The sequence below is a fragment of the Strongylocentrotus purpuratus genome, unplaced genomic scaffold (genome assembly GCF_000002235.5).
Source record: "Strongylocentrotus purpuratus isolate Spur 01 unplaced genomic scaffold, Spur_5.0 spur5_scaffold_14, whole genome shotgun sequence".
NCBI lineage: Eukaryota > Metazoa > Echinodermata > Echinoidea > Camarodonta > Strongylocentrotidae > Strongylocentrotus > Strongylocentrotus purpuratus.
This window is the reverse complement of record NW_022145599.1, coordinates 5,246,363-5,318,451: the sequence shown is the minus strand read 5'-3', so window position 1 is coordinate 5,318,451 and position 72,089 is coordinate 5,246,363. Positions and strand designations below refer to the sequence as shown.

At 37.1% G+C, this 72,089-nt stretch overlaps 1 protein-coding gene across 1 annotated transcript; it reads right to left on the bottom strand.

The window, feature by feature from the left end:
* Positions 1-17,622: 17,622 nt before the first annotated feature.
* Positions 17,623-49,670, bottom strand: LOC100891068. Its single transcript, XM_030984032.1, has 10 exons — positions 47,797-49,670; positions 28,682-28,808; positions 28,011-28,210; positions 26,865-27,043; positions 25,921-26,074; positions 24,316-24,407; positions 23,012-23,240; positions 22,379-22,666; positions 21,689-21,846; positions 17,623-21,337 (listed from the first exon to the last, which is right to left on the bottom strand). Exons 1-10 carry the CDS (start codon positions 47,888-47,890, stop codon positions 20,267-20,269), a joined length of 2,592 nt encoding a protein of 863 aa, XP_030839892.1. The 5' UTR covers positions 47,891-49,670; the 3' UTR covers positions 17,623-20,266.
* Between the last annotated feature and the right edge of the window lie 22,419 nt (positions 49,671-72,089).

Sequence of the window (72,089 nt, the reverse complement as noted above, 5' to 3'; positions counted from 1 at the left end):
ATCACTGAATATTGTGGGATCGCATATGCTCCCAATATTATTTATTACTTATTACTTATTACAAAACAAAAATATGTTCATTTGAACCAAATTCATGACCCCATACCAAAACTTTGTATTACCTTTAAGATTCTCTGTTTGAAGAAACGCACATCGTCAATAGTAGTCCACCCACTGGCCTGTTGTGCACGATTTCGCTATCGTCTGGTTGAGTGCATGTATAGCGCGCACACACACACACACACGATTTTTTTTCTTCGGGGAAAGTGAATCACTGGAGTAAGTGAATGAGCGCCGTGATCATGACTGCGCCATCTGTAAGTTATGTGAGGGGGTTGCACGTTAATAAAAAATCGTCCAGGACGTGGACTACGTCAATAGTGGCACAAGGTTTTAAAAGTTAAGACAAGTGAAAATCTAATTAATCACAGATCTTACCCTCGATCAAAAAAATGAATTAATACATTAACAAATAAATAAATAAATGAAATACTGTGCATCAAAAATTTCCATTTCACTTTCTGTCTCGTCAACACTGAAATCAAACCTCTTCAAGATATTTGTAAGCCAAGGTTTGGGTGCGAAAAGAAGTAGAGTGTTGTGACTGCCCTCAATCATAATACAATACGAATCACACTTACCTATATAAGGCTAACCAGGCTTAAGAGCTCTTACTACAGTACAATACGTGATACAAATCGGATCATGCGTCCACAGCTTCAGCACATGATAATATTAGTATTACTAATGATCGTAATCCAATATCGCCACCATAATCGAATAGCATGGTTACAAGCAGTGACGTAAGATTCATGTAAATGACAAAAATAACACCGATGAAACGTTTATTCCATTCCAACACGGCAAGTATGCGCGATCTAAAGTATGTATAACCAGCATACATGAGATGAATAGAGGCGACATTCGCAGACGGTAAATGACCGCCAGGTAAAACTGGCCATGGCATTGGGTAATCCTGACCATCGGGAAAGCTTGACCATTTGGGTCAGCTTCTGGGACGTTACCTCATCACTGGAGAACTCATTAACCAATCAACGGTACCTATCAAGTAAGATACATGCGCTAGCTTGTGTATAATGACCTCCTTACCATCCGAAGGAGAAAATAGTTGTTAAGCAGCATTTTTACTACGGACACACAGACATTTTCACGAAATGTCGTCCTCTTTCTGATCGTACGCTGAATGTTCATGTACATAATTATGATCACGTGGTTATGGAAAGCCATGTAGGAACTTAAAGCTATGGAAAATTAAAAATCAAGGTAAAGTCAATTGTATAATCTTCTGGACGCATGATTAAGTGTTCATATTATTTTTTTTTAAACAACTAAATATTGAGAATGATCGCAATTCTTAGTAATTGACAGAAAGTATTTTAAGCGAAGCGTGTTGTCAGACTCATTAATGTTGTTAAGATTACTACGATAGCGTTTGTAATTATTGCTGGGTGGTAATTTTTTACCATAATTATGTACTTTTGATTGTATTGGTTGTATTGTCATTCACTTCAAATTTGTCAGATGCTCATTCTTTCACCAAAGCTAAAAGGCAACCACATCTAAACAGTAAATTTAGAGAAACAACAGATTACTCAGAGGAGTATGTCATTCGATTCGAAATTGACCTTACTGAAGATACTTTTCAAACAATACTCTCATTCACTGCACACTATATCATGAATGTCTATTTCTCACCTAGATAGCTTATCTTTCCGAGCTGGCTGTCATTGTGACACGATATTTTCCTCGGCGACAATATCTTCGTAGATACGGAGTAAACATTAAGTAGCAATTTAGGTTAGGGTTAGGATAAGTGTCAGAGTCAGGTATAGTAATTGTTCTAGACTTAAAGTTTGGAATTAACTAGCTTACTTTATGGCATTGATGGCGGAGCAATTGTCACCAGAGAATATCTAGTAGACCCACACACACACTCACACACACACGCACACACATACACACACACACACACACACTCACACACCATGCCAAGTTTCTCTGTCACCCTTTCCCCTTTTTACTCCAGCCCACTTGTTACCCCCATATCTCTCTCTCTCTCCTCTCCACTCTCTCTCTCTCTCTCTCTCTCCCTTCTTCCTTTTTTCAGACGTCTTTTCAATCTGTATTTATATTTGAATCTCCTATGTTACCGACGATCTATTGTACTACCCTACCACCTACACAACATACACTGTCGCTCATAAAGGTGAAATATATATTTTTTTACCCCAATTTATGAAATTATTTTTAAAATAATTTAAAAATAATAGATCTAGATAATAGTATACATACTCAGATGTTATTGAATAACAATTTGCCAATGTGTGTTTTGCGTGACTGGAAACTCCTACCCTAGCCCCCGATGCGTATATTCATGGTTCAGTGACATAGCAATGGCCTCGTAACTGTGAGGCCCCAGGATCAAAACAGTATCGATGTGCTATATTAGTGCCCTTTTATGGGGCATTACTCCTCATTACTGTCATTTATGACTTAAGGGCGTAGGTCACCTAGTTGATAAGCATAGTAGCATACACATGCTTTAGCAGTCACGCAAAACACACATGGGCAAATTGTTATTCAACAAAATCTGAGTATGTATACTATTATCTAGATCTATCATTTTTAAATTATTTTTAAAATAATTCCGTAAATTGGGGTAAAAAAAAAATATTCAACCTTTATGAGCGACAGTGTACGTGCTGCTTCTCACGCGACTAATTGCATTTAGTTTTACTTGAACAATAAACGAGACAAAAGGCTCATGTTCTCATGATATCAAATCGTCTCTATTTATTTAAATCATCTCTATTTATTTAAATCATTGTGCTATTATCAAGCACTTTAGGTATGGTAAAGTAACGACAAGGAACTATTCAAATGAAAACGAGCTACTGTATTCAGCCATAGTATCAGGGAATACAGTATAGGTTTCTCAATATACGGAAGGTCCGTGGTTCGAATTCTGAATGGTTCCTTATCGGTCAGATTGTTAAATATAGGTCTTACAAGAACAGTTAACTTACAAGTTTTGACTATTAAATTAGAAGCGGGAGTACCGATAAAGCAGTGACTGTAAAGGAGAGCTCTGGTGAGTGATGAGGCTCATTATTAAAACCGGCGTGGTGTGACCTCTAGCCCAACACACAAATTGTACAGTCCGATTGAATCCATGATTTATACGTACATATATATATATATATAAATAAATAAATGAATATCATTATTGGGCCTTTAACACATACATAAAAACAATAAAAACCATTCGAATGAGTAACAATAATTATGAAACATGTATTTCCTATACTTCTTATTGACTCATCATAACACATGTCATTGGTCTTTTTTCTTTTTATATTTCGGCACTTTCGCAAGGTATAATATGGATACAATTTTTTTTTTAAATAGGCAGCATTCATGTACTCAGAATTGACAGAATTGACAAAATTGACAGAAATGACAGAATTATACAATTTAGATTATGATAAAAGAAGTAAATATCAATTCAATATAGAAAATTAATTCTATAATGCTTCATTATACTATAGGGTTAAAGTCTGATATAGAGTACATGTATTAATAATGCACCAACTCCACATGGATTAAGTGCTCTTCGACTTGAAATATATTTTCGAATCGTATCCCAAATTCTTTTCTTTTTGCATTTACTACAGAAAACGCTGCAAAGAATTATTTCCCCATCCTCTATTTATTTATTTCTTTAATCCATATGTTAATCTCTTTCTTCTCTCTTCTTTTAGCATTATTCTCGTTTTGTCTTCTCTGGTCATTTTTGTTATAAATCAACCGAAGACCTTTAATACACAAGCCGCTGTTTTAAAGACATTCCCCCCGTCAATATAATGATTTAAAGAATCCCTATACAATTTCCGTATGAAACAGAACAAGATATGGTAATCATTCAATAGCATTGTCTTTGGATTATAATCGTTTAAGCGAATCAAATTAAATCAGAAAAACGAGAAACGTTTATTGATGAATGACACTGGTAATGGGTATTTTACAGGTAATGTATAATGTATCTACTTGGCTTTTCCTTTAAATATAACGACATGGAAGCGCAGAAATAAACCATAACAGTAACGGCCAAGAAATCCAACGATCATACGTTTCATAGTTATTTTTTAATGAAATATGAAAACTAAAATTGAAGAAATGTGTTCGTGGACAAAATCAACCCGAACACCAATTCAAAGAGCAAAATTAATTAGTATGTTCGTTTGAATCATCAGTAATTACGACCAGGCGCGTACGCAGGGGGGGGGGGGGGGTGTTTGGGGGGTTAAACCCCCCCCCCTTTGGTATTTTTATGTGTATAAACCCCCCTAAAAGAACCGAACCTCCCCCCCCCCCCCCCCCCTTTGGTTTTTTTTTTTTTTTTTTTTTTTTTTTTTTTTTAATAATAAAAATTAAAAAAAAAAAAAAATTATTCCCATGGCTGAGTCGATGCGAAATTTCCGGCCCGATTTAAAATCGTTTAAACCCCCCCCCCCCCTTGAAAAATTCCTGCGTACGCGCCTGATTACGACTGCCAAAATTAATATTGGGCGCCAAGTGTCTTGCAACCAGTTTCGCGTATAGTCGGTGTTCTTTTTAGGTTCTGAGAATAAGTCTTTGTAATCGGGGCACATTCTTCTGTATGGGTTTACATACAAACGCAATCCTTAAACACACAGGTTCAATCAACTCTAGTTCACCGTCATGAATTGGATTCATATATTCAAAGGAAAGCTCTTTGCAATGACGAACCTTCGTCATTGCCTTGTTTTCGTTCACATTCTTCTTATTAATATTCTTACTTCTTCTTCCTCTTCTTCTTGTCGTCCGGAATCCCATTCGTTTTGCACGTAGTGCTTGTTATTCCTAGTTAGGTGCTTTCCTCATGTCCTTTTCCTTTCAAATTTCATAGGCATAGTCTCTAACATCTCATCAAGGTCACTACATTCTTCGATTCTCGAAATCACTCATGCATAACCGTCCAGGCGCCATTTTGTCCGTTTCTGGTCCATTTTAAGGCCTTTCTTTCTTTCTTCCTGTCTCCACTATCCTAGATCCTACATCCTTCTAACAAATTCCTCTAGATAGTTTAAGAAATGTTCTTTAATCTGCGACTAATAACCTGCCCTTCAAAATGCCATCTTCGTACTCAAAATTTAAATCTGAAACCGACTCCGTCAAAAATCTCTCAAGTTGTTGAAAAATGGACCCCTAAATAATCTAAAACTGCCATAACTTTCTCATATAAATTCCGTTTTGTATTTAAATCTCACAGTATCTTTATCTTATAATTGCACATAGCCATGCCAAATTTCACGCTCCAATGGCTTTGCACAACATAAATAGCGCCCTCTAAAGTTCTGGGAATTGGCTTTTTCTCTGTGGCCGTATCTCCATAATGGCTTGGCAAACCCGTACCTTTTTTTGGATTTAGATACTTGAAGATATGCCCTTTCCAGCCATATACAAAATTATATACCCTATCACTGACCAAATTTGAGAAAATTGCCCTCCAAATTCGCCATTTTCAAGAAAATTGAGAAATAACTTCAACTTGCTCTAAAATGGCGATCGTTATACCTACATCAATGAAACTTTGCAGACATATGTATCCATATACGTGACAACTGTTTACCAAGTTTGGTAAAATTCGAATATGTCAGCGCAAAGTTATCGCCAAAAATGATGAATTTACTATGGATTACGTAATAGCGCGTTCAATGCGCGCAATACATTGCGCGCAGTTAACAATGGTGTCAAAGTGACCGCAATGAAGTGCCCTTTCGGATGATACCAAGTATTATATATGTTCACACAGAAAATTGTGAGTAAATCGCATTTGAACAAAGATCACTACACGAATTCCGCCGAGGTCCCGCCCGAACCTAACACGTTTCGGCTATGACGTCATTTTTTCAGACTGCTTTTCGCCCCTTAAAAGTCCTTTTTTTTCCTTGAAATTTTGCAGTGACATGCCGAGTTCCAATACGCAGGGCACCTCTCGGCCGGATTTTTGAAATTGGTCAAGGGGGCCATTTAAGACGCCATTTTGTCCTATACATCTATTTTACATCACGTGTTTCGATAGGATTATCATAGAAAAAAAGAGAGTGGTTTACAATAACAACCATGAAATTCTCTTTCTAATGATACCAAATACGGCCTATAAAGAGACGTAAAGAGAGAGAGAAAAAACAATTTAACTCCGGCCATAATACAGATCCTGCACGTTTTCCGCCCATTCATTACACGCATGGTTTATGGGGATATCGGGTTCACGCTTTTGGCCCCCAGAACGATCTTGATTGCAATGTCAAACATGCACCAAATCCCATTGGTTTGTGCACGCAGTGCTTGCGAGCCCTTTCTAGGTTCTTTCCCCTATCCCAATTTCTTTCAAACTTCGTAGGCATAGTACCATCCCATCAAGGTCACTGTTGATGCCTTTCTTTCGCCCTACCTATCTCAAATATCACAGAAGCTACAGATTTCGTGCAAATTGCTCTGGATAGTCCGAGAGAAGCTCTTTCGGTTGACATGTAGAAACATGGCGTCATTGCACGCACATCGTTCTGACACGATTGCATTTCTAGTTTATAATTGTGAGGTTTAAAAATACCAAACATGGTTACATCCTTGGTGATGCCTCATAAAATACCTATATTTGTGTCAAAAGCGTCAACTACGTTGACCATGAAGTTGAAATTTCATTTAAACAACAGTCATCACAGTCCCATGGGACAATGCTGTCTTTCTGTCGGAGTGCATCAACTCTTTATACGATGGTGGCGGTTGATTCGGCGGTTCTGCAGAGGGAGCCGATGGCTGCGCCGTAGGATGAACAGAATGAAACTGGTAGCTGGCAGGTTGAACTGGTGTGAACTGGTTTGTTGCAGGTTGTCCATATTGAATAGACCCCGCTTGGTGTGCAGGTTGATACGAGTACACATACGTTGGTTGACCGCCTGCTCCTTGAATAATGGGAGGTGGTACAACAGTTGTCGTCATGGCAGCGCCAGAATACATCACTGGAGGTGAAAAATTGCGCCTGATACGACGGCACCAGACGATACCAAAGATCATAAGTATGACTCCAACAATTAAAAGGGTTACCCCTACGTATAACTGAGCCTGATCTGCTTGTCTAAGTGAGGAGCTATAGGAACTTTTTAATGTTTTCATCATGACTGCTCCTACGATCGTGTTCACGAGTCCTATGAATAGGCTTATACAAGCAATGACTATCAAACAAACTGAGCAAGGATAGCAGTGTTGCGTGCATGACGTTTCTTGGGGACTGGTATTCATATTATAGGTGTTTGACTGTACCGTAACTGGCGCAGCTCTTGAAGCACTGCTTGATGCCATTTTTGTCCAGTTTGTATACAGTGCGAGAGCGAAGGAAATGAGCTCCGGATTTACAATCGAACTCTCGGTCTATCCACTTTGGTGAACTCTTGGAAGGTTTTTATCCTGAAATATAAATTACATGCGTGTATATGATTTAATTTATGATCATTCACATTCAGCATTGATTTAATGTCTTAGGACGGGTGTTATGAAGCAGCACTCTGCAACTGTATTTATAACAATATACAATTTGGAGGATGGTTGATTAAAAAAGCTAAGAATATGGTGATCGGAAATATGTGACGAATTTAGCTTGTTACATTTGAAACTTAAAAGTACATTTTATTCAACATTATAGAAAAGACATGGAACCCGTCTTATAAAGAGATGATATCAAAATCGCAACTATGTAGGCCTACATAAAAGATAGGAGACTGTAAACTTGCGATTAAAAGAGGACTTATGATCGATTTGGATCATTTGTAACTCTAAATACGGGGCCCAGATTACTTTTGCATGGTTCTCATGCCGTACATGATTTATGGTCGTATGGTTTTAAACGATAAGCCAGTGGAAAATATAATGAGACCCGAGTCCGTGTTTTTTGTCTACCCTGATTAAAAACCTAATGAATGAATAAATGAATAAATAGATAAATGAAATACCAAACACCAATAGTTTTTTTCGACTTTCGGTCTCATCAACACTGAAAAACAAACCTTATACAAGGTTGGGCTGCGAGAAGAAATAGATTGTGAGCACCCCCCCCCCCCCTCAAAGATCTTATTTGTTAGTAAAGATAGCATTTGAATGTTTACAAATACATTTTTGTTAAGGTGAGTTATATAACATGAGGTACAAAAATAGGCTATTTGGGCTAAATTCTGGCGAATGAATATGTCACAATCAAGGGCGTAGCCAGGATTTTTTAAGGGGAGGTTTTTTTTTACCAATTCGTGGGTAAATATTTAGTTGCGAATCAGCCAGCGGGTGAATAAGTGGGGGTATGGGGGGGGGAGGGTAAGGAGCACTATTTTTAAAAAATGGCCAGGGGGGGCATAGATAAAACACAGATAAAGGGTGTCTTTAACATTCTAAAACACCCCCTCGCTACACCAATGGATACAATTATAAGTGTGACATCTTAAGTTGATCGATTTGTATTGCATAAATATAATTTCATAACAATTTATAGTCGTTGTTCTGCTTATAAGCTCCCCCCCCCCCCCCCCCCAAACAAAAACAAAACGCTGGGAGTGGAACCTGCAGAGAGTATGGGGCAACCAAGGTTAGGACAGCAGACTAGCGCTAGTGGGAAGGTCAAAGTTCACTCATTTTGCGAGCTATCTAGGGACCCGAATACAGTGGTGGTGCATGCCAAACAAGCGCAAGGACAGGTAGGGCAAGGTACGTTCCCTGGCTCGGCACTGACCTCGATAAATGGCTTATTCTACCCAAGCCTTATAACAATGATGTGAAATGGACAATATCAAAATAAATTTTAGTTAGAGAATCACGTGTACCTTTAAAACATTTTTATAAAAACATTTTTTTGCGCGAATTTCACATTCGTATCTGACTGAGTAATACATCAGCAGCTAGTGCAGGCATATAACCATATAAGTAACTGATGAATCTCGTCATGTTATATAGAAATCATGTTAAATCAATACTGAAAATATTTGTTACAGGCCGTCTGTAGCTTTCGACTCCATGATTATTACTTTAACAATGGCCCTAAATTCATATAAAAACATTAATTTGGGATTACTTTCCGTTTCAATCTTATACTTTATAGCAACGAAAACGATCCTTACCCGATGTCAGTATATATATCTGCCCGGGATATCTGCTTCATCATGACATGATCGAGGAGTGGCTGCCGCTATTCAAAGCTAATCTGCAGTCTGTGCTGTTGTGTTGATCAACTCAATGAATAATAATATGCTATACCAAATGGAAAATGTCTTTGCAAGTTTGCATGCATTTCCTCTCATTTGTTTTTCCAATCTAGCGCCGAGCATTAACAAAAAGCTGCTGCAGCAATGCCTATGCATATATGTATATAGCGGTTGTGTGACAGAAAATGCACAGATATGTATGGAGAGCTAGAGGTCAACTCGTTGACACCGAACCAGTGTGATTCATCATCCAGCGATTAGAAGCGTGCTTATGGAAAGCCATTGGAACTCAATTGCAGGCTATGAATTAAATTCAGAAGAAAAGTCATCAAAGATCATAGTATAGGCCTATTCTGAGTTCTTATTTATTGCATGCAGAGGTCAGCATTTTATCGTGTTCTTAACAAACACATGGGCCCGTATTCTGAAGTCAGGTTAACTAAACCTGAATTCAGAATAGGTCCATGAGTTATATATTACACATTAGGTTACAATAATTTGGCCAATGACCGTAGAAAAACCCTCACTCCTCTTACAAAGAAGACTCTTTACATTGGTCTTAGCAGGTATATAAGTAACTGCACAATCTTATACATAGGAATTCCATTATGGACTAAGGAGTGACTACACAACCACTGCCCCAACAAAAATGATTTCAATGAATGCGCATAAGCATTGAATAGGGTTGCTTCTACCATTAGTTATATTTTGGCAGAGTTTCTTTAGGGTGAAAAAATATTTAAAATCTTTTACGTGTAAAAGAAAAATACTCCTGTAGACGTTATTATATTATTCATTCCAATATAAGAACGGTTTATTACACTTTATTATCATAAGGTATTTTACATGACTTGCAAGAAAGGCACACCAATGTTTGTACTGTAAAATGAAACACACTGAAATTGGGATTACATTTGAAATATATCAACAATGACAATTTACATATTGCAATCTGAGGTAATGGAGGATACAAGTTTTGTAGCGTGTGCCTGTCATTTGATAATTTGGGTGTTCGCTTTCAGAAAATTGTGAACTCAATTTTTGCTCGTCCGCCGCGTACAAAATATTGGTAACACATCTTAATGACGAGATTCCACATAATGGAATTGAACTGACATGATGATATATGATTTTAAAAGTTATAGCCTGTAAATAAGATAAATACATCAAGTTGTATACTTTATTCATTACAACAAAGTGACAGTGATATGAGTGAACTAGCGGATGGTTGCTATTATTGGTATTGAAACGAATATACATTTGACGTGATGGTATTCGAGTTGTGGTCCCCAAATTTGTGAGTGAATTTAAGCGGGACTGCACTACTTGTAGCTACTTGCGCCCTCTATATAATCAACAATGCATAAGAGGTACCCGTTGGTCTCCCATGGTCCCCTTTTTCTTCTGTGTCCCCTTTTTCTTCTGTCAATTGAGAGCTGATTTGATGAGATAACCACCTGCCAGTGATCCTACAGGGAGGTCTAATCCCTCTTGTCCAAATAAAGATATAGGATTTAATATTGTGCCACTTTCCTCCGCAAATGATGTTTTATTCTTTGAATCGGAGAGGAGGGTGCATCAATCAATTAGGAATAAACTTCATGATGTGATTTGAAATTGAACTCCTTTACCATTAAAATATATAATATATTACTGTACCTTTTCACAATTGCTCGTAATTTCTTTAATTTCGAATAGTGGTTACGGGTCGGATGTATTGCCGCATAGCGAGTGAATTGCTGAAATAAAATGTTCCGACAAAACAGTGCAGCAAATTTAAAACGAAACGCAATATTTGATAAAACTTTCTTTGTATAAACTTTGTTGATATTATTGCAATATTACAAAATAATGTTCTGTCCAGTCCTTATTGTTTTTAGAGCTGGTTTCACCAGACGACATCGCTTCCGTTAAGTATACATGGCCTTGAGGTTGAAAAATTCTAGATCTTCAAGAGTACAGAGTTCTTGTAGTCATGATAGATGTTCCATTGTCTGTTCCCCCCCCCCCCCACCATCGCATACATGCAGTTTGTTCATCGTCATTAATCAACCACGCCATGGATGCATATCATACAATTTTCTGTATCGTCTCTTTCGGGCAGCTTATGATGAGAAACGACTGAAACCTGAGACGCGATCCAAATTCGCAATTAGTAATCCAGATTGTCAAGGGTATACCATCCGGATGAAAATATGATCCTAAACATGGTGTTTAAACAGACGAGGTAGTCTCCCAATATGACAATGTTGATGTTTAGTAGATAGCAAGAGAACTAGAGATCCCCATTGAGTATGAACAGGGAGGTACCTGGTATGACCATGCACATCGTCACCAAGAGAGTAAGATGGCAAACCCCGTGTGGGCCCTCCGCTCGTATGTTGCGAAGCAGTCTCGCTAAGCACTCGTGTGATGTTTTGAAAGCTTCGTACCACTTCAGTTTTTCCTCCTGAATTATGATATTATGACGTCTCATAGTTGTAGTGATGAGATAATACAGCGACACCCAACAAGCTGGTTTTTCCCAACGATCAATCAGCACAAAGAGTCATGATGATCTGTCAGATGTTCACTGATTATTGATGTCAGACTTCACTGGATCTGTTTTTCCCCAAAGGCTCACCGCTTCATGGTAAGTAGGTGGGGCTTCATTCGGAGTGCCTTCATCATGGTCCAATGGATAGGTCAGTAGCTGAAAGGTTGCATGCTGGTTATAAATTGGAACTTGTGGGTAATTATCCGAAGGACTGGCGGATAGAGATGCTTCTCCTTCGAGCAAAGTTACATTGTTTGTAGGACATTCTGCAGTACGGCAGCAAGATCTGGAACAAACCAAGAGGCTCATAGATGTCAACATAAGCAAGGTGACTCCAGCGATCATGAAGGCTTTCCCAAAGGCGCGGCCATTTTCTATTGTCTCAGGCTTCACAATGTCCATGCCACCATATATTATCATAGGTACAGACGTTCCAAGGAGACTCCACATAATGACTCGTGCAATCCACTCTTGTACTTCTCTCCTCGCACATATCATGGTGAAACCCAAGGCAAGAAGTTAAAGGCCAGTTGTTCTTGTGCAAACCAGTGAGGCAATGGTTATGTGTTTTTTTGCTGCCACCTTACGAAGGGAAGACCTGGCACGCGATGATGATGATGGTCACACGTCACAAATATCGAAGACTGAAACCAAGATCTAGAACAAGAAACAAAGTCGGTGTATGTAGGAAAGTATTAAAATCGAGAACAATCGTGCTGGAGGCCAAATAGTCTATATATCACAGAACAATTAACACCCTTCGATATAGACGTAGCCACGTACATTATGTTTAGGTTATCACTATTGTTATGGGTGTCTTGTGACCGGCCCTCCAAATTGTAATCGGAAGCCAATAATCTTTAGACTTCACCTTCCTTTCTTAAATCACTAGTCAGCATTCATCCTGTGAATGAGGGAGGAGGGAAGGAATGATGGATTGTTTGAAGGAAGTGACCGAGATAACCGGACAATAACAGGAACTATATCAAAACGGAAAAAGGGATTTGTGCAAAATACATTGTTGGTCATAATGGTGGAATAATTATTTTTATCCCAATTTATTGAATGATTTTGACAATGATTTATTCCTCAATGATCTAGATAGTAGTATACATTCTCAGATTTTAGTGCCTGTACGTGTAACACACAATTTTATGATGGAATATGAAGTGGGCAGCTCTGAAACATTTTTGGTTCATGTTCTTTTTGAAGATTTTGTATGGTGACTGGCATATCATTGATAGAACTTAAGAAAGGCAGGAGGATTCCCCCCCCCCCCCCCTGTTTCCTCTTTTCTCTCTCACTTTCTCTCTCTCTCTCTTTCTCTCTGTTTCTCTCTGTCCCAATGTCAAATCTCAAATTAAGAGGACCGGGGGAATAATTATTTCTTTATATCTGGTTATGAAAAAGCATTTGAAAGTTAAATTATCATAAATGTGCTCTTAATATTAAACTAATTTCACTTTTTCAAAGAAATCTTCTCGTTCAAAATTATAATTCCCTCATCGGCCATTTTGAGCTCAAGACTATTATAGTAAGAAATTAATGGAGTGGTTTCGAGGGAAAGGCATTCATCTGTTCGCAATGAAAGTGGGTGTAAAAATTATCTATATAGACTAGTTAATAAACGAAAAAATAACAATTGTATCTATATCAAAGCAACGCCACGTACAATTAATTAATTAAATTAATTAATTTATACACGCTTTCATGTCATACAAACTTCCGCTGCATTTTATTTTGGCACAGTCAGTTATTTTCTTTGGCAAATTGTTTTTTTGTTTTGAAAGCAAAATTAATATTTTCAAAATATATAATGGATATAATATCATCCGATCCTGATATTTTCCCGTCGAATTTTGGTCCCGTGGACATGCTGCAGTTTTTTCTCTTACTTTTATTTCATTATTTATTTTATGCGTTCTTATTATCAAGTTAGGTACGCAGTGTAAACATTGAAAATATTACACGAAAGAACGTTAATCAGCTTCACAATGAGTATATTCGATAGAATTTCTTAGGCTTGTTTGTACGAGTCCAAAGTCCATGCATTGCTTTACTTGTTGAGCAGAGTACTGACGGAGTTTGTAAACTTGACTTCTAGCTAGCAAAAAAAACTGGCTACTTTTAATACATTGATAGAATTTGCGACCGAATAGCACTGTACCAAACTACCTTTACATGTCAAAAACTGTCAGACTATCAACCAATTCTCGCTACCCTAAATAGGTACGAAAATCTCGAAATTCGCGAGACGAGGTAATTTTCACTCTCTCGGGTCGTCACTACAACTTCCGGTATAGAGTCCCATCCCAAGTCACGGCCTTCATCCACCCCCATTTTTCAGGGTTCTTACGCTTGGAATCATGAGCCCAGCACTGTGCAGCCTCACAAAAGAAAACCATCGTCACTGATGTCAAAAGACGCAAAAAACAACGAATGAAATGTTCAAATAAACGTTGAAATATTTGCGAAAAAAAAACAAGACCGAGCAGACGACATATTCGGTGCATACACGTTGTGTGGCGACGGCGTTTTACGTTTGCGCTATCGCGCCGCCTGCACAGGAAGCTGTAATGTCGAAAAGCTATCCCATAATGCAATGCGCGTTTTCAGGATTTTCCCCGGATCTCGGCAGAATCGCTATTTGGGGTAGCGAGAATTCAAATCTTTTCTCAAGACACATTTGTTTAAAATAATTGCTTTTGATGATTAACTAATTACTCTGTTCACATTGATGTATGTTTCATATGTATTGTTATTTGTAGGTTTATTCGTAACTTCTTGTTTTGTTTAATATGTAATTGTTTATCTTTGTATTTTGTTTGTTATAGCGCTTAGAGACTTCGTTGGAAGGCGCTTGATAAGCCCCGTTTTTATTATTGGTATTATTGTATCAGACAGTCATGACTAGTTTGTTAAATACATGTTCACAAACTTATGATTGAAGTGAATAAATCCTTTTAATTAAGCATAATTTTCCATGTTATTAACTGCAACTGTTTGAAAAATTCATCCGTTTCATTTCATATCTCAATGGGCACAAAGTCGGTACTATACGAATAATAGTAATAATAATATTAATTATAATAATGATTAAACTAAGATAGTAATGATATTAATGATGATAATGATAACAATAATACTATCAATAATAATAATAACAATGATATAATAAGAACGATAATGATAATGACGATGAAAAAAGGATGATGATGATGATGATGATGATGATGATGATGATGATATCTAATAATAATTGTATAAAGAAGAAGAACGAGAAGAAGAAAAACAAGTAGATGGACAAGAAGAAAATAAAAATAACAATGTTTTTATTTTCATTTACAGATACAAACAGATATATTAGCTACAGAGCCTTCTTTATTTCCCTTGACCGGCTGATCTTGCACAAACAGCGTTACCGCATGATTTAACAGGTGCAGTGATGTCACCCGTGATTAATTGGGTAATTAGGTCGACATCTACTACTGATCAGTAATTTGATGTAACGTGGGCTACAACGTAAAACATTACTACTAGGTCGAGCGTCGCACTGTTTTGACAACCGTTTTCCATTGAGTTCTTTTCTCCATGATCTTTGGGAGTTCCTGCCTTGGTAGACAGGTGTCTTTTTCTAACTGGTCTATGTAAGTCATTGCTGGGCGCCCTCTGGTGCGTTTGCCCCTTGAGGGCTCCTAGAAGAGCCTTTGTGAAATGATTTCACTCTTGCTTCTCCAGCAACGACCACTGAAACGGAGGCGGTGGTCTCTCAGTCTGTCTGAGATCGGTGTAATGTCCCTATACAACTCTATCTTTGTCATAATATAACAAAGATAGAGTTGTATAGACTCTTGAGACCAGCACTAAATGTCAACTGGAGGGACCCCTCCAGTTGATTTAATGCTGGTCTCAAGAGTCTTGTGTAGCAACTATCCAATTGTGTTTTTTTCTTCAGGCTATTCATCAATGTCCAGGCTTCTGATCCATAGAGCAGTACAGTTTCCACTGAAGCCCTGAGAAACGGACTTTCAGTTGTCTACCAAGTTTTGATTTCCAAATGGCTGTCAGCTTGTTCAAAGCCGTCCAGGCTTTCGCCTTTCGGATATTCAGATCTTGTTTTGACTGATAAACCCACAAGCAAAGGTGCCGAAAGTCTTGGACCTGCTTCAACTTTGTCCTGTCAGCAGTACGAATCTCGCCTTCACGAAGGTTGTACATCAAGAATTCTGTCCTAGTACTGTTTATTTGTAGACCGACTTGGGGCTTGTTGCAGCATCTACTTGTTTTAGGAGCTTCTGTGCCTTTTCCAGATTGTCTGAAATTGGTGCAATATCATACCATCATGAAATATACTATCACGATTCGATTCGAATATTTATTACTTTAACTACATCTATGCTTTGATTTCAGCGGTGTATATTGGTTTGTCGCAAAATGATGGTGCAATTACACACATCAATGACGCAAATCACTTCACGTCACGCGTTCCATCATACAAGCAAGATCTCTCGATAACACCAAAACACATGGACTCTACGCGTAAAACTTAGCTTTACGCTTGCACGTCCTGACCTGAGAGGCGCGATAGCTCAGTCGGTAGAGGAGTGGTCTCGTAATCGGGTGACCCGGTTTCGAAACCAAGGCGATGCGCTAGTGCCCTTTGGTAAGGCATTAATCTTCATTACCATGTCCCTCGGAGAGTACTTAAAGCCGTCTGGTCGCTTACTTACAAGCATTTAAGCTTTCTTAGCAGTCAGGTAAAATAACCACAAACCACCTATTAAAACAGGTAACAATTACAAGAATGAAAAAGTTTCTCTTGAGTATTAAATTGATATTCTTATTCCAATTACTTTACATTTGCTAATTAAATATTACTTTGCTTCAATTTCAGTTCAGTTTTGTTCCATTTTCTGCGTAATAATTCGTTAGGGATGAAGAGGTGCACGAAGAAAGGCTGAGATGCCGAAAACTTAGCACAAATAAAGGCACAGATAAAGGTGTTGGGCTATGATGCTTAGCTTCACGCTACCACGTTCTGACCCTGGTAAAAAAAAAGGGGTTGTGTCAAACTCAAAAGAGATTCCATGGAACGGTTAGGCCTACAAAAAACTAAGATCATAGTTAACCTCACCCGGTTTTAACATTCCCAAATGAACAATTAAGTAGGATATTCTTCCACGATAAATTTTATTTGGATATATTTACCGTATCAATCATTTCTTCCTCATGAGGATCACCACGCCTTGTGATTTAGTGGAAATTTTGTCTCTCTCTCTCTCTCTCTCTCCCTCTCTCGCTCTTCATCTATCTCTCTCTTTCTCCTTTTGTTTCCACCTTTCTTTAGCAGGTAAAGCCCTACCTTTCAGTGAAAAAAATCTGTTTAAATGTCAATGGCGCATCTAAGATGGGGTTTAAAAAAGAAAAAGATGAATTAAATGAAAAGCAACCCCCCCCCCTCCCCATTTCTTAAATTCCTGGCTACCCCCTGTCTCATTCCCCTAATTTCAAAACAAAAATCTGCTCTTAATGAGTTACTGCCACAAATGGGATAGGCCTATACGATTTTAAGATGAAGGAATATTATATATCCTCCGTTTATAATCATGATAATGGCAGTGATTTACCTATTACGTGTTTGATCGTGGCACCAAAACTTGTTCCATCTAAAACCATATGCAAAATTTGCCTCCTACGATAAAAGAACTTGCTTCGTATTGGAAAATCAGAGGGGAAAGTATAATAAGCCACACACTTGATAACTCATCCTTTAAAAAAAGTCAACGCAGTCGAAAGTTACTTTTTAGTAATCCTTTATTATGTGAAGTTTACCTAATATATTCAATTAATGAATCACCCTATCTCATAATTTATATCAACATCATATGGCTCTTTCCAAATCTAGAAATTGCACATTTCGTATAATCTTATTCTAGGACAAGTATTTACAATACATTGTTTTAGAATGAACTGAAAATAATTGTATTATATACAACATATAATATACTTATTTCCATATAGATAATTGTGTTTTTAAAGATTTTTCCCCTGAACCTCTTCCATTGTATAAATATGAATACATGAATAGGCAGTTAAATTGCCTAGGTCCGTGTGTCGCATTTTCAGCTCGACTTGATGCATACAAGTTTCACTTTTGTCGATGAATACTACTGAAAACTAACTGTCAATATAATATAGATATCTTTTTATATAAAGAATAAAATTGTAGTTACATATTTATGTACATACCACAACAGATACTAGACGAAACTCGAAGTACAAAAAATTAAGACACGACACATTATATCCGAAAGGAATTTGTACACATCATCAGCTGCTAAAACTTCATGTCATTTATCATTTTCTAATTCTATCAAATAAATTCATTTGCATTGATACCGCAGCGGACCTAAAATATATTTTGGTAAAAAGTATATCCATCCTACAAATATCAGTTTGCAGCTTTTATAAAATGGCAGAAAATGTGTTTTTGGTCCAAGGAGCAGCTCAGTAAAAAAAAAAAAAAAAAATCAAAATGATGTTCGAACTTCCAAAAGAAAATGCATCTTCCGCATGAATTCACTACACCACACCCTAAAGAACGGTTGTAAATACACGTTAGTTCAAGTATAGCTATTTACAGTAGATATCTTACGCGACATTTAGTATTAAACATTTAAGCTGTGATTTGTATACCTTCTAAGAATTTCGTTTTAATAAAATGTACACTTTTAACACATCGGAATCCCTGCTTTGTATAAAAAATGAGAATGCAATCGAATTCAACATATTTACCTGAGAGTAGCAAAGAAGCTATACATTTAACTTCACAGAAAATATTTTAGAGGTCTCGAATCGAATGCACATAGACAATCTGACTATAAAATCAAATGATGTCCCATTTTGAGGTTTAACTAATATGTTTGTTTCACAAACCATATATTTGTTCATGCCATGCTTCCTGTGTAGGGTTCTGAGTAGTTTTGCATGGTGTGAAAAACACGTTGTTTAAATAAACTTTCAATTCAAAAGATGTACCCCTCCTGGTGATTTCTTAAAATGTAAATAATCATCAGTCTTAATTAATACATGATACGCAGGAACTGTTAGAAATATTTCATTCAAACACGAATACACAGGTAATCTTTCATTTGAATAATAATATACTTATAACCATTTCTTTTCCGCTTCCTAGGTAGTCAAGTAATGTTCGTATGATATATTATTTATTCTATATAACCCAAAGGATACAACTGCATTAAGCATTCGCTGAGGTAACGTATGTGTCGATTTGTTTTCAATAATTATTATCTAGTACTGGCCATGACACACATTTCTGAGAAGGAATACATAAATTATTTACAATGAAAAAAAAAACTTTCTATATCAATTCTATGAAAGATTAAATTAAAGAAATTTTTCAAGAGCGTTTAAGTCTCAGGACATTTTATTCATCTTCATGCACTGTCGAAGCATAATGGCAAGGCACTAATTTAAAAGTCGTTGAAATTACATGACAGTACCCCAAGTGGTAGAAAAGGTCCGAGGGCTTCATAAGAATTACAATACACTATAAATTCGTGTTCTAGGTTACCTATGGATTAAGTGGAAATGAAGTATGGGTAGAAAATCATATACAAGAGAGGGGGCATCAAGGAGTTCGCTTGATCTAACAGTGGAATAACTAAACGTAGAAGAAAATGAGAAAGCAAAACAAAAAATCAAATTAAATTGCCTCTAAACAGAAGTTTGACTCTTGCCGACCTGCAAGCACGTTTAAATGTCTCGAATCGCATACTTACAACGAAAACACATTAAATTACCACACACTTGCATTCTAACGGCACCGTTTTATAAGGCACAAACTTCTTTTCTGTATATCTGCATCATACCTAGGGCAATGATTAAGCCTTAAATGCGGCCTATAGGCAGTTTATGCATCATGTTATACTTTACGTTATAAGTATGGACACGAAAGGCACGGACGTTGATAAAAAAAAAAGAGGGGACGTTGGACCCCAATCCCATTTGTCACCGTATTTATCTAAATGCAGTTTTTATCTTCCTCTTTTATGTTGGAAAATCTCTAGAGTTGGTCCAGTGACATTGCCATTGGTGTAGCAAAACTGGAGGGTATATTGAACTGTTTTACTTATAGCCTTGATATATTGATTGACACTTTGATTAATTGTAATGTGTTTACAATTCATGTGTCAAGGTTATCATTAAGATAATATCAAATCAGAGATAGCATGTAAAATCAGACACCCGTATTCATACCACAGAATAGCCGTCGGGATAAAGAAATAACTTGGGTCTCCATTATGCCCAAGGTTCATGACCTCCACTTGCAGTACTCTGTTCATGGCAGGACTCCTTCCTTTCATTGCAGAGCAAATATTTAAAGTGTTTCTCCATATAGGAATTCAGAACGAACAATTTAAACAATTTCCTCCGACATTGATAACCCATGAGCTCGCTCTCTCTGCAGGCTTTTTACCTTTTCTTCATCCTGCGACTTTGTGAGACCAGGCATAGAGGGCGCGCTATCATGCTTAGTCTGCTTTCCCAGGTCTTGTTTGTCATATTTTAGTGCGTTTCCTTGATCCGGATGTGTTTGCTTTTGATTGTTTATGGGGTGGTTTGGAGCTATGGTCTGCTTGGAGTAGTGAGCAATGTCTTCACCACTTCTGTCAGAGCACGACGACGAGGACTGCATGACTTCAGAGTGGGGTACGTAAGGAGACACGCATTTCTGCGCTTTTCCAGGAAAACCAGACGGGTGGCAAGGAACTTTCCTTTTGTCTCCTGGTTCATGCTTGTTCTGTGGCACACCTGAGGTTTGATCGAAACCTGCATTGTCCTTCTTAACGCTGTCGCCAAAGGATGTTGGTGAATCGTGCAACGAGGGACTATCACTTACTCCTGCCACTGTATAATTACCAATGTTCTCTGTAACGTAATCATCAGACGAAGACGCATCATGAGAGTTGCTTGCAACCTTCCTATCACTTCCGGTTGGCGAATCTAGATAGGAACTGAGAGGAACGTATCCGCTTACACCAGTCTGGGTATAATCGTTGATAGGATCATTAGCTTGCAGATGTTCCTGTAGATTGTCGTGAGCTATGTACATATCGCCAGACGATGACAACGGTGGTGAAATATCCCCGTCCTCAACATCACTAGAGGACATGGTATCAATAGCAGAATCCGACTTGGAGCTGATCTCACTACCCGGATGTTTGGAGTTAGAATTACCTTCCGCTAAGTAATCATGCGTCACCTGAGCGAGGTCAATTTCATCGATATCATCGACCATGGTCAAGCCTTGTTGAAGTAATGACGTCATCAAAGGAATCTCATGTTCGTATCTTGGGCTTGGGACGAAGCTAGGACTCCAGGGCGGAAGTTCATGTGGGCTGTGAACACCTGGTGAGGGGGCATCAAAGATCTCCTTCTCATGGCGAAGACATGGCTCATACGACACCTGACGATCAAAAGCTGGTTTCTGTAAATGTTACATAATGATAAATCAAAGGCATTAATTTGTGGAATTATTACATTATTTAATAATTCATGTGCTGGTTCCCTAAAACTATAGGTGTTACATTTATAACTATCTTTCGATCATAATCATCGGTTGCCGATTGATAAAACAATTATATAAATGTATGAATATATTGATAGACTTTTCTATCGATTTATCTATTCACTACTAAAAAAATCCATCATTACATTGGGGTTCAAATTAAATATATTCAGCAGCCATTTTGTTTGAATCGTAACGGAGGAAATTATATCAGGACTAACAAATCATTGTATCTGTTCATTCATAGATGCACGTAATAATTGCTCTTACCAAGACTTTGTTGTGTTCAAGATTGAAGCTATCCTTGAATTGGGGCTTCAGCCATCGCAATTTGATGTACTTCCATTTAGCTATGAGGAGGACAGTGACGACCAGAATGAGAACCACCACTCCGACAAGAAGAAGAAACCATAGATTGAAACCAGAACCTGGAAGTAAAATAAAAAAAGCAATTTTGATCAATAATCACAAACAAATTACATTATTGTTGCTATTTATAGTACTGGTCTTCTACCCCGTTTAGCTCTGAATCTTAAACGTTTTGCAAAATTGTCTAAAGCACTAGACCTCCACTTGAATCTTTATAATTGTCTTAGAATTTCATAGTCATAACTAGTCTGTCGTTGTGCTATTTGGCATCGTTCTGCCCAAAATGACTACGGGTCATTTCGGTCTCATTTGGCTTAATCTTTACTTGTATGATATTTTTAACGCACCAACAAGCACCCACTGAAAATGAGCACATATAAGTTCAATCCATTATTAGCAATACGTCCTCACTAATTTTGATCATGCAGAATATCGTCATAGAAAATTAGAAGTAGATGATTGAAATTAATAAATTTAATGCGTCCATTTAAAGCAGAAAATGCGACATCCCAAAGGATCTGCATTTGTTTTTATTTCACTTAAAAGCATATTTGAAGATCCTCAGCAACAGATCCCTATTATTATACCTACCGCTTTGATGGATATCGTTTGAATAAATCAGAGCTATTCCGTTCTGGTTCATCCCATAATCCTTCCTCAATAATGGCGTCACTTGAACTTTCATCACGTGACCTTCAACATCCAACCAGGTGTTCTCCGATTCGATCACGTGATATTCCCTTTCCTGGTCATCAGTCCACGTGATACGATATCCCATGATGCAGTCTGGGTAGTGCGTAGGAGGCTGCCACTCTATGACGGTCTTATCATCTTGGTCTGCAGAGACGGAGACTAAGCGGGGTTGAGATCCTCGCTCGTCTGATTTTAGAAATTAGAAAAAGACACAGTGCTGAAACTCAATTATGTCTAAGAGGATCATTAAAATGACTAATAATATTATAATAATAAGCTCACCTGGTATACTGATAAATATTTGAATATGTGTATAACTAAAAGTTTGTATTCCTTATTATCATCTACGCCTATGATGTAAACAATCGGCAATATTACGAAATTGAAATCGCGCCTTTGATAAGAAGAAAAAAAAGAAAAGAACAACAATAAAAACATAGCGTTCTTATGGGGGTTTGTAGTTCACTATAGAGTGAATGAATATAAATAAATTGATATGAATAGTCGTGTAAGGTGTAAAATAATACTTACCGACAATATGCCTTTTCAACTGCAGAGGGACGATGTTCCTCGTTCCTCCAGCAGAATTGTTTGCAAAAACCACCACATCGTAATCTTCCCATCTACTCAGACCTTTCAAAGACACCGTAGTGGATGATGTATTTATAGTGCTGCTGATAAAGATATCTCGGGATTCCCATAGTATAGCCCGCACCTCGTAGAAGAGTAGATCTCCATTCCAATGCTCTTCATCTACAGCCTTTGAGGGAAAAAAAATGTTTTAAAAATTATGGTTAATATGATATATGAATTATACAAAATGTAATCGATTTTTGATCCATCGCAGAAATGGAGGTTTGCAGTAATTATATAGTCATGAATACGTTTACTAAATATTAGATTTAATCTTTTTACACACATCATTTTGAATCAACAGAACAGTCAGACTCCGATGCCTACAAAAATAGACTTTCCATATCCCGAACAAATTGATGACTACCCATTTTTGGAAGAGCAAGGAAGCTCGTTTAATTCATGAATAAAGTTATAAGATGTTTGGCTCTGTGACAGGCTTATAAGCCTTCAAACAAAGTCAACGTCCTCACTGTGGTGACCCGTCGTAACCCCCTTTACTCCTGCGCACGCGTAGAGTGCAATTAACACATCACTGAGTGATCAATTTGCAAGGCGGTACCTACTTAGGCTATTTAAAAATCAAACGGTTCCATATCCGTACTAACCAATAAAATGTCAATTTTACATAATTTTATATATTCTGCTTCAGCAAGACCCTATATTTACAGGTTTTTTAAGAGGTCAACTAGCAAACACAAAATTAACCCATATTCAATAACGACGTTAAAGGGCCCATGACATCGAAACACAAGAGTATTCCTGTTGGTGTGCAGTCCTGCATACATCTCATAATTATTTTGATATGTGAACTTCTGAATTTATTTCATAGATATTGAAATATTTGTTTTAAAGCTAATCTGTAGCTCTGGTATATGGAATTGTATTTCGAGACACAAAGGAAAGCACTGGCTCAGATCAATTCAGAATCAACAACGGTTGTATGAATTAAGAGGATATGGAAATACTAATACAAATTCCTATAAATCACTAGAGTGAGGAGCGAAAACACTTTTTGTTACGCACTTGTAGGTTATACTAGCTCAATTCCATATTTGGCTGTGCTTATTACGGGTTTTATACATTTTCTACCGATTCGGTAGATGTCAATCATTTTTATTTTAGAACATTTAATGTACATAAAATTCGTTTGATTTTATAAGCATTTTTGTTTTCTAATCAAAAGAACTCAAGATACATACCTTCCACTTAATCACAATCCCTCTTTGGTCAGGTTCAGCGCATGAAAAATCACTGTCAACGAGCTCCAGATCACTTGGTCCCATCGACGGAGCTGAACATAAGACAAGAGAGAGAAAGAAAGAATAACATTATTTATAATTGGGTTTTTACTTCGAAAACTTCTGGGAAATTTAACTTGAATTATCTTTGGGGTCAAAATTTAATCCCAAAGGGCAATCCAACCCTTGTGATAAGTTGATTTGTTTATAAGCAGAGAAATAACAGAAACAGAATGGCAAAAGTTTGAAATTAATCGGACCAATAGTAAGGAAGTTATGAATGTTTGAAATATGAGATCACTAAGTCTATGCGAATCTCAAATTGTTGGTTTGGTCAGTTGATTGTAACTCTCCCATTTGCCGTTTACATATCTCGTAAGTTCCCTCTTCCCTTGGGGTGCTACTAAAAAAATATTATAGATAGCATATTATTATAGGTCCTCTAAAAGGAAAAGACCCTCCTGAGCAATGAAATTTCGAACAAATTAAATTTTAGACATTTTATACAATATGTTGGAACAAATTGGAAAGTAGTGCGGCACTACATTAAATCGACGTAATACCGCTTCTGCCAATTTGAGGTGTCCAAGATTACAACATTCAAACATTCATAACTTTCTTATATTTAGTCAGATTTAATTGATACTTTCATCAGTTTGCTTCTCTGATTTTTCTGCTTTCTTTTAGAGTAATTGTATTTGGGTTTAATTTTCCTGAAATGATATGAACCTCAATATTCTATACAACAAATGACTTCAGAACCTTCAGCAAAGGTTAATTTATTTATCGTCTGAAGCGTTGGAAATACACAAGATGTACCTTTTGCAAGTTGAAACAAAAAATATATCAAAACTCTTAATATTTTCGGTCTCAATAATCTCTTGATGTTTGATGTTATGTTCGAATGTATCACCTAGCCATACTTATTAACAATCAATAGGCACATTACAAGCAAAAATATAGTAAACCGGTAACATGTTAAATATTACAGCTTTGTCCATGTATAGAGTCATGGTATTATCTTAAATAGTAATTAAAAGGTAATAAACTGTTAATACACCATCTATACATGTTAAACTTGTAGACTGGCAGTCAATTTAGAAAAATCGACTCAACAAAGTCAACGAACTCGATCATAGTATTACCCCCACCCCGTCACAGGGTCACCTGAAACAAAACAAAAAAGGGTTTTCATGCCCATGAATTCGTGTTCGTGCCAGGAGAAAAAACATTCTTGGAGACACGACTCGCCTTGAAATTAGTAAAAAAAAAATAGGGGCAAATGCATTTTTTGTGAAGGGGGGGGGGTCCCATTCCTTTACAAGCAAAGTTCAAAAAAGTAATATCGTGCAAAAAAAAGGGGGGGTCCAAGGCAAACACATGCAGGTTTCCAATACACATAAATCTCTAACAACTATATAGAAAAGGGTATTCGGAGCCCCGTGACCCTCACTCTACAGATCCGCCCAAGTAATGTAATTAGGTTTTGCCTTCAACTCTTTATAAAATCAAACCAGTAAGAAGGACAAAAACTGATCATTTCACCTTAACAAAGAATAAACTCACGTTTTTCGAGTGTTCGTACAAGCTCCTTGGATGTAGCAGGACCCCAGACGGTGGGGGGATAGACGGCAGATCTTACTCGGATGATGTAACGAGTTGCAGGGACAAGGTCGTATATCCTCTGTATCCTAGACAGATCGTGCTTTATGGCGTAGTTCTACAAAGAATAGGTGAAGCACAACAAATCCCATCATTAATGATTCCAATTCAGTCTTTTAATCTTGTGTAAAGAGAGCGTTTGGATGGAATTCATTAAGAATTCAAAAGCCGTACGACTAAATTAACGCGGAGATAATTGAACCGAAGTCCCACACCTGAGATTATTGTAAACCGAACGCCACAATGTTGGTGAATTGTCACAGGAAACGACAAAGCTCATTTTCCTTTTCTTTCTTTGAAAAATTGTCTGGACATCCTTTTTTAAGCAGGCCTCTCCTGCTTGGAACACCTTCTAAACGCGATTGATTTATAATCTATATTTTGACAGTTAAACATTTTGCTGAAAAGGCAGTTATATTGATCTCTTGATGTTTGTATCATTTGACTTTAAGCGTTGCGTGAGTCATTTGCCAAGGGCATGCTATCAATAATATTACTCGACTTGTTGAATGTGCCCTTTGCGCTCCCGTAGCTTCGACAGTTATTAATTTTCACTACCATTATGAGATGTGATAATATTTTCAGAGTAAATTATAATAAAATATTAAATATAATAAAACAAAAAAATACTGATAACAGTCACATTTGCAAAAATACATGTTTCGTTGTGTTTTTAATTGTAATTATTATTATTACACAGGTTATTGGATTCAATTGCTGATCCGCCCATGATAGTGCAAACGCTCCGCTCTTTTGGGGGTATTCAGGCAAGGCGCCAAAATACCATAATCATTTTGTCGCCCCCTCCCCATCCCAACCCTTCCTCCACTCATGATGGATTTACATACCCGTATTGTGATGTTGGTGTCGAATTCCCTGACGCTGACTTGGTATTTATGATTGACGAATTGCCTGAGGAGCTGTAGATCGAGCCCGGGATAGTGGTTGTCCGTTGGGTATATCAGTCGGAAAGAAAGCTCTTCAGACGTCACCTCCATGTGAGTGATTGGCGGGGCACTCAATATCACTGGTTTAAAAAAAAAAAAATCAATTTTAGTTAAATTTATTGGTCATGAATAAGAATCAAACAACAAGTGTCATAAAAAATCATCATCTGGCTGTTTACTTTAACAAAAATAAAAAGTGTGAAATAACCATGTATTAAATAACAATTGAGAATCACATATTGAAAATATATACATAGTATATATGTCAGAGTCAGACATAGATATACAAATTCTAAATGTCCTTGTTCGAATACACCAAGTAAACATTACAATGAAGTTTAGATAGTGATTGGAAAACTGGCACAAAATAAATAGAAATACTCTTTTGTGATGTTTTATTTCAATTTTGCTTGAAGCTGTGTTATGTTCCCCTGATTCTCAAACATTAGCTGATGATTTAATGAACTATAAGATAAAGATTTATTTTGATCTTGTACCTCTTATTCTCTGTGTACATGAGAATGAAATAAGGCCTAAAATAAAAACTTGTTGCATTGCCCTTTGCGACCGACCCAAAAATCTGAAAATCTACGGTCGGCATTTTAAAAAAGTTTTTTTTTGTAAACGTTTTTTACATTTTTTTTAATTTAATGAATAACAAAATATGTATTTTGTTTGTTTAAATGGGATATAATTGCATAAAATCAAATTATTCCAAAATTCTCACTGGTGCAAACCATGGATAATTATGAGGTGAAAAAGATATCAATGGAATGATGACGTTGAAAGACATGTATTAATGCATTAAAAACTGAGAAATGTCAGTCAAAAGAGGGTGGGGAAAAAAATTCAAATCTGAAAAATATCGGCCCAGCGACAAAAAAAAAGTTAAAAATAAAAAAAACTTTTCCGACCGACCGACCCATGTTTTGGCACCCAAAGGGCAATGCAACAAGTTTTTATTTTAGGCCTAAGCCAAAGGATCGCCCCTCATGAATACGTCTGATAGGTTAATTGTTCTATAAATAAACTGTACATCATTTCTACCTGATTTGAGTGGATCTCTTTGAAATTTTCTGCCTCGACACTTCTCCGTGCCATTAGTGATATAGTCAATACGGAATCTTTTGAATCCTCTGAAATCATCATCGTCTTTGAACAGCGCCCTCACGCTACAGGAAGTAGTGGACACGTTGGCACATTCTTCTATCGGCTCCCAATGCTGTACAACGTCATGAGCAGTGAATCTGATTACAAACAGAGATCGACGGTCAAAGTTTCATCTAAGAATGGCAGACCTTTACCTCTAATGAAATAGCACCTCTTTATTAACGACAGTATCGTGGAAGTACACCGTTACTCCTGCTCAATTTGTTATAGAATATAATTTAGAACATGTCGATGTAGGAAAAATTATTATCATCGTTATATTTTTTTTCCTGATCGAAATTTAGTCAATTTAAGCTGTTTGTAATCTATGGATCGTTCAATCTATTAAAGAGCCTTATCATTCAATGGTAGGCCTATACCACTTTATACCCCTTGTGGACCGTCATTCATTGAATGTTTTACGTCCCCCCCCCCCCCCCCCCTGTTTTGTCTAACCTTGTTTCCCTTATTATTTCATGTCTTAAATTATCGTACAAGAAAATCCAACCCAATGCAAGACCATAGTACAGGAACTTGGGAATGTCAGTGAGGATGTTACTTGAACTTACTTTTTAGCATAGTGGAGCGAGTAGATCACCTGACTACCTGGTTCGGTGTTAGCAACGGCATCCCACGACATGCTGCAGTTGAAATCCAGACATGATAAAGTGCCTTGGAGGTACACACACGCAGATTCTGGTAGAAAATACAAAATAAGGGATTGTCATCAATGGGTCTGATCTGATCACATGCAAGCGGAGAGAAATCTTGACTGCCTTCGCAAGGCTTGACACCATTATTATCTAAATTGACTCGTTACCCACGTGGAACACACATTAATGTGACGGGTCATGGATTCTCTTGCGGAGGTTGGGGCAGGGGATCGAGTAGGAAAAGTTTCTCAGAAGCTTTTTTTTGTAATCACATTTTCAGGTGCTTCCCCGGTCCAACCGTTTATGATTCAGATGTTTTGAGTTCAACACCCCAAAACGTATTATAACAAGAAATTGTCATTGATAGACACTGTATGAAATGGTGAGTATTTAACAGGAGCCTCGCGAGTAAGACTTGAAGTGTTTACAACTCCATTAGATTAGATAATAATAATGATAACAATGACAAATCTTTATATAGTGCATAACACAGAGGCTAAATTGTATGTCTCGGTGCGCTTTAAGAAAAAAACAATGTACTGGGTTCATGATTCTGATAATTTAGTGGTGATGAAGAGATACTGTATGTCTTCAGAGAATTGATTACAGTTTTATAGGATCCTATACTTTCCAGTTGTTCAGGCAACTTGTTCCACACAAAAGCGGCTGTATATGACAAAGACCTTTCCCCGTATGGCATGGTTTGTGGAACACAAAGCAGATAGTTGGAACTGGAACGTAGCATTCTATCAGGTTTATATGCATTTGTTCCTCTAACAGTCTATTTTCAAATTCTTAGAATGTTGTTGCGCAACGCTTTCATTTAATAGGCTTACCATTAAGCCCGTGCAGCAGAATATTTTATAAACTTTTTTGTTTATTTTCATTATTTTACTGAAAGTTGGAGACGTACGGTACTAGTTTGATTTTCTAGCGTATACCGCGTAACAATGGAGCATGATATCGCATATGATAGATTTTAAAAATAAGTCTTCTTTGGAGAAAAAATAAATATCATTCTCAAATACAGAAAATTGTATCTGCAGGTGTCCCGGGTATAAAGAATGCACAAGTTTCACATTGCATGCCTTCTTTTTAAAGAGATCGTTTAACAATGTTAAATCTGAGATACACGGCCCTATGTGTTATCAGTGTCTGTGATATGGTGTAATATTGAAGCCTTAAAAAAATTGCGCTTCAAAATGATCAAGAAGTGCGTCAAAAAAGTAAAATTCTTTGAGTGACCGGTTTTACCATACTCGTTTCCCCCAATAGACTGTAGTGTCATGAAAACCGTCAGGCGAACGGTTTTCAAAATTTGTAATTCCAATCATAAATAACTTGATAATCAGACAGGCGATCGGCTTGTAAAAGTCATGGGGTTCCTGACTGACCTAAAGGTTTATAATTTTCATTGCATCATGAGCTAAATCCAGAATTTTGTTTCAGAATTTGAGAGAAAGTTACCGGATCCCTTTAACACGGACAGATATAAATATTGTGAATTATTTAAAGGAGTTCGAGAAATATAAATATTATATATGCTTAATCAGGGATGTGAGTAACTTTTGGCTCATATTTTTCTATTCGAAAGTAAAATGCACTGGACGTTGTGAATGTCTTATGATATATAAAACCTGCATTCTAAGCCTTTTATCACTTTATGGTAAATATTAAAGCAGTACTGCACTATTTGTAGCTACTTGCGCCCTCTATATAGCAAACAATGCCTAAGCCGGACCCATGGTCCTTTTTTTCTTATGTCAATTGAGAGCTGATTTAATGAGATAACCACCCGTCAGTGACCACGCAGGGAGGTCTAATCCCTCCTTGCCAAACTAGTGCAAATAAGTTTCAGCACAAATTAAAGTTTTATAATTAAGTAAAGTCAATGTACGCTCGCGATTTATATCACGAAACATCAATGACATAATGAAAACGCTTTGCTAGATTTTGACAAGAATTTCAGGTTAAACCTGTGGTCAAATAATAAGTCGTACCAATCAAAAAGGTACAAATCGGTTTATATTGGAATAACTGCCACGATCAAACAGTTCAGGAATCATCCTTGCAATATTTTGTTGTTTTTTTTTTGCAATATATCCTTACGGGTGGATTCACCATCGACTTTCCCGGAGCAAAGTACACATAACGGTCTAATTTAATCCATGTTAGCACACATGATTACGTAACATTGCGCAATTTAATTATTGGATGTTCACACGTGTTTATGACTAGTGAGGTACTCACGGTTGACCGTTATGATTGTCAGGACCTTCACACGCAGAAGTAAAGGCTGAGAGATTGGATATTGTTACTAAACGTTCGCTAAGAGCGAAAGCACCACATGAGGTCGTTTGTAATGTGAAATGTGTTTTAAAGCACATATCAACATTCTCAAATCAGCAATTTTAAAAATTTATTTCAGCCCAGATGGCACTGCATAACAAAATAATCACAACAGCATATTTTTTAAATTCATTTTTATGATCGGGCAGGGAGGGGAGAGGTGTGTGTGGGTGGGTGGGGAGTGCATTAGCTTGAATAGAACACTGTTACCTAATATAATGAGGTGATTATTGCCCATCCATTGAATCTCCGTAACATATAGTCGTGAGTCGAGTGGTGCCTTTGATGTGTAGATTACGAAACCTTCGCAATTTTGTAGTACCGTGTGCACAACTTAAGCTACAGTCCCATCTACGTCCCGGACCGTCCCGGACCGTCCCGGACCCCATCCGGGGTGATCCGGGATTCGGTCCGTGTTGACACCGTGTTGGCACCGGGGTGGTCCTGGATGGTCCTGGATGGTCCTGGATGGTCCTGGATGGTCCTGGGCGGTCCGGGAGTCGACCCCGGATGTTTTTGACGGTCAAAAACTGCCGGGGTGGTCCGGGACGGTCCGGGACAATAGTTTGATCCGGGGTGATCCGTGTAGCCACCGTGCTGGGTCCGGGGTCAACCGTAGTGGCGCCGGGGCGGTCCGTGTTGATCCGTGGCAGTCCGGGAGTGAGTTATTGACCGCCCAGGACCATCCAGGACCATCCAGGACCACCCCGGTGCCAACACGGTGTCAACACGGACCGAATCCCGGATCACCCCGGATGGGGTCCGGGATGGTCCGGGACGGTCCGGGACGTACATGGGACTGTAGCTTTTAAAGCATCACACTTTTTTGAACAAAACATCCCGGACCATCCCGGATCACCCCAGACCATGGTCCGGGATGGTCCGGAGTGGTCCGTGCTCATCCGTGCTGGTCCGGCTTTATATGGGACTGGGGCTTTAGGCCTAATTCCCTTTCATATTCATTTTAACCTTTGCTCCGTATGTATGCATTCTCCTTTTAAAATAATTGTTTTGATAATCAAGACGATTATCAGAGCGATTCATACATGGCGCCAAAGTAAGACAATTTTCACGGTTGACATGGTAATTACTATTATGAAGGAGAAGTGGTAATCTGTAAACGCCAAGACAGCTTGTCCACTAGCTGGTGGTTCATAAAACCTATATAAGGATTGCTAGCACGATCGACAACTTCCCCGGCAAGAGACTGATCACGACTCCATAACCTGGGGGTTGCAAATTTATACTTGTTTAATTGTTTAGATATTCTCCATTGTTGGTGCGTTATAATAGAACCCCCCCCCCCCCCCCCCCCCCCCCCCCCCCCCCCCCTCCTCCTCCTCCCAAAAGGGGGAGTATAACATAGTAACAATAATTGCTACATTCCTTTTTACACGAAACTCTCTAAATATCTGAATAGGCAAATGGAGAATAATTATGTTCAGATGTTTTAGACAAAGTAACGTCTCCTCCCAAATGTACATTGCCTTTAATGACTGTTCAGTCATTACCGGATAATCTTATAATGCATTAGTAAGTAATGTGATCGCTGGCCTTGCTTTCCGGCCCTTTGGATGTGTATTCGCCAAGTTGATTAGATTTTCTCTCTTTTGTTGTTGTTGAATATTATGCAAGAGGGTTACTTACTGTAAAACTTGTTAAATTGGAATTATGCTTGACGTTAGATCGTGGGAAAAGCCAACCGCAGGAGTAGGGAATGAAAATACGGACTTTATTAATGACAAGATTGAAGCGCTAAGAAGGAATCGACTATAGAATAAGGACATTCATGTGAGGGCTATCATGATTATTGATTGTATCATTCAACTGGCTCTCGTAGTGCAGGATTAGGAATATTTAGAGGAATATAATCCGGGAAAAGGACATTGGGGATAAGAAGTTTAAACGAAAACTTTATAAGGGACAGGAGGAATAGAACTAAGTCCAGGATCGGCAACTAAGTAGACTCAAAGAATTTGAAGAAAGATAAAAAATAACAAGAAGATTAATAAGAACAAGAAGAAGAAAGAAGAACAGGAGAAGTATGTGCATGAACAACAAAGCTGTATTAAAACCAAAGAAAATTATGCAAAATAGTGAACCAAAGAGAAAATATAAGATGGGAGTAAACTTCGTAATGGTCGTTGCAAAGTAAACGTCTTTCATGAAATAAAAATAGGCCTATAATTGATTTAAATAGCATGGTAGTCTGACGTACACTGATAGAGTTTGCTCCTATTTATTTAAAAATCAATATCAATTCAATAGGATTCAAAATATCGATTGAGTCATATCCTCTGTCTAGAGTACCGATTAGTTAGTTGCTACGCAAAGATTGTCGACAGAGGGGAAACATACTTGTAATAACAAAAAAAAACGAGGTATTAAGTCCGGTAGTACTCTTATTGATCATGTTGGTAGTGATCATTCAACGAAAACCAACATCATTTAACTGAAAAAGACTAAAAATCAAGAATGCGTTCAACAATATTGTTTATCTTGGTTCACAGATCACGGGGAGAGGAACCTATTAATCACTCATCGAAAAACACACGACTCAATGAAAACCCGGGCAGAGTTAAATCTGACTTGTTTTGTGTGGTAAACAATAATTCTCTCGCCAAGATGATAGTCATTTGATTAATAATGATGGAGAGAAAAATGCGCTTCATATCGATAATTAAGCTCGGTCATCCTTTCAGTTTTTTAAAGACATATTTCATTAAACAGGGGTTTGCCCTTTTAAAACTCAGACATATAATATATCTCAATCGGTATAATAACAAACATAACAGAAACACGACCAACATACTTCGTTGGGCTTTCGAGTATGAGATGTTTTTAACTCCCTACAGAATCAGAATATGTTTATGATTATGGTAAATACTCACAAGGTAACATACGGGTACTGCATATCAATAATTGTATTTTACAACAACAGATGGTTGGCAATTATTCAAGGTCTCTTTGGTGTATAGTAAAAAGCCAAATTGGCATACAATCAGCGATGCAGCTAGAAAAGGTGAGAAGGTGAAATAAAAGAAATAAATTCTGCGTGTTTGTAACATTATAAATCCGACCATACACATCACAATAATCAATCATTCAAGAATGTGTTGTTTTTGCTATTCTCTCTGAACCTGAATAATTCACATAATAACATTAATCCAGTAAAGTATTTACGAGAGGTACAATTTATTGGTTGCTTGCCCCTGTTGGAATACCAATCTGGTTTGCAAAGATATACCCCTATAATGTTCTTGTGCACGTTTTTCAATATGTATACCCCAAAGGCCATCATGAATTGTGAACTTTATTTCCTTTTTATTTCGTTCTTCTTATCATTACATATATATTTGCTAGTCAGATACTTTTCGGAACGGTTTTCACCTCACAAGTCCACGAACCATCTACATACATGCTAGTCTACTGTTTTCGAACAAAAACACACACTCAACGCCGTATCAGGACAATTTACCCCCGGATAGTTACCCTCGAAGGACAACCACCCCCGAGGACAATTACCCCCCTGAAAATTACCCCCGTGGACAATTACCCCCTTGTTCATTAAAGGGGAAGTTCACATTGATAATAAGTTTTTTTTATTAAAAGCATAACTTTGTTCAGGTATATTATTGCCCTCGGAGGGGGGTAGGGATTGTCCGAGGGGATAATTTCCAGGGGGTAATTGTCCACGGGGGGGGGGGGGTAATTGCCCTAGGGGTTATATTAAGGAGGTAGTTTCCCTCGGGAGGTGATTGTTCTAGGGAATTATTTTCCGGGGGTAATTTTCCGGGGGTAATATCCTTTGGCAATTACCCGCTGGCAATTGGCCGGGGCGATTGTCCAGGGGGTAAATTGTCCTAGAACCCCTCAACGACAGTCCTTGCCATTAATTTCTCTCCCTCGATGAGTGTAATGCGGAGGTCGCGCGTAATTGTGTGGGATGCGTGTAATAAAGGAGAAGGACGTAGATGATCGAAGAATAAAAATATATATATAAAAACGGACAGGATCTGGACTACCTACATGCATGCATGCATAAGATAATATTTGTGAAAAAAGACAAAGAGTGTGTGGGAGTGGTACATTAAAAACATGACACAATAAACAACCTTGGCTTGGCTTCGCTACCTGAATTACAAAAGAATTCTGTTATCGTATGTTCAAAGGGTGTGTAAATAACAACTGAGGTGGTTCTATGCATTACATTCAGTTCTAGTGTCAGAGCACTGATTTTACCGTGTATTGCATCAGTGTTCATTCATGGTATGCCTCGTCCACTTTATATCTGTTAGCCCTTATTCGTGTTGCTGTTAAACGAGAAAGGAGACACTGCCAATGCAATTACACATGTATGTTTCAATAAGGGAATAATCATTGGTTAATTATTGCTATCATAACTAAAACACGCACAGATCAGTAAACTTTCGAGAACAGTTGTTATGCAATGATTATCTTTTTTTCATTCTTGTATCATATTATTTTGCTTCATTCGACATACATAGTATGAATCATATTAAGGGGGGGGGGGTTGGTGGCGTGGCTTCTTTTCCAAATTTGTTTCCACATCGTGGCTACTGTATTACGGTAAGTCATTTCTCAACAAGGTGAACATGAAATTCAAATACCATATAATCACGAACTACATACCATGTTTGTATTTTGTACTACAAAAAAAAGGGAGAGTAAAACTATCCTGGACATGGGTGTCGATCCCGGGGGGGGTGGGGGGGGGGATATATCCCCCCAATATTTCAGGTGGGGGGATGGCCTATACAATCATCCCCCCCCCCCCAATAATTCACCATCAAAAAAGAAATAAGAGAACAATTAATGATAAGAGCCCGATAAGAGTTGTTAATGGTTATTACTCGCAAGATGACCATCAATATACACATTTTGCTATCTCATTTTCATAATACATACATATATAAATAGAAAACGAAGTAAATGAGACGACCGTATATGAGACAAGTGAAAAATTCAATTCTCGCTCATACGGCTCAGGAATTGATGAATTTCTTCAATTTATTCAATCAACAGCATCATAGAAATGCAGTGCGCCAAATGCAAAGCCGCAGCGTTAAAAATCAACGAGCTTAGTAAATGTTAAGCGCGAAGCGCAAGAGTGCAAAAAAGCAGAAGAGAGTGGGAGAGAGAGATAATGAGAGACAGAGAGAATACAGGCGCGTAGCCAGGGGTGGTGGGGGTGGTCGCCCCCCCCCCCCCCCAAAAAAAAAAGAGAGAGAAAGAAGATAGAAAGATGACGTAGGAACAAAAAGGATTAAGAGTCGAGAACGGTACAATGAATCGTCTTCTTTCTCTAATAATTTAATGAAACGTCAAAGCTTCCGCGCTTCGCGCGGGAAGGGGGGGGGGAACTGAATTCAGACAAGGATTAAGAGTCGAGAATGCTACAAGAATCGTCTTCTTTCTCTAATCATTTAATGAAATGTCAAAGCTTCCGCACTTCGCTCGGGAAGGGGGGGAACTGAATTCAGACAAGTATTAAGAGTCGAGAATGGTACAACTAATCGTCTTCTTTCTCTCATAATTTAATGAAATGTCAAAGCTTCCGCGCTTCGCGCGGGAGGGGGGGGGGGACTGAATTCAGACAAGGATTAAGAGTCGAGAATGGTACAACGTATCGTCTTATTTTATTTAGTAATTTAATGAAACGTCAGTGCTTCCGCGCTTCGCGCGGGAAGGGGGAAGCTTTCCCTCCCTGTATCCACCCCCTAGGAGGTGCTCACTACCGCCCCCCCCCCCCTAAATTAAAATCCTGCCTATATGTTTGAGAGGATAATAACCCAGGTAGCAAGCCCATGTGGCACTCACATGGGTCCCGTATTCTCTAAAATGCTATCTTTATTGAGGGTGACTTGAAAAAGTTAATAACTTGGAAGGGAGGGGGTGCAACCTGCCACACGTCTCTACCTCTTGGTTGCTTTGATCCATTGCCGAAAATATTTTGGCACCTATCATCCCCCCAACCGAGGATACAAATCGACACCCTTGATCCTGGATGCACGTGTTTATCAGTAATCACCAAATCGATCAGTTCCATCATGTACTCATGTTGATGTGAAGCCACGATCATTTTTTAAAAATTATTATTGTTAACATTCATATAATTCAACAGACTATTCCTGAGATGCCGTTCTTCGTCAAACTCAGCCTTCAAAATAATGGCCAATTTACATGTAAATTGGAATTTGAGTTATCAGAGAATCAGCAGTTTCTCGAGGCAAGTCTTCGTAAAGATGTAATGTAAACTGTTTACTCGACCCGACCCCCTTTTTCTCTCCATATCTCTCCATCTCTCTCTCTCTCTCTCTCTCTCTCTCTCTGTCTCTGTCTCACTCTCTCTCTCCTTGTCTCTCCCTCTCTCACTCTCACTCCCTCAGTCCCTCTCTCTCTTTCGCTATCTGGAAGTGATTTCTTTCTTCTCCATTTGTTCACTACTAATCTTCACTATTTCCTACATTGTGCTCTTATAATACTTCTGTTCCTGTTGTCAGTGTTTGTTCCGTTTTTTCATCTATCCCGCTTTTCTCTAACATTTCCGTGTCACCATCATGAAAACCGATTTGATCACCATGCCATTGTTTATTATACAGTTGAAATCATTTGTAAGCTATATAGTCGATCTTCGCTTATCTGATGTAAATCAGCGTGCTAAAAGAGAACATCACATAGATAGTTCATGATAGTATCGTGAAGAATAAAACTAATATATGGATACAATGCACCATGGGGGCCTTGAAGGAATTAACTACTTGAAATGCTAGAGCGCCATAATGGCAACCATGCTAAAGCCGGGGTACATGATTGTGGAGCTCCAGAAGTGTCACGTCTGGTCTGAAAGACAAGAGCGCTATACAAGAACCTACACTCTAAAAACTGAAAAGTGGAGTGACCACTCTTTCAAAATGTCAGATTGTTTCTTTTAACCTGCTAGATTCAACCTTCATAGTGTTGGATCCAGCATGTTCAAAGTGTTAATCTACCATTTTGAAAGAGTGGTCACTCCTCGGTCCTTTTAAATAGTGATTTAACATTTCAGTTTTTGGAGTGTACTATTATTGTCATATTTAAAGGCAGTAAGTCCCCTTTCCAGGACTTTTGCAAACTCCATGAATCTTGGTGATCGTTTAAAATATATCCTTCATATGTCATGTGAGAAATTTTACAGCCATAGGTTCTGTAATTTCTTTGTAAGAAATGAAAATCATGCGCGGAGGGAGCTATTTTCAATTCAACAGATGTCGATTTTATTTTGAATTTACGTACGAATATCGTTCGAGTCTAAAACATATATATCTGGCATCAATCATTAAAAAAAAAATCGTTGGAAGCCAGTTTAATTTTTTTCTTCATTTAGAGGAAGGCTCCTAATAATTGACCTCTTCAGTATACCACTAGGTTCAAGGAACTTCAGTTTTCAAGGTGGGCAAGGGACAAACCATGTCAATGCCAATGTTCACTGAACCATGACGTGTAGGCAGACTCCATCATTTCAAATTTTAACGAGTTTAATTACAATAGACTCGTACAAAATGGCCTCGAGAACGAACGATAACAAATAAATGAAAGGGATATACATGTATTGTTGATCACTCATGGCAGGCAAGAATGAATAATAAAGCTCAACCTCAAAGGGCGGAAGCAACAGAGGAATGCCTAATCTACGATGACATGTAAGAGAGGGGAGAGAGAGAGAGAGAGAGAGAGAGAAGGAGAGAGATAAAGAAAGAGAGAGAGAGGCAGGAAGAGAGAGAAGAGAGAGAGAGGGGGAGATAGAGAAAGAGAGAGAGAGAGAGAGAGAGGAGAGAGAGAGAGAGAAAGGGGTACATCTGTAAACCCGGTCACTCATGAAGGGGTCATTTAGGCAGTTTTTACTTATTTTTTATTTCTCGCGAGGAGTTTACTAAAGGTTTTTTGCCCTGCATTTTTCTTTTCTTTTTCCTCTCTTACACCCCCTTTTTAGGGGAGGGAGGGGGGGGGTCTATATTGAGATACTAAGTTTTAGCTTATAGTCGGTGTTTGTGTTTATTGAGGAGGAAGTCATTGCTGCGAATCGTAAAATATTTCATCTATAAACTAATTTTCATCGGGAAGGGCGCCATTTTATCATAATTAGGGAACAATAGAAACTTGATAGCTAATCGCATTATCCAAACAATTTTGTTATAGTTTGTAGTAGTTATTCATTAAAGTTAGATTAATTAATTGATTTACAATCTTTTTCGAAACACAGAGAGATGTGACAGTGCTATACCTGCTACTAAAAAAGCAACAGTATTTGTTATCATTGTAATTGTCTCGGCGTAGTAGTGTGTTTTGTATAGCTACCCTAAATAAATTCATTTGCTATCTTTACTATGTTGTTTTTATCAACTTATGTGTATCTCTCATACTGAACTTTGATGCTAAAGACTTTTGTTATCCGTTCTATCTCGAGTCTCAATAAAAATCATTAAAGCAATACAACGTTAATTGAATTATATTACGATACAAAGGGAGTTGCCGTGTTGTGTTGCTGCATGATTTATAGTTGCAATAATCTAATGGATAAGATATGATTTCAAGGGTGATCTCAATCAGAAAAAACACGTTTGCGTACATTAACATTTCATTCAAACATAATAATGGAGACTATTTTATGGATACATCATACATATATGATTTGTTTTCCTCTTCATGATTTGTCATATCATTTATAGTCTTGTTTTGAAAAGCAGAAATCAACATGCTGTGTGAATGAAGTCCCATGAATATGATTTTAAAACATAAGGTATAAAAAAACCTGTTTAAAACATTGAACACGTAAAATATCACAATTTTCCCCGTCTCCCAGACACCTAATATGATGATAACCTTTACAACCCGGGCATGTTCGGGTATTACATCCAGTATGCCATATGATATTCATGTTCACCCATTTCCAATGCATTAGTTTCAATTTGACCAGCAAGACCGCTATGAAAAACGGCACCCGTGCTGATAAGGGTGTACCATTCCACAGGTGGTTCATAAATAAATAAATAGAGACATCACACCAGTAGCGCATGCAAGAAAACATGTCAGTCCAGGCATATTCACCACATTATTCACTATCCCGCCAACTGATCTCGTTGTATTTATATAATGCTTATCGACAATGTAAAATCACAGAATGAAACATTACTCCCGTTATAAAGTCTCTGTATGGATTAATGTTGTTAAAGGAAGTTAGGAAGTAATTTGTTTATTTATTTAATCCTTTATTTTTGTAATCTATTTCATTTCTTTATTCATTTATTTTATATATTTATTTATCAATGTATTAATTAATTTATTTAAAGTACTGTTAATTCTTTTGATCACCACTCTCTGTCATCCCCCATACACATACACACACACACATTAACATCCCCTTTATTGCAGAGTGGTGACAACTTGTCTTCATAAATAATGTGAAATGTACAGTCACTTCTCTCTCCTCCTCCACTCATTGCTAATTCTCTTCCTTCCTATCCTTGAACTTATCAACCGACATAATTAATATTTAATGGTGAACACATATTAATATTTTATTTCAAAGAAGTAATCTACATAATATCCCATTCTATACCTTAATTGTATCTTCTTTTTTATGTTGGTAAAATACTCGATGTTCCATACCGATTACCGAAATATATGTATTCTTCAATTTCATTCTGAAATCAAACTGTCTTTATTCATTGTGTGCGCTGTTGCTTGTTTTAATGTACCTGTATTCAGAAATTGTTTTGTTATTATTTGTCTTTAATAATCTGAGGATGTCAATATATATTATACATCTTAATGTATTCACATATGCTTGTATACAAATGTGAGATCGCAAAATGATTTTCATGATAATCATTATCCTACGAAATTCCTACATTTGTTCATCAGTTTAACAAAGAACTTAAAGGCCCACTGCACTACTTGAAGCTACTTGCGCCCTCTATATAACAAACAATGCCTAATCGGTGACCATTGCTCCCCCATGATCCTCTTTTTCTTATGTTAACTGAGAGCTGAGTTGATGAGATAACCACCTGTCCAGTGACCTTGCAGGGCAGTCTAATCCCTCCTATAAACTACGGCAGATAAGCTTTAAAAAAACTTTAGGATGGAAGTGAGACTGATCGATCCGTATTATACGGACAAGAAAAGATATCACTGGAAGACTATACCTGAACCTCGCTATTACATAGTTAAGTTTAGTAGCTAACACTTAGCGCTATCGTTCGTGACGACCAGACGTGACTGTGTTTCCATTATCCACTGACGCAGACCACTTATTCAATCAAAAGGTTCCCCTTGATATCTTTTTTAATTAAAATAGACGTACGAGTCCTGTTTATCAATATATGGGGATGTTCGCAGTACAATCATCTCATGAATGTATGCATGTTTATTTTGTCTGGGGGTAAGAGTATAATTGAATTGTAAAAGGTATTACGATATAAGCCTTAATTAAAAGTTACTTACACACCCCCCCCCCCCTTATTTTTCACATCGTTTGGGTAATGCTATATGCTCTTACAATGAGCGTATAAATCGTACCGAAGAAACGAAGAACCGTATTAGATCATGGTCAGATCAATCCTTCTGAACCTTCTGAATTTTGAAACAGCAGGGCGGTATTCCGCATGTCGCTAACTTGTACTGGGGGTGCAGGTGGACCAGTACACCGGGGTTTCCCCCTTCTATACGGGGCCTCCATTTAACGTCCTATCCGAGTGACGGAGTGTTTTCCACTTGACATAACCAGCATCTATGAACAAGGGAAGGGGCACGTTAACACAACGCAGGCTTCAGTCATCCGCCTGGCCTGGGTGGGAGTCGAAGCCGGGATCTTTGGTTCGGCAGACGGACGCTTTACCGACTGAGCCAACTCGCCTCCACTATCTCTATCTTATACTTCTCTTCTTCTTCTTCTTTTTTCACCTCTATATCTCTCGGTTTTTGTTTTTATTTAGTCTTTCTCTCTCTCTCTCTCATTTAATTATTTATCTCTCTCTCTCTCCCTCTCTCTCTCTCTCTCTCTCTCTCTCTCTCCTTCCATGTTACTTTGTTCCGCATGTCACCTGCCTCTCTTTTGTTCTATTCCAGGCGGATCTCTTCATGTTTCCGACAAGTCAATTACCATTATTACTAAATCATGCACTTTCAATAGGACTGAAAAGATACATTCATAATTCTAATGAATGCATATACGCTTCACCCGAAAGTTTTTCTTTTTGTTGTAATCTTTATTCTCATCCCCGTCGTTCACATAGGATGAATAGGGACTTTAAGATTTGCGTGGACTGATACGTGTGACGTCCATTCAAGGTAGTGCATTAAAAGGACGTCGATCGTAGCAATCCACGTTGTCGTTGTGCAAATCTAAAAGTCCCTATTATAAAGTGAGCTCTTGAACTTCGTGCATGGGTGACCTCCTTACGGCTGGTCTGATGAGAGGAGGCGAGAATCGTGAGAGTCTATTGTTGTTATACTTTTACCAATCTCTTTGTGAATATTATCCTAATTATCCATGATGTTTCGTATAATATGAAAAAGATACTGCAGATGCACTTCCAGCTGTGTCACATGCATCCCCAGAGCTGTTTAACTACAGTGACACCAGTGATTCATGATATTAAAAAATATATATATATATATATATATCCATTTAGTTGAAAGAAAAAAAAAGATATGTATATATATATACTTTTTCTTTCAACTAAACGGATATTCTCCCAAGCGACCGCTACTCTGTGAACCATATGCGCGTTCCCATGAGGAATTAATGACAAAAGAATCAGAAGCCATAACTACCCAACTATTCTCTACCGCTCTTTCATTTTTGTTATCTGCTTATTGTTCATGCCTCTGAAATAGGGGATTTGACTTTCTTTGTGTCTTGAAATATCTGGAAAATCATGCACTCTTTGATATTCCATCTTTTTGTTATTCCGGGATTAAATCTGCATGAGCTCTATCGTTGTTATTGCGGACGAGTCTAAAAGAGGCTTCGAATTTAAGTCATATGTATATTGCATTTAGTAGCTCCATAACGTACAGGAATGCATTTTGATGCTCTTTAATGGGTAAAACGAACTGCCTTATGCGGAGAACAGCAGATTCAATTCCTTTTGTCGAGAATAGAATGACATTTCTGATCGAGGCCACACAAATCGTTCTAAAAGGAGAATAAATAGCATGACGTTTATACAATGTGTATCTTACCGTTATCTATTTGGTCTTACTCTCCTTCAGTCAACTAAATATGCTAACGTTATTATTACTCGATCTAAAAAAAAAAGAAAACAGATGCTTTATGACTTGGGTATTGGACGTGTTATCAAATCCATGACAATAAACTACATAAAGTTGTTTGTCGACGTAATTGACGAATATGGTATAATGAAAATAAGCAGGGGGGAAACTATGCCACGTACCCAACTACATACACTACACCGTAGTGACTAAAATGAATGTTATGTGAGTTTTCTTTTATCGAAAATCTGTGAACTTGAAAAATAACTCGACCAAGTCAACCATGATAGTCCCTCATTCTTCGCGTCTATTATGCTTAATCGAAAAAAGATATTTCATGGTGTACAGTTATGGTATTCAGGCTCTTTTTCAGAGTTTGGTGTTTATTTAGTCTTGTTTTGTAATACAAATTAATAATAATTAGCTAAGGTATTGGTGGCGTTGTATATGAATTACAAGTGACCCCGTATTTGCCCTAGTGACATACATGACCTTGGGAAGGTTCGCTATTTATCTATTTTGTGTCATTAAATGATCACTAAAGTATCTTGTGACGGTCTTGTGACATGTCATTTAGACTACGCCAAATGTTTGCTGTATAATATTTTTTATGTAAGATTCACAGCTTAAAGATAAACTCCAGTAGGCCTACTGGTAAAAAAAAAAAAATTAATTCTCACAGAATCAAACGAAACTTACACTGAATGTTCAAGATTACAAATAAATGACATGTGCCAAACAATTTTGGAAGAAAATGTATACTGGCTGAGTAATGAGCATAGAAAGACAAGGAAACCAAGGTAGTACCATCCCCGACACGATGTGTGTTGTCCCATATATAGCTTTCTATGTGAGTGTTTGTTACTTTACCAAGACTCGGTCAAATTTATTATGATTTTGATGACTCCAGAACCTTGCAGTGCACACCAATACTTACATGCTACATGATCAACTGTTTCTGATCCTTTCACACCTTTTCTTTCACAATGCAATCGCATTACCAGTACTAAAATTTAGCTTTAAGCAGGGAGTTTGAATGGAAGGTAGTGTATCCCTTTTGCAGGCAGCATCAAATTCTGTAGAACTTTGCAGGAATTATGAATATGTCACGTATGTCCATATCACGTATCTGTGAAATGTAAACGTTAGCAGTGTCCTATAGTATTCAAATTATGCATGGAAACCTGTCTACTTTCTAGTCATCACTGTCATACACTATTGACTGACTTCTTTTTCCCGTTGGTAATAACATACATAAAATAAGCTGTTAAGGGTACATGAGCTTTTGTCTAAATCAATAACGCACTTCTTGTAATGTCCAAAATTAAACTGATTGAATCTTTGCGCAGCACAAAACCTATTACCATTTCGGTACAGGGGTCTTAAAATCAGACTATTTAATAAACAACGGCAATCCCTAATTTCGATTCGACACCTAACGGTCGTTATTTTCCCACAAAAAGACATTTTCAAGCCCTTTTTGTTTTAAAGGTACTATGTCCCTTTTGCAGCCAACCTCAAATGCTGTAGAACTTTGCAGGAATTATGAATATGTCATGTATGTCCTATCTGTGAAATTTAAACGTTAGCAGTGTCCTCATATTCAAATTATGCAAGGAAACCCGTTTACTTGCTAGACTTCACTGTCAGACACTATTGAGTGACTGACTGGCTTTTTTTCTTCTTTGGTAATAACATACATGAAAAGAGTTGTAAAGGGTACAGAGCATTTGTCTACATCAATAACCCACTTCTTGTGATGGCCAAGATTAAACTAATTGAATCTTTGCACAGCATAAAACGTATGACCATTCGGTACAATTGTCTGAAAATCAAGACTATTACTTTTGGGCTCTATAGCCCTAAAGTCGATTTGACAACTAATAGTCGTTATTTTTCCACTTGAAGACATTTTCAAGCCCCACCTTTTTTTAGGGAAGTTCTAAATTAATATTATCTTTCAAATGCAATTGGAATTTAACTTTTTCATTTTTTTGGCCTGCAAATGGGACATAGTACCTTTAAGGGAAGTTCTAAATTACTATCTTTCAAATGCCGTTGGAATTAAACCTTTTCATTTGTTTGGCCTGCAAATGGGACATTGCAGTTTGGAGTTCTACAGAAAAACTAATTGAAAGCACTGAGAAACACTTTAACTCAATTATTTCCATTAAAATCCCAATCTTAAGCAGCTACACTTGGCTCCTATAAGTGTTTTGTAATTAACTCGTTCCCTCAATCAATGACACCATATTTGTCACTCCCACCTCAACAAAAACATACGGTGAACGTTCTTTTACCCACGCCTCCTCAGTTGTATGGATTGAACTTCCAGATTCCATGAGAAATCACAATGATTTAAATAAGTTTCAGATTTGTACACCCATGAACTCAGTGTCCAACACTGTACTTTTTTGCTTCTTAGTGGATTTTCTAATTTGTATGACTTTTTCATTTAATTCTTTCCTTTCTATTTAAGCGCATAGGGACATGCTATCCTGTAATGTGTTATGCGCTATAAAAGTACCGAGTATTACTATTACTACTGTTATTGTTTGTTTTTGCATTCTTTATCAACCAGTAGATTCTACAATTAGAGTCTTATATAAGGCCTTCAGAATCCACGATCAATACATGAAGCAGCAATATGAAGATTTCAAGCAAACAATTTATGTCAGACTCAAACCCTTGTCTTTCGTTGTGATTAACAGTGTCTGCAATGAGACTACAATATGCTCTGTTCTTTAGCCGCTCCTGTCACAACTAGGAACGGGCAGATCTAGGCTCTGCTCAAGGCTTTAGGACTTGTGTGAAAGTGTCAAAATAATGTAGAGTCTGTACTAGCAGACTACTATGTAGTATTGCTGCCATCAGTATTTAGTTGCTCACATCATCATAGGAAAGATGGATTAGCACGCCCGGCCATTGATGGGGGTTTCATAAGAGTTATATAAGACCTCTTGAAATATATACAAGGAAGCGAGGAAGAAGTGGCATTAAAAACGACTATACTATTGTGAAAATATGGAGGTGCTATAATAACAAGATTGGTTTCTAACGTGTGATCGCTGAAGTCAGTAACGGGCAGTGCGCTTTATGAAGAAATAAAGTCTATAACTCATAATACACAATTCAACATGATTATTCGACAAATCTATTAGATTCATGATATGGAATCAATTCCAAAGGGAAGTAAATTCTACCGCTGGATACGCCATTTAGTATCAGTTCGGTCAGCAGGGGCCCGGCGCCCCGCCCCTGTGAGGACAGACAAGCGGACAACAGATCAAAGTTTAATTCCTTAAAGTTAAACATATTGCATAACTAAACAAATGGTCTAGCCATGGGCAGAGTGGTGACTATATGAATAGTCTAATAAAGATTTGCATACGGCTTTACCAAAACCTCATGTAAATATTGGACACATTCACAGAGCTCAGGTATAGTATATAATGTATATACATATACACTACCTCTTCACGTGTCGTATTGATTTTTAGCGCACCCATTACCGTCAATTATTCAACAGCTTGGAAAATGTTAGCACCTAAAGTCATCTACTTTCCACCTGCTATCGAATGGACAGGTATAACTAGTCTATACAACCACCTCCCTGATACAATTAATCAAACGCTGACAACTTATGAAGACGTATCTTTGTGAACACCTCGTCTCACAAATCTACGACTGTAACACTGTCTTTGTAACCGTAAGCTAAGGCATATTTCATGTCCATATCTTGACAAGTTGCTGTTCCAGGGACTACAAACTAGAATTTTAAAAAAAAAATCTGGTTCTAGATTATGTGAGGCCCTGAGGCACCATATATTTTTGTTCTTCTTGTGAAGACCCATCCCCCGGTACCCCAAGTCAAAAAGTCGCTCCCAGGTGCGTCCATGTTCTAGACAATAATCCTAGTGTTCGTGTGCTGTATATAGGATACTGTTTTTTTTTTTAATACGAGTACTCGTATTTGATTTGTTTTCAAAGGGCTATATGAGATGCAAGATGTTAAGGTATTGATGATTGGTATTGATGGTTTCCTTTGAAAGTACTATCTAATTACACCTATGACCACGAGGTCTTTAGATATACGCAACAGATCCTTGTGGTTTACCACAGTGTAACCAAAAGGATGTATGGAAATGTGGTTAAAATGTTTGACTGACCAAACTGACCGATCGACTGACGACTGTATTTCTTCTTCCGTTTATGGACATTGTCTTGATGTCATTTTAGTTATTATAGACCATTTTCAGACGATAGAATGAGACATCTTACTATATTAATTGCATTATGGTGACACTGGAGACAACGAAGGAGAAGAATGAAAAATCCACGTCTAACAATATCGAATAAAAAGGGAACTAATTAGAAAGAAAAGGTTTAAGTTTATGACTTACCAGAGGCAGGGACCATTGATAAGATGGAGACTACGGTGATTAATGACATCAACATTTCCATCTTGAAATATAATTCTTGAAGACGAAATACCATAAAGCAAGAATGATCTTAAGATGTCACAGGCTTCGTTTCTTGGGTGATAAGCGAATCAGCACAGGTGTCCCGGTGTTATCTACGTGCATCTCACTACTAACTGCATTTTGATTTTATCAAGGTTTATACGTGATATGAAGAATGAAGGATCATGGTCATCAACAGACACGAAATTATATCGTCATCCCCTAGACTTTAAAAACACTCGGCTGACCGCCTCCGCAATTAAGACAAGATTGATCTTGCAAGTCAGGTTATGATGATCAGAATAACTCGTTGGCTGCTTTTGCTTCCTGTGCTAACAGCGCATTCAATGCATAATTTATACACTGAACATAACGAAGGCTAACACAACATTCAGGTGGCTAAATGGCTTCGCTCGGGTTCTACTTTCTCTCCTTCCACTTTCGAATTGTCAGTCTGATGGTGAATCCCTATACAATGACGTTAAATCATGGATAAAAAAAACCGTCAGACGGGCCTTGAGGCATCAAGTACTTTACGAAGAGGGTTGTTATGTGGTACATGTCTTCACCATTACCTCGTTTGAAAACCTAAACACAACATAATCAATAAAACGACCACAGGGGTAGATTGCCTGTCCAATATTGGTCCAATTCCTTAGGCTTCCATTATCATGCACATGCACGCATGTTTAATGTTTCCAAGGTACTTTTTGTCCACTTCAATGATACCAAAAAGAAGTATGGGAACGCGGTTGTTATTGTTTTTGAAAGATGAAAAGGAAGGTGAGTACTCTGTCGCACAGTTAAAAGAGCTTAGATCAACACCGCTAAAATGTTGGGATGTTCTCTTGCTTTTCTCTCTTTCTTACGCTGCAATCTTCAAGCTGGTCCAACCGTGTTCATGTTTGGTTTATAACTAGATGTCGAAACTGCTCCAAATGAACATTAAATCTTTTTTTTGCCTCAGCTAATGTTCGTTTAGTACACCTTAGTGTATTGTATCTCGAGTTAACGCAACAGATATCAACAAATGTAACTGGACGATAAAACTTGCTGAAGACAAAAATCCAGGGGTTTTAAAATCACTTTCCAAAGTCTAATAAATCGAAACGAGGATGTATGGCTTTTTCCTTAAATGAAGGTAAGCTCCTACAGCTAAGTTGCTTTATCTCAACTATCCTCTAACATCGGAGAAGAAGAAGAAATTAATGATGATCCTCATACGGAGTTTGGATAAGTTACTGAATCCTGCACTTTTAACTGAAAACCATGTAGAGCGAGTCGATTATCTCTCTCCAAGTGTACACATGCTGCGTGCTTTACAAGTGCTGTTACGATGAGTCGAGCTTGTTGAATAAATGAATAAAATAATAACTATTCATACCGAGCCAGCCCGGGGCGATTCGACAACTGCCGCATTGATGTATCATTTATCAATATGAAGAGCATTATGATAACGCGCTGCCTGCTTCACTAATACTGTTACTTCGCATCGTGTACATATTGCCTGGGAAAACTGGTGAATGGTTAACTCGTCAACAAAGTAAAGCGCAGGAGTTGAATTAACCAGGCATGAAAAAGTAAAGCTGAAGGAAAAAAATACTACCACATGACAAAAGTAGGGAATACACATGCAATTCCGTCTGCTCACTGTTGCAGGGTTTGGCCTTGTGGTGACTTCGTCAAGTAGTCGGTTTGATCAGCTAGGTAATGATCAATGACGTGGGGCCATATCGATTGGTGTCTACATGGTCGACTGAGTTGTGGCTTCTCGACGGGGAGGAGAAAGGACGAGGGTTCCACGCCTGGTCGATCACTATTATCAAGGCCTTTTCAATGGTTCCTAGACCCGAGAACAAATATAGATCCAGGCTGTGAAACGATTTAATGTTTGGCGCGCTGTCCCCTGATTGACCGATTGCCATTGTATAACCCTAACCAACAACAACATCATCAACAACAACAACAACAACAACAATATGGTGATGTAACTTGAAAATAAGATTGTTTTGTTATGGTTTCTGAAACTTCCCACATCAAAAATATTTTTTTTCGCTTGAAAAATGGAGGAAAAGCTTTTTAAACTAAAAGTGTAAGAATGATAAAAATGAAAGGATCTATAACAAAATCAGAAAAAATGTATGTCTTCATTTAAAGATACTTTGTCCCATTTGCAGGCCAAAATAATGAAATATTAAATTCCATCGGCATTTGGGCTTGAAAATGGGAAAATAACGACTATTAGTTGTCGAATGGACTTCAGTGATTCTAATCACTAAAGTAATAGTCTGATGTTCAGACCCTTGTACCGAATGGTCGTGCGTTTTGATTCAATCAGTTCAGTTTATTTTGGCCATTAAAAGAAGTGGGTTAGTACCCTTTAAAGCTCATTTTATGTGTGTTATTACCAAAGAAAAGAAGATGTCAGTCAGTCAATCAATATTGTCTGACGGTGAAGTCCAGGAAGTAAACGAGTTTCCTTGCATAATTTGAATATTAGGATACTGCTAACAAGTTTAAATTTAACAAATAGGACATACATGACATATTCATAATTCCTGCAAAGTTTTACAGAATTTGATGTTGGCTACAAAAGGGACATAGTACCTTTAAACCACACCACCCACCGGAAGACTGTTACTGGATGCCCTGGTCAGACAATGTCTGATCTCGCGCACGCTACGCCAATGTGGTACTTCATTCCTATGATTTAAGACACTATGACATCTTTTTTTTAAATTGCAAATATAAAAACCGCTTTCTTTGAAGACAGACACTTGGAATTGTAAATGTTGTGTAAAACTTTACATCATAAAGACATTCGAGTGAAGGTCTTTCGATGAAAGAACGTTATCTCGAGATCGGTCAGATAGTCTGCTATGTTTAGAGGTCGTTGTGTTGATTGGTCCCTTTCCCTGACTTGCTGCCGCCAAGCAAGCAAACGAGTTCTGACATCTATTATTAGAGAATAAATCCCTTTGTGTTTCACAAGGATTTGTCCTTCCTATTTAGAATATAGCCTTCTGAAATGAGCTCTCCGTTCTGTGATATAAGTAGTTTAGCACGGTATGAATAAAAATGTACAAGTCGACCATTTTTAATGTTACTCGAGCTATAAATATACCAGATATCTTGCCTCGTGTGGAGTATTTCATGGTTGAATACCAAATATATCAATTAATAGGCGGTTTCCCGTCAAAATTTGTATCATCATGTAATATTCAAAACATATTCTTTCACATGATTGGTGATAAGAGCTTCCATTTCATTTTTTGAAATTGGGGCGTTTCCAATACTGGTCTTTACCTTTAAAAGACGGAGGTCCTGGTCTATGATTTGAATATAAAATGTCTTTATCTATTGTATCAATAAAACGATGATAATTGCTTTTCAACTACATCACTGTTGTTTATTACCAACATTAGTATAAGGGTGTGTTCATCCTTCGGGGGGGGGGGCACTGACTTAATTCGTTTAGGGGAAGGTGAGGGGGGTGGTCGATCACTCGTGTTTTTCCCCTTCTCAGTTTTCTTTTGACTCTTTGCTCGCCTTTTATTTCTTTTGCTCATTTTTCACCATTCGATGGGGATAGGGCACATGCCAAACATGCTCACTTAAAGGTACTATGTCCCATTTGCAGGTCAAAAAAAAATGAAAAGGATAAATTCCAACGGCATTTGAAAGATAATAATAGTTTAGAACTTCCCTAAAAAGGGGGCTTGAAAATGTCTTTAAGTGGGAAAATAACGACTATTAGTTGTCAAATCGACTTAAGAGCCATAGAGCCAGTAAGCAATAGTCTGATTTTCAGACCATAGTACTGACCAAAATAAATAAATAACTTTATTTAAGAAAACAAGGTGGGGTTAATTTGCAGAGTCAAACTAAGTGAGGTTTTGAAGAAACAATTTGTGTTAATGTTATTTATAATATAGGTCAAAATGGCGATCAGTAAAAGTCATGGACTTGAAATATTAGCCAGGATTACTTTAAAATGCAAATGATGAACTGAACAGCATTTTAAGAGATTGATATTTTAGGAATCTTTTATTGGAATACTAACGCCGATTGCCCAAATATTTATTTTTAAGTTGCATTCATCTCCTACCGATATGTTGACACTTGAACGAGGGTGAAGGGTGCAAGCGTTCATCAAATAGGTCTCTTCTCCTCCATACATCATCGAATCCAATTGTGTCCTATTTATATTCCTCTATCTGTCTAGCCTATATTCTCTCCATCATGAAGAAGGGCGTCTTCATCAAAATTCTCAACATACCTGTTATGTCATTCATTCATCTCCTGTCTGTTTGTTGTTTATCTCTTGACTAATGTTCATTCTACTTCCATTTAATTTTGTGTTTGGAGGAAGGGGGGTTCTCCTAACTCATAGAATGATGTACAGGGCAGCGGTGGGATGGGGGGGTGGGGTAAGCCATTCCTTATGTATCAAGGACTTTACTATACGAACGGCGAAATACTGTTCGTTTAGATCTCTTTTTTTCTGATGTTTGTGTAGGAGACTAAATAACTTTACAGACATGTTTGTTGACAAACTTATCATTGCGTAACAAACCTTGTTTCTCCAGGGGCCATATCTACGGATGCGCACTTCGTTCGGACCGAAACCACCGTCACACCACGGACCTTCGTTGTGGGTCCACCATCACACACGGCACAGTGAAACAGGCGCCTTGAGAATAAAAGAAAGGGCATAGCGATGTGGTGGGAATGGCTCTATATTTCTATTCTCGGTTGTTATGTAATGTATCTCTTTGATAGTCACATGAATTTAAATAGAAATAGATCATTGAATACGACGCTCTTAGATGTATCCCAAGGTTATTTTGTGTTAGATTATAGTTTGGATCTAACACTCAGTCATGTCAACCAAGGAGTTGTATTTTTGTCGAGAATAATAAGGTCAGGTCGATGGATATTCCTCTTGGCTACTGACAAATATGAAAATGATCATGCTATGTCCAAGATGTTTCATGTAGAACTGGTGAGAATGACGAATACATGAAATAAACAAAATAAAGGTTGAAATCCGGAGCGGTAGATCAACCTTCGCTTGCTTACCACAGAAGTTTACATTTCTACCCGTAATCTGAAAATGGAAAATACATCTCGATACATCTATTGGATTTGGATCGTTCATTATTCAGATGGATTGTTTTTGCTCTTTGAACCAGCAATACAAATAAAACTTGTGTAAACCTCTGACAAACTCTATTTATATGAGAACGAATGTTATGAAGGTTGGTCGTGACTGTACTAACTTGATTTCATTGTTTCTTTGCTCATTACACATAGTATTTTCTATCAAAGTCGTTTGTAAAATATCATTTCTTTGTAGGTTTGATCATTCGGCACAACTTTCGTTTGATTCTTTGGGCATCCCCCCCCCCCCCTTTTTTTTACACAACGAGAGCTCAATATTACCATGAAAGAATACAGGAATATGACTATAATCGTATCAACTTGATTCCTCAAAAGTGAAAATATTTCTATTTAAATAAGCTGAGTTACTTAATTCAGTATACTACCCCCTCCCACATCACTCCACGTTAGTACTTATTCACATTACGGCGGTAGGACTGGGTTACGGGTGGGGGAGGGGGCAGGGGCGATTGGTTATGAGAGATTTCGGTACCCCTTCCTTAATTATAATGTAGCGTCGCCTCTGTATGGGTGAGCATCGTTCATGAATCGACATGTACTTCAAAGTATTCGAGAAAGAACGTTTTGAAAAGATCTATGCAAATGATATATTTAGGTACATGGTGAGAGATTCGGTGACGTAACAGACGTAAACAAGAAGGGTTAAAGCTATAATACTTATATATATAAGAGCAATTCTCCAAGTGTTGTATATTTTCCTTGGTTTTCTTGCCGCCTATCCCATTTATTTCTGATGTATTGTTATTTAATCAAAGTAATGCCTTGAAATCCAGGGAATTAACGAGCCGTACTACTTGATGTATTAAAGATAATAATAAGAGCTTAAAACCTTTCAGGATGCATTGTATCTTCAAGCAAGAAAGGCAAACTATATAGAGAAACAGATTTCAGTAGTTTGTTGACAGGACTGCAATGTTTACAGAAGGCGGCTGCATTTTGAATGCTCTCCTGGTTTTTATTGCGATTACATTTGAAGAAGGGGCGAGGTCGATCTATATCATCCACGTTGCTCTTTTTAAACCAGAAGATTGTGTTCTTATTTCCTTGTAAGTTTATTCTATGATGACTACCAACATGAATGATGTTCCTTTAGTAAATGTTCAAATGAGAAACCATTTTCAAGGGAAACAAAAAATGCGATCTTTGTAAACGGGTGATCTTTGTAGACAGGTGGTCACTAGAGCAGGTTTGGCTGTATTTATGTTATAAATATCAAAAATAATAGGAAGAAAAAAGCGAAGAGAGACAGATAGTAAGGACACTAAAAGCACAAACAATAAATGTTATTCAATAACTGCATGTTATATTCATGAATGTGTATTTGACAATGAAATACACAGCTTTCCAACGTTGTTGCTATGAGTGGTTCTGTAAAGTACTTTTAGATTATTGGGGTTCACTTGTCCTTTTACGGATAATAAAGGTCTCTGCCTTCACTTTATCATTATCTGCGTCAACCAACTTTGAAAATCAATTCGTATGATTAATTTTGAGTACTCTGTATTTTTAAAGTGTTTTTACTTATATCTACTTTTATTTCATCACTTCGGGGGGGGGGGCTACCTCAGCCCAGCGACTGATTTTCTGCAGGCCCCTGTATGCACATGAATACTAACCTTGATTTATTTTATTTTATTTATTTATTATTTATTTTTCTAAATTAAAACCCATACATCAAAATGAAGCCAGAAAATGATAGAACATGATACAAATTAATTCTAAAAGTATCAAGGAATATGGAGAAAATACCTTTTTAAGTCTACTGCATTGTATCTTCACTTATTCATGTTCTATTTCATGTAAATACACCACCCTCATTATTTGTCGTCGTAGTCAGACGGTTATGGTGTAACTATTATGTTGTGTAACTTGAGCGATTTTGTCCAGCATGTGGAAAACTCAAGAGTTTTCATATATTCTGAAGTATACTTGACATGCTATTGTGCAAGACCTCCACAACTACCAGCACTATGTGTTTCTGCCTTGAATTGATGTTTCAAAAAATTAAAAAGTCAGTGCTCGACTCAGCTAATTTGTTCCACAAGTCAATGAGGTTATCAAGAGCTTATTTCTCGAGGATACATTTTCAAATGATTTTGAATAAATGGTTTAAAGTTGTTATTCAACATTTTGACTTGGTTATGAAAATGGTGACATATTCATCAAAATGGTTTGGAAAGTGAAAATAAATCCCTAATTTTGTTAACGATAATTTATCAAATAATAGGAGACAACCATATCCATTTTCATCAAGTATTGCACCAACAATATGCCCACCTATTCGCAGGTGCAGTGTTTTGTATATTCTATTTTTCTTTTTTCCTGCTTTCAATGAAATGTCGTGTATCAAGTCTAAATGAAGAAGAGTAATCCACTGGTCTCTTAGTTTAACTGCTTACTCCAGACTCGGTTCAACTCCAATATCATAATAGAGGTGCAAGATCGTGATAATAATAATAATAATAATATATAATAACATTTTTTATTTAATCAGGGTAGCCACTTCAGTTATGAAACTACTCTTCCAGCGGGCCCTGCATAACACAATATGTTATTACTACCCTTCTCCAATCTAATAAGCTGAGCGCCTAGCTAGAAGGCAAAAGGTCCCATTGTTATAAGTCTTTGGTATGACTCGGCCGGGGTTCGAACCCACGACCTCCTGATCTTGATATAGTGAGCACACGACTTCAAGAGAATACTTTATTTTAATAGCTATATACATCAACATTGTATCCGGACAGGTTGTAATTAGCATAGTATTATCAGACAATAAGCCTATGCTTCCTTCCAGTCAATCTCTTGGAATTATCCTGATCAAGAATATTAATATGACGAGAAAGCAACTTACATAAATGAAATATGATGATTTTTTTTCGGGTGTGTTTTCATGAATAAATGCAATTACGCGATATTAAGTTGTGAGAGGCTTGAAGATGTATAGATAATACCTTACATCAGGGGCGAGTAATATGATATGGAAATTAGATATTGTGGGAAAACTAGTGTACGGAGATAACAAAATGAGGAATACGGCAAAAAAGGGAGAGTGGGGAGGTAAAGTGGATAGAGGGAGAGTTACAAATGAAAAAGAATATATATTATCGAAAGACATCGTAGATTAGATGATTCCTGCTTTGATTTTAAGGTCTATAACCTAATCTGCCCCACCCCCTCCCCATTGAGAGAGACATTGTCTATTTTATAAGCCTTCCGGGTGCAAAATATTCGGGAAATACTTCGCTTGATGTTCAGATTATCATTTCGCCTTATTTTGATGAAATTTAATTAAATCAGAATCTCATGTTTCTTCCTAAAACGTTCTTCTCTTTTCCGTCATATTGAATTAGGATTTGGTTTGTAGATGCTGCCATTGTTAGGCTTATCAATAATATTTTCTTTTCCCATCAACTTATTCCATTAATGTGTCATTTTCTTATGTCCACATCCCCCACTCTCCTTATATAATGTTCCTTCCATATCCATTTTCTAAATTAGTAAAACAAAGTAAACATTACACTATACGGGTACTTTTTGTATCTCTCCAAAGTGAAATGTGTGATATGACAAAATGGCAGACAAATGAAACTTGATCTTGACAGGACTAAAGGCAGTGACTGTTTATGAAAAGACACATACCGTATCTGTATACATTATGATGTGAATTGGAATGAACATTGAACATCCACGTTGCAACAAGTGAATTTGAATATCAAAATGACAGTGCGTTTTTTAATAGAATCAGTAACCTTGACTATCTCTATTGGTGGTTCAAAGTACAAGCTACATTTCCAAACACAAAAATTATTCCTTTCATGCATGCGTAGCAACAATACGGCTGTTCGTGAAAAGAAAAAACACGTTCTGTGGTAGAATATAAAAGAATTTTTCATTTTGAGTGGTACATTTTGATATATTTAATCATGCGATTTGAAGTTCAGCTTTGAACCGTGTGAGTCAAAAAAGAGTTTACACCTAGAAAATTGCTAATTATTTAAAAAGTCATCATGAACAGAAAATTATTGTACGTGTTTTATCCCAAATCATTTGGTATCATATTTGTGTGGTATGTGTTCACGCTCTGATGAATAGGAGGCATTGTTTGCGAGAGTGCAAAAATCGACTTGCGCCAAAGTGATGCCTACAGCATGTATTATGTTGGGATTAGCGGAGTGAGAGAATGAATTGAATGTATCAAATGAAATGCATTACATGCTTTTTGCAGAAGCAAAGTCACACACACATACGCGCGCACAGATGTTCGTTGATATTTGATATGTGTGGGATGTTATTTGGATCTGCAAAGACCGATTTAATACCTAAATCCCAATTGTTTTATTCAAACATCACATAAGCAACTTTGGCGCAAGTCGATGTATTCTCGCTAACAATGCCTCCTGTTCATCCAAGCGTGAACACATACCACACACAAATTATACCAAATGATTTGAAATAAAGCACCGTTTCATGAGATGTATAATAATTTACTATTCATAGATGATTTTTAAAATAATTAGCAATTTTCTGGGTGTAAACTTTTTTTTGACTCACACTGTTTATGCCAGGGGCTTGGAGCTGCAACCCTCCCCTCCCCTCCCGACAACTATTAATTTACCAATATTTAGGAAATTTTCACCTCACTCCAAGGCACATATTATTTCCCATATAAAGCATGTACTTTAAATAGTCACTGAATGTACCTCGATTTTTTTTTTTAAATCAATTTTGCGCTTAATTCTTGAGAGTGTGTTGTGTATTATACAAACTATTATGTTATATTTCAGTCGTGTTGTATTGTGATACTTGTAATAATTATTTTGCCGAGTAAGGTCGAGGAAATGAAGAAATTAACTTCTAGTTTGGCCCGCGATAGTGGGTGACGAAATGGACTCGAGTACCTCCATTGCAAGCTGAACCAAATGGTATGACGCCATGATGTTATTCGAAGGTAATACGCTCATAGAAAGCCTTGGGGATGCTTGAAGAATGATGGCTTTAATGTGAGAGCTATCATGGGTTCACATTGACCAAGTGCCTCCTTAGGTCCCCTGGTAGGTCGCAGGGGCAGAGCCACTGCCGGGGGTCCAGGACGCGGAGCCCCCGGACCCTCTTGACTTTTTAACAATTTAAAACCTTCAAGGTGGCCGTCACGAGCGATATCAATTGTATATTTTTCTCCTTTAAAAATTCACGCAGCCTCTCTCATTTTATTTCGTTAGAAATCATCTCTTTTTCTCTCAAAGACAATTTCAAAGCACATTTTGTTCGTACTGGTCTGCTTTCATCCGAAGTCTTCGTAGGCACATGTCGAGCCTGCTTATCGGCAGTGTAATCTGTATGTGTAAATTTAATTTACATGTTCTTCCTCTCTCTCTCTCTCTCTCTCTCTCTCTCTCTCTCTCTCTCTCTCTCTCTCTCTCTTTCTTTTCTCTCTCTTCTCTACCTCTCATTTACCCTTTCTTTTCTCCCTTTTCTACCGTCGCTATCTCTTTCTTGTTGTTTAGACCGCCAGCAGGGGGAGGGGAGCCGCGGCCGACTCGGTCTCTACCTGGATCCGCCATTGCATGACTGTACACGTTCTAGATCAAGTGCAAGGTTACTCACGCCTTTATCGAAGGGAACCACCAACCATTCAGATATATTTAACGAACCTTCTACTTCAATGGTTATAATATTGGATGTTGTTATAGTCGCGTCACATATTAAACAAATTGAAATGATTATTGTTCGGTAGCGTGTTATATCATTTCCATGCAATCGAGCGTCACTCAAGCATATACTTTCATTACTTTCCCAAAGCAATTCTGACTGGAGACACCTCTCTAGAGGTTTGCCGGCGAAAATATCAAGTTCAACAATATTATTATCCTTCCATGCAATGCAAAGGTATAAAAAGAATCATAAGACTGGAATGAAATAAACATGCTCTGTCGAACATCAATTCATTAAGATATTAGTATTGCTAATTTCAAACCCTCACAAAAAATGGCAATCGAAATTTAATGAATAAACTGTAACGACGTCATGATGAGAAGAAAAAATTGTGAGAAACTTTATGATCTGAGGCGCCTCGAATTAGGCGCAATGAAATTTTCAATATTCTATGAGTATATAATAAAAGAACACTGAATAATCGAATTGTTTAGGTCATTGTGGCTTTCAAAACCCACTATTGCCTCCGTAGGGGTACTCACGAATCAATTATTTATGGACCTTACAACCTTCATTGGATTTTTTGCCATGAATGTAGATCGTATCTTAAAATAAGGTGTTAAATTCAAAGACATTAGAAACACTCCTGCTGTGCCTTACAATTGTCAACTAATTTAGAAAATGGTAAAACTTTATAATGCATCTGCGCTTGTTATTACTTCTGCATCGTTGATATAATTTTTCCTGGCAATGATATCTCTCTCCCTCTCCCTCTCCCTTTCTCTCTCTCTCTCTCTCTCTCTCTCTCTCCCTCTCCCTCTCTGAAAAGGCAGGCTGGCACCATTCAGAAAACAACTTATCTTTTGTGATATCCTTAATCCTTACATACCGAATTCACTTGCTGAAAATGCCTATTTATGATCATTCAAAACTTAGTTTCTGTTTCTTATGAGCCAGGGCACCACGTTTCGTTTATCGTCGAGCCCTGGCCAGCTCTGTTTAAAATAAGTGTATATTTTGTCATATATGTTTTAATGTATGCTGATTTTATTACGTATTCAGAACTGAAAATAGCAATATACATTTACCCCTCTTTATTTCGTTCTCTCTCTCTCTCTCTCTCTCTCTCTCTCTCTCTCCCTCCCTCTCTCTCTCCTCTCTCTCTCCATCTCTCTCTCTCTCTCCCTTTCTCTTTATCTCTCCATTTTTGTTGTTGTATTGTATTGTAAATGTTTCTCTTTAACTTGTACGCTATGTTTTGTATTTTATATGTTTGTTATGATGTTTTTATGATGAATGGAATAAAGTTCAAGTTGAATAAAGTTCAATTCAATTCAATTCAATTCAATTCAATAATTATGTGGGTTTTTTTCTCTCCCAATCCTTACATAATAAATAATTACATAATGACAGCGCATCTGTCCTGTTTGTTGAACATTTTTAAAAACATCGTTTGAGTGAGATGATGCACTTTAGAAACAGAGGCAATATCGCGGGAAAGAGATTCAAAATGATCATTACATCTACTATTCGTAAAGCAATAGTAAAAAATGGGAACCTTGTACGCCCTTAAAGGTACAGTACCTTTAAAGGTACCCTTAAAGGTACCCTTAAAGGTACAGTACAGGACATAGTAACTATGTCCCATTTGCAGGTCAAAAAAGTGAAAACGTTAAATTCCAACGGCATTTGAAAGAAAATATTTATTTAGAACTTCACTCAAAACGAAAGGGTTTGAAAATGGCTTTTTGTGGGAAACGACCATTTTTGTTGTCATATCGACATAAGTGATTGCAATCACTTAAGTAATAGTCTGACTTTTCAGACCCTTGTATCGAATATCCGTATGTTTTGCGCTGCACAAAGATTCAAACATTTTAATTTTGGCCATTATAAGTAGTGGGTTATCGATGTAGACAAATGCTCATGCACCTGTTACAGCTTATGTTATGTATGTTATTACCAAAGAAAAACAAGAAGTCAGTCAGTCACTCAACAGTGTCTGACAGTGAGGTCTAGAAAGTAAATGGGTTTCCTTGCATAACTTGAACACGATAGGACACTGCTAACGTTTATATTTCACATATTTCTACAACATATTTTCACAGGACATACATATGACATATTCATAATTCCTGCAAAGTTCTACCGAATTTGGTGTTGGCTGCAAATGAGATATGCCTTCACTATATCGCAATCATGCCCTCATAAAATTGATTATGCTAATCATTTCACTTTAGAAAGAAATTTGTAGGAATATTGTGTAGAGGTAAAAAAAAAAAAAAAATTAAAAAGCAATATTAAATATATATATATAGACCTATATATATATATTTTTAGTAATAAATTTCATTTTTTTTTAAAGATTTGAGTATATATTCCTCGTGTCTACCACTTTGACCGGAAACAAATATTGAGCTAGTCCCACGAGTCTGTAAATCGTTTTTCTATTCATAGCAGCTTGAAATATAATTATCATCCATTTGTTATTTTTTCTGCCGTAAAAATCTAATGGAAACACTTGATTTCAGTTCAAGGGGCATCTATTGAAATATAAATTATGCTGATGGTAAATGGATGATAAAATAAACCCGCACAATTTCTGCTTGACTTTTGTTCTATAACAAAGAAAATTATATACCGGTAGTCCTTTACTGTTAGATGACCATTCCACAAGATCCTGATCTTTTTTGGTTGCCCCTAACGATATGTTAATTTTACACATGTATATGATTATGTCAATATGTTTTATTGCATTGTACTATTTTCTTTTATATCGTTGAATAAAGATGAATTGAAAAAAAATTGAATTAATATAGTGTGGATGGATATTTCGTTAATGATTACGTATTTCTTTTAAAGGTACTATGTCCCTTTTGCAGCCAACCTCAAATTCTGTAGAACTTTGCAGGAATTATGAATATGTCATGTATGTCCTATCTATGAAATTTAAACGTTAGCAGTGTCCCCATATTCAAATTATGCAAGGAAAACCGTTTACTTGCTAGACTTCACTGTCAGACACTATTGAGTGACTGACTGGCTTTTTCTTCTTTGGTAATAACATACATGAAAAGAGATGAAAAGAGTTGTAAAGGGTACATGAGCATTTGTCTACATCAATAACCCACTTCTTGTGATGGCCAAGATTAAACTGATTGAATCTTTGCGCAGCATAAAACGTATGACCATTCGGTACAATCGTCTGAAAATCAAGACTATTGCTTTTGGGCTCTATAGCCCTAAAGTCGATTTGACAACTAATAGTCGTTATTTTCCCACTTGAAGACATTTTCAAGCCCCACCTTTTTTAGGGAAGTTCTAAATTAGTATTATCTTTCAAATGCAGTTGGAATTTAACTTTTTCATTTTTTTGGCCTGCAAATGGGACATAGTACCTTTAGGGGATTGGGTGACTTTGTCTCAGATTCTGAAACAAAATCCTGGATCTAGCTCATGCTACAATTGATTTGATTTGATTTATTTATTTCTGTTTGATTTTCTTTTTCTTTTGCATTTTTACAATATGTAACAAGCAAACATTTCAAATTTACACATGACAAAATGATAATTAATTATAAACCTTATGGCCCGAATTCACAAAGCAAGGTTTGAGCTCAAACCTTCTTTTGTTTCGCCAAACCTCCTTTTGTTCTTTACAAACCAGGTTTGTAAAAAACGCGTAAAACGCGTCATATGACGTACGAAAACCAAGGTTTGACGACAAACCTCCTTTGTGAATTCGGGCCTATAGGTCTGTCAGGGACCCCATGACTTTTACAAGCCGATCGCCTGTCTGATTATCAAGATATTTATGATTGGAAATCGAAATGTCATTTTTCGTTTTCCTAAAGAGTATGGTAAAAAAAACCGGTCACTCAAAGCTTTTTACTTTTTTATGCACTTCAGGATCATGTTGCAGCGGAATTTGTTGAGGGCTTAAATATTACACCATATCACAGACACTGATAACACGTAGGGCTATGCATCACAGATTTACCATTGTTAAACGATGCCTTTATGTCTCCCTTCCATTTCCTTCAACGACTTCGCCCATGGCAACTAGAACTTCAATCTACGCAGAGTAGTATTGTTCCATCTCCATTAAAAATAGAATATTTTTAAATTTATTTTGATGGATGGATAACCAACACATTCGCAACAACTTTCGTTAAAAAAATTAAGGGGGCGATTTCAGTACCGTTTTATCCCTCAGAAATTAGATATCAGAAACCGAATTACGTAATACGTCTTTGGAAAGATTGTAAAAGGTGACATACGAGGCTATACGCATACAGTTTAACATTAACATCAATCAAAGCAGAGTTGATGAAAATCCATTACAGGAATGAATGGATAATGGAAGTTCAGGTTCAAGGTGGTTTTTGGTTGTTCAAGGTCAAAGGTCAACTTACAGTGAGTTGGTGTATCGTGACCGTCATGTTCTCTCATCGAGCACATTAGGGTAGGGTATAAAGAAACATATTGTTCTTTGGATCAAATGTTACTTGCTCAATACCCCCCCCCCCCCCTATCTCTCTCTCTCTCTCCCCCCTCTCTCTCTCTCTCTCTTTCTCTCTCTCTCTCTCAACTCAAGGTCAATGCATTATTAAGATTGAGGAATATGGCTCACTCATATTTCACTACTCACAAAAAAGTCGTTAGTTTTGAAAAGTCGCTTTTGTGATTTTCACACGATCAGAGCATGGACCTACATTATTCAGAGTTCGCGATCGCCCAAACCTGTCAGTGGTTTACCGCATTACCACAATCGCCATATTGATGGCCACGCCTTTTCATCGTCCATTCATTCCATTAACACAAGAACGGTTTTTGATCATAGCTCTCAACCAAATTGCCAACTTACCAATGGGTCAAACCCCGATGCTTTTTGTCTTTATCATTGCACTTTTTCCCGTGTAACTCCTCATTTTGACAATTCACACGAAGAAAGAAAAAGATAAAACTAACAATGAGTTTGTTTGTTTTTTGTCCTAATGTAGTTAATTTTCGTTTATGTTGGTTATTGTATTTGAAAGATGAGTTGAAGGTATATTTCAGATCAATGTTTACAATCGTACGTACGGTATGATTTCGGTAAACAAAAATATGCAAAAATAACCGATATTGTACTTTTGGTTAATTTAACACTTCGTCACGTGTAATCTCGATATTTTTCAAACTATTATATTTTGTTCCTTCTGTCTTGTCTCAGTGGTATACCAGAGGTCTATACGTGAAAGCACATTTTAGAATAATCTACTATCTGTATTAACAAATAAAAATAAAAAATAATAATAGTAATCATTTTTTTAAAGACTTAAAATGCAAATGCTTAGAATATCGGTCCGTTTAAAAAAAAAATCATATACTGTATAGGGTATGAGTTAAATTCTGATTAGTGATTATTGGGTGTTTTTAAAATATCAAACTTAGAACAATTGGTAATTCAAGGTTGCAAATCAGCCCCCCCCCCCCCCTCCCGAACATGACTTTGTTGTCAGTGTTAAATGTAGCCTACATACCCCCCCCCCCCCTCTTTTAACAATTTACTTTATTTAGATTGTTTCACATGTAAAGAATTGATCCCAATCAGATAAACGTTTGATCTGTTCAATCAACTCTATCGAGAGTGAATGATCATGTGGTTTTATAATATGTGTCTTTCCTTTCTGTCTATCCATTTTAGTCTTGATCCATGTGACTCCAAATTAAGGATCGTGTTCGAACTTTCTCTATTTAGAACGAGAGTGTTCGATCCATCTTGACAAATCTCTCTTCAAATAAATAAACAAATAAACAAAACCATAAAACTGGAAACGTTGAAACAGTTCAATACTTTCCTGGCATTTAATGGTAGTTGGCAAGATTCGCTTGAATCCCAAGAGACGTTACCATTGCGAGCAAGTCGTCCGTTTATTACCGATTATTACGTAACCCTTTTTGTGCCCATTCTCTCCTTTCCTCCGTTTATTTATTCATTCTTGGACATACCTTCCTCTAAATACTGACAGATCAGTCAAGCCTGACCCAGAACCGACCACTAGGTGGCATGCGCCGCCACGCCCACAGGCCGTAGGTCGTGTGCCGTCGGTACGAATCCTCCGATGAACTGTTCAGAATGTCCTGCGAGACCGGCACTGTCGGTCTCTTGAGTCTTGCCTTATCAGCATGATCTATGAGAAATTTCATTTTGTTTAGCTGATATTATATAGCATCGATGGAACCAATATTATTTTGTAAACATGTACACTGTGAAAGATTTAGGTTTGTTTTACAAATCAACTCTTATATAAGAGGGGCATACAGAATTGCGTCATCCAATGAACCTACATCACTCTCTTGGTTTCGAGCCCGGAACCTCAGAGTCACAAGGCCCCAGCTCTGATCACGAAACCTAACTTTTCAGCTGGCATGCCTGGGCAATTCTAACTCTTCCCTTTTCAACTTCCTTTGTCTTCTCTAATTGTTCAAATCTTGTCTATTTCCTATCTGTCTGTTTCGCCGATATCTCAGTCCCAAAGATGCTGAAACCGGCACCGAGGGGGGGGGGGGGTCTCGAAACGGTTATAACTCTAACTTATGAAATATCCGTGGAACTAGACTTATGACGGCTTAGAGAAGCTGTTCCCACAGACCGAATAGAATATTAAAAAATACAATAAAACAAATGGCCAAGACGAACAGAACTGTTTGGAACGGGTGTGGAGCCGGTTTGAATGTGTGACTGAGATTTTCAGGAGTATAGAGCAATTAGGTACTGAATTACTCCGTCGACTTGCTAGAAGGGGAGGTGTCAAGAGGATCTCTGGTCTCATCTACGAAGTCGTCCCGAGTATGGGTTCTAAACAACAGAGCCTGCGCACGAGGTTCACTGCGAAATCATCCAAGCAACAGACCGGAGCAGGGCGATTTCAATGTTTGGGGCTGGTGTGATCACCACACCATTGTTTAACACATCATTGTTTGGAACCAGCAACCTTGACGACTTGTCTCGTATGACGTCACATTTCGGTACCCTATTGACGCTGTGATACTCTCATGTCGGATATCTTTAATGCATGTCATTAGTCACAGCGGATGACTGTATCATTATTCGAGGTCTCACCGCTCCATAAAGCTCATTAATTGATTAAGTTTATTGTTGAGCTAATCACACTCATGGTCATAACACATACGTATCAGCGCAGCGGCTGTTACTTATGTGCAGTTGCGTTTTTTAACTAATTAAAATTGCAGATCACTCGAATATACAAATATAAAGGGTATTGTTATTTTTGCTCATACGTTATCATGATTACAATTATACAGGGATTTATTAATTGGCTATACATAATCTATATCGTGTTCATTAGCTCTGAGGTAGATGATCTAACAATTTTTATCAAAGCATCCTTCCTCCTCTTTCATTATGATTTCATTTAATATTGAATGGTGATGTTCGCTGATTGTAATATATTATAAAGTAAATGCGAACGTATACATTTTTTCATCTTAAAATTCATCGTTATTTGGTTTCCGGCCGCACTGATGTTTTTTTTTTTTAATCGACATGCCATTTATCTATCTATTTTTCTATCTCTCCGCCAATCTCTATATTGCAGGCTATATCTAATATGAGTCAACCATTCGCGCTTGTAACCCCCCCCCCCCCCGACCCCTCTCCTACCCCTTCCCTTCCCTCCTCCCCACACACACATTCTCGAAATTTGAGGAGCTCCCAAATGTTGTCATTCCAACAGGATACGTTATTTTGTGTGAAGTTGATAAATTCTTCTTTAATTTATGGTTGATCATTCAGATGAGATACTAATTCCCTATAATCTAAAAATAAAAGTCTGATATGTTTTGTTTTGTTAACTCCTTAACATGTTGAATCACATCACATTATATCGATTACAATTAATTAATGCTTATTCTTAATTAATGCTTATACTTAAACATGAAATGATGAAGCTTAATCGTATTGTTAGGTTTGCACTAATCGGTATGAGAAGCATAGTCAAAGGCCATATACACAATGGGTTTAAAAACTTGTCGGCCGACCGACAATATATATATACATCTCACCGACTTCAAACTTCTGCATTAATATAGTACACGAGGATCGATCAAGAATACCGACACAGCTGACCCGACACAACAACATATTTACCCGTGTCTTTCTTGCTCCCTCGACGAGACGACTCCACCCAACAACCCCCTTCTCTCTTTTACTCCCACTCCTCCTCTCTCAGACTCTTACCTCCCCTCTCTCTCCTCTCTTTCACCCCCGTTTCTTTTGTTTCCCTTTCACTTTTGTATGTTTTTTATATTTTAAAGCTTATTAACCAAGTACTGTTATGACGATTGATGACTTTGTCTATGGGATTCCATCATCTTAGTGAAGTGCATGATACATTTTCAATCATATAAAGTGTATCCTTAATCGTAACATCTCAAATGGAAATTCATGTACAACAAGGGTTCTTTCTTGAGGGTAATCTTGCAAGGGACTAAGAGTAATTTTCCAACTGTGAAATCAGGAATTCCACAAGGATCAATACTGGGGCCATTAATTTTCTGCCTCTATGTGAATGATATTTGTAACCTGCAACTCCATTCTAAGACAAAGATTTCCTTATATGCAGATGACACGGCAGTATTTCATCATGGAAAGGATTATAAAGTTTGTGAATACAATCTCCAAAAGATTTTACCCGTATCTTGAAATGGCTAAAATGTAATGGACTGTTTTTAAATGCAAATAAAACCAAAACAATACTATTTGGTTCCAAAAGAAAAATTCAAAATAATAATATTTGTATTCGTTACAGTGACAATGTACTCGACTCAGTCGAAAGTATGAAATATCTAGGTGTAACACTAGACAAAAGTTTAACATGGTCGTTACATGTAAAAGAAGTTGTTAAGAAAGTATCGGGTACGATTGCCTGCATTAGACGTATACGCAATTATATTTCCCGTAAGAATCTTATTACATTATACTATTCCCTTATCCTACCGCATTTAAACTACTGTAATTCAGTATGGGGAAATACTTCGAAACAAAATCTAACAAAGTTGCAAAAATTACAAAATAGATATGCACGATTAGTTCTTCGTGCCGAATATTTTACACCCCAAAATGTTTTAATGAGTAAATTGAAATGGCGGTCATTAGAGGAAAGAATTAAATATCAGAAATGCATCTTGATTTTTAAAATCATAAACGACCTATCACCACCATATCTTAATCCATGTATAAGTAAAAGACCGATATTATATTCTACTCGTTATGCTTTAAACAGTCCATTATTCATTCCAAAGTGTAAAACAAATTTTAAAACGAAAACCTTAGCGGTTTCAGGAGCGAAAATATACAATAAATTACCCTATCATATTAAAAATTGTAAGTCGCTGCAAAGTTTTAAAAAGAATGTCAAAACCTTTCAGTTTCCCTTGTAAACATATTTTCACGTTAATTTGACCTTTATTTATATTCATTCATCTAGTTTTCTCAATTTGATATTTTTTTCGTGTTTTTTCGTTACCTATGTTTAATTATTGTATATACCATGTATATTTTACCTTTGTATGTATGTTTTGAATTCATGTTATTATTGTACATGTTTTTATGTGAATACAGGGCTCTCTGGGAGAGCAGGCTCAGAAATGAACTTGAATGAGACCACCCTGTTAAAATAAAACTATAATAAATAAATAAATATTTCGAAGTACTTCATTATTGTTTTGTAGATCGGTAAATTCATGTTTTTGATTTAATCTCATCGCATGGCCCATTAAACATGACAAAGAGCAATACATGTAGCAATAAAACATATTTGTTATAGCATTTTTTTCCATTCATCAACGTAAATAAAAATAAATCTAACCACCGAATGTTGGGCGATTGCCAATATATGGGAAAAGATAAACGCCAATGTTGATCGCACAGTAAATGCCTCCGGTCGCGGTTTTGCGGAAATTGATCGCGATTCCGCGCCAAATTAAATATTCATGTGGTAGATTCGGAGAAGAATGGGCTTGGCCCAGGTGGAAAAGGCAATTGATATAAAGTGCAAATTGAAGTTGAAATACTCGTATTATAATCCAGCATTAAGTTTTACACCAGGGATTATGTAATGGACATAATCCTGCTTAGTGGCACATTGCTTTCATTAGCTGATATAAAAAAGGGAACATGCTTATTTAACCTATATTGCAGTGTAGACACTATAGAGCCACTTAACGGATAAAGCAATACAAATTGACGTTTGTCACAACGCATATTGACGGAACACATATAATGACTGGAAATACTTCAAAAAGTTCCTTGAAAATATTTTAAAGTGAAAGATGTTTGGAGATATGCAGGCAGGATCACAAAATGGGGTGGAGTGAGTTTAATAATAGTAAACGGTGGTTTGATTGTTACAGGTTGAATGAAATAATCTGTAAATATGACACTTAACAAACATTCATGCATTAAATTTGATTACATTACAAAAATGGCACTTCAAGTTTGTGTATGATGAGGTTCCCATCCCGGCATATGCGTACCCTGAATAACACTGAGTGGGGGGGGGGGGCGGGTCTTCAGCTATGAATGCGATAGACCGAAAGCCAACAATGAGCTGAGTTAAGTGACAAACACCGTTGGTCATAAAGTTGGAATAATTTTTCACACCTCTTGTCATGAAATGATTATGAATATATGATTTATTATTGATAAAAAATTATGTTTTTATGTCATGACAAGAGGTGAGAAAAATTATTCCAATTTCATGGGAAATGGTGTATAAAGTTGCCCTGGTGAATCAAAATATTCCGTATATTACATGGACATGCTGAACCATGAGCAACATATAAATCACTATCCTTTCTACAGTAGTATCTACACTTTAACTGCAAAGAAGTACATATAAAAAACAAAATCACCATTACAGCAAGATTTAATCATGAAGTTCTGATTATTGATGAGGATATAGATTATTCTTGCATTGCAACTACACTTTTGTTAGATCACAATGGACCAGTTCGTAGTTAACCTTGGTACAAATAACCTCGAAATATCCACATATTTCTTACATTGTGGAGACGTCCAACTTTGTTCATTTTAATAAAGTGCCGCAGTGATGGCAGTGCTTCATGAATACCCTTTGTTTGCCTTCTTGAGAAGAATACATCCACCTGTATATCAAAGAATGTGCCGTCGTTTGTGAAAAATAATTGATAAGGATTACATCATTTTCAAGGGCACGAATCCAGTACTCATCTCGATAGGTTTTATAACTTTAGTACAAATTACCTTTATCTGCCCATGCGCAGATTGCATCTACGAACTGGCTTTTACAAAGATTGGCAGTATTCACACAAGCAAATCAACATGGAAAAATGTTTAGAAGAAGAAGCAGGAGAGAGGGGTGTGGGGGGATTCTCGATATGAATTGAATGTACAGTATACAAAAATACAAATTGGAAATGTAATATAATGAACATGATTTTTTTTAAAGGGCGAATAAAGAAATGAAGAGTAAAATTCATTGAAACTAAAGGAAACACAAGAGACACGGACTATCATTCGTTATGAATTTGAACAAGTAAAACTCTGTGTACATTATGAATTTGAACAAGTAAAACTCTGTGTACATTAACAATAAAGAGGTACAGAGAGGGAGAGAGCGAGAGGGGGCATGTGCGTATGTGTGCGTGTAGTTCTTAAACTGACCCTTATACACAGTACTCAAACAAATCTATGTTGCTTTGTTAGTCACAAATTAATACAAATAGGAAAAGAATATACATTTAATTGTATTAATACAGCACTGAATCCCATATACAGCATATATACACGGATTACAAGCAAATACAATGATTATTAAGACACATAAGTATACGATTCAAAGGAAAAACATTTAAAAAATCATTTTTATAATGTTCCAATTACGTACCTATTCACACCAGTTTAGGGGACTATATCAGATTTACAACAACAAAATTGATGTACAGTAAAATAGGGGTGTTTAGGAACAAATTCCTGTATTATTTTTTACATTAACAAAAAATTGTCTGGACACATTGTAAGGAATCGCCATACGGAGTGGTCACACAGGTAATCCATATAAATGATTATTATAATGTTCCCATTTTTGTTCTTATTCATCGCATTTGAGGGGATTATCTCAGATTTACAATAAAAAATTGATGTACAGTAATATGGGGCGAATAGGAACAAACTTTGTAGTATCCAATTTGAAGAAAAGAAAAATTCCAGGAATAAGGAATGTAAATCCATTTGATTTTGTCTAATACACAGTGAATGACATAAGTTGAAAGGACTGAATTGTTCCTGGGTGAAAAAAATCTGTTTCCATTTACCCCATTTCTCAGTAACAATATCAATACTTAACTGTATGTTCCATAGAAATCATGTTTGGTTTATATAATAAATGTACGTCATTGTAATTTATTCCCGTTCCAAAAGATGATGTTTTAGGCCATTGTACTTGCCTTAAGTTGATTTTTTCAAAAGAAGTTGTGATCGTGTAAATACAGCATACAAAAAAAGCAAAGCTAAATTTGAGAAGTTATCAATGAAAAAGGTAGAGAGAGATGTATAAATGAAGAGAGGGAACGATTCTTCTTCTGAATCTGATATACAGTATCAGATTCAAATATAAAATGCTCAAACATACAAATCTAGAATAAAAATATGATTATAAGTAGTCAGAATGTTACAAGTATTATTGCTGACAACCTGATACACGGTATTAAAAAAAGCACATCTATACTGAAATCAGAAAGGAAAACACACCAAAAATATTGTTTAAATTTTACATCATAATATGGGTTGCATGGAACCACCAGGGTGAAAAGAAACACAAATTGGAACAGCATTTTGAAGAAAAGCAAACCAAAGCCTAATGCAGGCCCTATTCAATTTCATTGTAAATCAACCGTTATGAGTTCCTGAAATTTACGTGGTGATGTTTTTAAACCGAATAAATGAAGAAGAAAAAAAAATCATTCGAAAAAAAGAAAAGGGTTTGCATGGCTCCTGGGGGATCAATGTCGTCTGACATAAATTTCAAAATTCGGATCATATTCACCCCAAATCTCCCTCACTCAGCTCAATTCATGGTGCAGAATTCAAACGTAGAAATCTCTAGATGTGATCAGTCATAATGATCCAAAGTCACAGAGAAGAGAGAGGGGGCACAATTTCAAAGCCTTTCAATAAATCAACATAAAGCGATTTTAAAAGCCTTTTTCATCATCATCATCACTGAAACGTGTGAACGTAACGCTGACCTATTACGTAATCTGAACATAATTTCAAAAGGCAATACAGCAGGGTATTGAAATTGTGCCTCAGCTGGTTACTTGAAAGTCTGTGCAATTGTGTCTAGAGAAGG

Bases quoted from the DNA above. Each gene is read 5' to 3' on its own strand.
- LOC100891068 (XM_030984032.1), bottom strand. From the start codon at position 47,890: ATGGTATTTCGTCTTCAAGAATTATATTTCAAGATGGAAATGTTGATG. The intron at 28,809-47,796 runs GTAAGTCATAAA...ATTTTCTACCAG, and splicing joins ATCAATGGTCCCTGCCTCTG to AATCTGCGTGTGTGTACCTC. The intron at 24,408-25,920 runs GTGAGTTTATTC...TCTTATGTTCAG, and splicing joins TGTACGAACACTCGAAAAAC to CTCCGTCGATGGGACCAAGT.